Consider the following 72089-nt stretch of genomic DNA (forward strand, 5'->3'; position numbering starts at 1 on the left):
TCCAAATACCACGAGTTACAATCATTCTTGTCTTTTTTCTTGAGTGCCAACAACATCGTTGACTCATCTTCTTCTTTCTTGTCGTCAACAAGGTTAGCTTTTTCTTTAACATTGCTACGACATTCCCAAGAGTAATGACCAAATTTATGACAATTATAACACTCAATTTTTGATTTGTCATACCTTTGTCCATTATTTTCTTGGTAGTAGCTACGTCCTCTTCCTCCTCTTTGTCTACGACCACGACCTCTGAATGTTTGGTGGATTTTAACTTCATTATTGAAGTTGTTACCATTACTTCTTCCTCTTCCATGACCGCCATGGCCTCGGCCTCGGCCTCGTCTGTTTTTTCGATAGCTCTTTTCACCTCCATACTCCTTAAAGGATGCCTGAGTTTTAAGAAGTTGTTCTAATGACACTTCTTGTCTCCTTTTGATCTTTTCTTCGTGGGCCTGTAAAGAATCCTCCAATTGCTCCACCATCATATAGTCTAAATCTTTAGACTCCTCAATATCACATACCACAAAATTAAATTTAGGTGTTAAAAGTGCTAATGATCTTTTCTACCACATAGACATCTTCTATGTCCTCCCCGTATCTTCTTAGTTAATTTACAACAGCCTTCACGTTTGAGCAATAATACGAAATGCATTCGGATTCTTTCATTTTTAAAACTTCAAAATCAACCCTTAGAGTTTGAAGTTTTACCTTCCTCTCCTTGTCAACTCCTTGAAGAAAATTTTGTAAAGTCTCCCAAGCTTCCTTTGAGGTGGTAGCATCTGCCGCCTTCTCAAACGTGGCATCATCCAAACATTGGTGGATGAGTGTGAGGGATTGTTGATCCTTCTTTCTTGCCTTTGCCAAGACCTCTTTCTCATTTTGAGATAGAGTTTCCTCATTATCGGTTTTTGCATAGCCTCTATCTACGATTTTTCACACATCCTGGGAGCCAAGAATGGCTTTCATGCGTTGACACCATTTCTCATAATTATCTTTTGTGAGGCGGGGGTATTGAAAAGGCAACATACTATTATTTGTCATGTCTCTGATGCCACGTTATTGGGAAAAGTAATATCTCGCCCACGAATAATATCCACGATAAATAATAATGACACAAGAGAGTAACAATGACACCAAATCTTTTAACGGGGTAAAATACAATACCCGAGAGGAGCAATATAATATCACTATAATATTACAACTTTGTAGTGTCAAAAGACTACTACGACTCAAAAGAAATAATACTCTTTATTTAAAATACATCACTACAATATTACTCGCACTCACTATTTAATTATCTCATAGACTACAATCTGTGGATTACTCTCTCTAACTTCTATTGCTTCTTTATGTTTTGATGTGTTTGAGATGGAACTAAATGACTCTATTTATAAGGGAGGAGCTGTCTAATTCAGCCATCAAATTTGGCTTTTGCAATTTGCTAACTTTCTTCAGCCGCCCACATACAATGTAACCAACCAAATTTGACTTTTTTTTTAAATTTTGATTGGTCTCACAAATTGCATTCCTTTTGCTTTTGCTTTTGCTTTTGCTTTTCTAAATCATTTTCTCTTTTTTTTTTTCTTTTTTTATTTAAATAGGTCCCACAATAATGTCAATAATTTCATATATTTGAGTATTTCAAATATATTTTAAAGTGAAACAAAGGCTTGGTCCACTTAGGACATTTAATATTTTAGGCCTAAAATAATTTTTTTATTGGCCTTAGGCTTGAACCAGCCTCGTCTAGAACTTTCAATGTTTGAATATTATATTTATTAATTTTAAAATAAAAATAAATTATTTAAATTAGATGCTGAAAAAACAATCTTAATTATGATTAATGTTTATATCCACTACTAAAAACAGCTCCTTTCCGACCAAAATCGATCGAAGACGGTCGATTTTGAATGATTACCGACGAAAAATCGACCGAATTGGATGGGTGGAAAAAATGCTGGTCACTAGCAAAAATCGACCAAAATCGGCCGATAAAAACTTACCAATTTCATTCGGTCAATTAAATTTCACACTCGATCAAAAAAATTACTAAAATTTCTAATCGATTTTCTTAATTATACAATTAAAAAGTTCACCTTCTGGTTTAGTCGATTTTTTAAATTATACAATTCAAAAATACACCATCTGAAAATTAGTCCGAGTTTCGTACCATTTCAGGATATATTCTACAACTAGACCATTTGGTGCTTGTAGTTTAAAGACTTTTATTATTTTTATTGATACTCTTTAACGACATTTTAGCGCAAAAATAACCGATTGATTTCAGTCAGTTTTCCAAGAATCAATTTTTATTTATTTTAAATAAAAAACCGACTAAAGTTGGTCGGTTTCTTGAAAAATATATTTTTTGATGCGCATTACCAACTGAATCGGTTGAAATAATAATTTCTCGTATTTTGGCGCTAATTTAGATATGTTTCGTAAAAAAAAAAGTTAGAAAAAATTTGATCGATTTTTTCGAAGTCGGGTTTTTTGGTCTAAAAACGCTTTTGTTTAGTAGTGATATCCAAATGCAAAATCTTAATATTCGGATGTGTATTCAGATTCGAACGTTTTAATCTCAATAAAAATAAAGGACCTTAGCCTAACTAGATTATGAATTAGGTCATAATACCTTTATTGGCCCGCTACTGATACTCACAAATAATTTTACATCGTTCATCTACATTATTTAATGGAAAATATTCAAATCTTTGGTCTTTGAGAAGAAATAATTCAATATAATCCCGTATAGAGTGAATAATGACTCTATCAAATTTTGTTGTATTTTATTTTTCGATCTCTAACGTGTGAAAATAGAAATCTCTCGAAAACTTTGACAATGAAAGTTTATAATGGATCACAAACCGATTGACCAGACATTTGAGCCTCACTAACTATGAGTTTCATACTCATAGTACGTAGATTCTGATTAACACAGAATTTGCAATAATAATTGTAGGACATCTACAACATCAAGTGAAGCGGTTATCATCTAGAGTATGGGTAAAAGGACGAGAACGAATCTCGATTCGGTGTGGAAACGGGAGATCGGCGAACTCTCTACCAGCAGGGGCGGATCTAGAGTGATAGGTATGGGTTCCCGAAAACCCAATAGCTTTTTCCTAGGCCTTGTATTTGTATTAAAAAATCCATTGCATGTATAAGAATAATTATATGGGAACCCAGTCCTAAAATGTATTGCTAGTTCAGTGGTAAATAGGGGAACCCAGGTGTGGCTCATGTCCCATAACCTATTAATGCGAGTTTGAATCCCTGTACGGGACCACAAAATAGTATTAGTACTACTTTCCCTTTAGTCTACTTTTTAAAATAAAATACCTTTGTTTTTTGAGTAATATTTTATATGAACTAGAATAAATGAAAGAAAAGTACCAGGGGACCACAAAACAGTACTAGTACTATTTTCACTTTAGTCTACTTTTTAAAATAAAATAATAGTAATAAATGATTAAAGTCAACCTAAAAGAAACAACCAAATCAAAATCTCTCCGAAGTTATGAGTTTGTGTATATGTTGCATTTAATGTTGAAAGTGTTGGCAATTACATATGATTTGAATATGGCTTTACAAAAAAAAAGATCAAGATATTGTTAGTGCTATGAAGCTTGCTGGTTTCGCAAAGAGGCAATTTCAAGATATGAGAGATTTTAGATGGGGTTCTTTGGTAGAAGATGTCTCTTTATTTTGTGTCAGGCATGGTATTATGATTCCCGAAATGGATATGAATTATGTTCGTGAAAAGTCGAAGCGTAAGAAATCAAGTGTTACATATTCTTATCATTTGCGTGTAGAGGTTTTCTATGTTGTTATTGATTTGTAACTTTCGGAGCTTAACAGTCGTTTCAGTGAAGTGAATACTGATCTACTTCTTGGTATGGCTAGTTTGAGTCCAGAAAATTCTTTTGCAAATTAAAATAAAGATAGGATCATGAAATTTGCTACACACTATCCGAATGAGTTCACTGATTCTATACTTGGGATCTTGGTTTTGAGCTTGACATCTATATTGACTATGTGCGAGAGGTGGGCAATGAATTTTCTAACTTGAAAAGACTTGGTGATCTTTCAGAGACGTTGGTTAAAACAAATTTGCACATGACTTGGAGACTTGTTTATTTGCTTGTGAAATTAAGTTTGATATTGCATATCGCTACATCAACGGTAGAAAGAGTTTTTTCTTCGATGAACTACGTTAAAAATAACTTGCGAAGCAGAATTGGTGATAAATTTTTGAATAATTGTTTAGTTTGTTATATAGAGGATGAAGTATTTGAAAGTGTACCTGCGATCATTGATCGTTTTCAAAACATGACAAGTCGTCGAGTACAATTGTAATGATAATGTTTATATTCATATGTTATCTTTAAGTCTTTTGTTATTTTGAAATTTATGTTGAATATCGATACTCGTTCCTTAGTTCAGTTATTATGATATATTGACTTGAAATTGCGGTAGGAACTCATACACTTCAATTCCTAGATCCGCCTCTGTCTACCAGGAACTTTTTTCACTGTCTCCGCGCGTCGGAGGTTCTTCTCTTGATCACTTCACATTTTTGGTTTATTACATCGTTATGCATTATTATTCCCGGACAACACAGATGTGTGATGTTAATTTAAGTTATATATTACTTTTTTTCCATCCCAATTTAATGATACTCTTTCCGAAATTATAAATGACCTCCTTAGACTCAGTTATGAGATTACATGGGTTTATTGTTATTGTTGTTGTCTATGACCTCTTTACGCTAGTACCATCATGCATGGCGCGCCTTTGGCTGTAGTCCATTTTGTATGTGGCTTGTGTCTTCTCTCGTAAATGTTGGTTAGATTTGGAGGGTGGATTTTATGTCCTTTTATTTATCACTAGGAATTGTCCAGTTCTGGCTCGTTGGTAGTTTGATGCATTTAATGTGCAATTATTTCTACTTAAAATAGTAGTCTTAATGGTTGACATGAGGAAAATTTTGCTCTTGTAGAGACATAATTAAATAAATAAATGAGTGCTCCCTTGGCAAGTACAGATCCTGCGTTCGAGTCTTACCGTCACTCGTTACAAACAAACAAAAATAAAAATTAGGCACACATATGAGGGTGTCTATAATATATAATTAAGTAAATAAAAAAGTATGCTTTCTTTAAAAGCTAAAACTTTCATATGAGATGGTCACACATTTCATCAACTTTGTTTCCTCTTGGGATTTTTTTGTACAGTAGAAATGTGTTATGCTTTCTGTTAGTTTATTTTCCCAATCTCAAGATTGCTCTTATGCTATGTGTGTTTCTTTTGCATTTTGACTTACCATTATGTCGTTTTCTGGTTAATGGATGTTTGCGTTATGCATGGAACATGAATGGCGAGGAGTAGGATTGACAAGCATAATGGCAGTGCAGTAAAAATATGAAGCTAATGGTCTGTATACTAGTTCAGTGTATCTCTCAAGATACTGGACAAAAACAGCAAATTGTGCTTTCCAAGTGGGATCAGTTAATTTATTGATCAAGCTTATACTTTGAGAAAATTCGGAGCCTCCTCATAATTGCGCTGTTTTTCCAGGATCTCGTGCTCCGTCTCGATGTCTTCAGGAAACACAATTGCTCGGTGAATACAGTTAGTTTAGTGCTGACGGTGACATTGTGGTATCAAATTATACTTACTCGAAGTTCATACTCTGGGACTGGGAGACTGGAAAAATTGTACTCTCATTCCAGTCAGGTCATCATTACACTGTATATCAAGCAAAGTTTATGCCATACACTAACGATCGGAGCATTGTTACTTGTGTTGCCGATGGGCAGATAAATTCTTTATAGTTTTGCTTTTCCTTCTTCACGATCTTCCATATTGGTGATTTTATTCCTACAAACTCTCTGATTCATCATCCTGCATATTACTGCTTCTCTTTGATCTTTCCTAAAAGAAGGTGACATATATTTCACTAAGATTTTAGTTTCGTTTAAAAATTAGGAATTATATAGCTAATGGTTACTGTCTGTTACAACCTCCACTAAGGAAGAATATACTTCCTGTCCTTGCAAACTACAGATTAATAATCATCAAATTCTAGAAGGAGGAAACGTGGTAACGAAGGTGGTGGCGAAGCATCAACGACGAGCTCACAAATTGGCAATTGAACCTGGAAGCCCTCATATTTTTTACTCCTATGGAGAAGATGGATTAGTTCAACAAGTGAGTTGTGTTATTTGGTCCTTATAGTTAATATACCCTTTTCTTTCTCTAATTTTAGTTCCAGCTTTTATGTCAAAAATTCTATGGGTGGTACGACACTGAATTCTAATGTTGAAAAATCCCGAACAAACGGGAAGAACATTTTCTTTTTGAAATTATCATGTTTTGTAAGCTTTTGACTTATTAATTACTTATTGTTTATGAATTAATATAGGTCCAGTTTTTCAGAGATGTTAGTTTCTATTGTTGGTGGGAGTGTTACTGCCGGGGGCGGATTTAGGGGGTGGAAGGGGCCCGAACCCCTCTTTGCCGAAAAATTACACTGGATATATAAGGTAAAATTTATTTTTTACTTTTATATATTATGTTTTGAATCTCCTTGACATAGTCAAAAGCGTAGCTTAGTGGTCAAGGAGTTTAAAACCATTGGTTCAATTCTCACTGGCTACAATCTTTTTAAACTTTTTTTTTTGAAGCCCCTTGGCAGAAATGCCATAAGTTTTTCCCTTTTCGCTCCTTCGCCCTCATGTCTCCTTAAATATCACCTGTTTTCTTGTGTAAGGAAATTATTGACCAATCTAACTATAACTCAATTACTGAATCAAACTTTCGAGGAATTAAATCTAGTCTCCAAGTTAAAGAGACATAATCGTCCTCTATATGTTTTAAGTGATCTATTAAAGTATAAGGGCGATATGTGAATTGGAAAAATCAAACCTTTTGAGCAATAATTTCTGGTTTCATATTTGAACCAACATAAAGAGACATCATAGTCATCTATATGGGAACTGGACTGAGAGACTAACTAATCTAGAGATTTTGTTGAGGTTTCACATGGCGTCTCCCTTTTGTCCATTCTTATATATAGGTAATGCTCTCTTGCAGATAGATCTAAGAACAGATACAGCTACAAAGCTGTTTACTTGCGGACCTCCGCAGGGAAGGAGTTATATGCCTGTCCTTCATATAGTTGCAATGACAATAGATCCAAGAAATTCCAATTTCTTTGCTGTTGCTGGATCAGTTGAATTTGCAAGGATTTTTGATATTCGTAAATATAAGCGGGATGGATCTGTTGATTTTGGTCAGCCTCTTGATTACTTCTGTCCCTCACATTTAATTGGCGATGAGGATGTGGGAATAACAGGCCTAGCTTTTTCTGACCAGAGCGAACTTCTTGTTTCGTACCTTGATGAGTTTCTCTATCTTTTTACAAAAGATATGGAACTGGTACCTGATCAATCCACCACTCCACCAGTTTCCCATGACACTGATGCGGGTGAAATAGATCCAGATCATCAGTCTCGTGCATCTCCATCTCAGGATTCTGGTACAGATGTTGGTCTACAAGTCTACAAAGGGCACATAAACTGTCAAAGATTTACTAGAGGTGTTAATTGTTTTGGGCCCAAGTGTGAATATGTCGTGAGCGGGTCTGATTGTGGTCGAATTTTCATATGGAAGAAAAAGAGTGGGAAGCTTGTTCGTGTTTTGGGCTCAGGTTACCATGTCACAAGCTGTATTGAGCCGCATCCTTATGCACCAATGCTTGCTACCTATGGATTTGACAGTGGCATAGAAATATGGACCCCAACGGCAATTGATGGAGCTGTGTTACCTACGGATATTCAAAAGGTATGTGTTGTATCAAAATAATTTTCATATATGAAGATTATATTGTTATGGTCTTTTAGCTTGTTCTTACAAATGGATTAGTTTGAGCGGGTCTTACATCATCTTTGTGCATCTTTCTCCAGATATAATTCAAAACAGTGACGGTTAACAAGTCATACATCAGAACTCTCTCTTTGATTTTAGCTGCCTATGCATCCTAATAACATACTTACAAAGTCTTATGCAAAGAAGTAAAAAAAAACTAACAAAGTACAGGGCAAGCTTTTAGTAGGACTTCAACTGACCTGCTTGATTAACTATGCAACTAAATCGTTGACCAAATAGGTTCAATTATGTGTCTTGGTTGCTCTTGATTTCTTGTACAAATCTAACTGTGTTACACATATCCAAAATATTTGCACTGTATCTTCCGGGTTGTGTTTGTGCAAGTTGCACCCCATTTTAACTATCTATTATTAATGTGGAAAGATTCATAATACTCTGGGGGAATTAAGTAATACGAGTTTTGAATATGATGTTAGTTCTTGTTGAAGATCTTAATTCCTCTTAAGTGCTGACAATTTTGCACTTTCTGTTTCCTGCAGAGTGTTTACCCGTAAAACAGTACAGTTGAATTTATACGTGGTTTCTAGACAAACGAACTAATTTGATCCTGAAATAATACAATAATTGAATAAATGTACAATACTTAGCCTTAAAATGTAGATGAAACAGCAGAGATGACAGTTCCGGGAACAAGGTTTTCGGGCACAGCAATGATGAGATCAAAAAGCGGAAAAGTAAGATTTGATTAAGCTTTGTATAGAATGTAGTGTAAGTTTAGCCAGAAAATTCGTGTCCTTTACAATGATAACTGGGCCCACTATTTATAAATATGTCTAGGGAAGAAGGTCCTAGGATCGTGCCCTATTTTAATGTTAATTATGAGGGTCATTGATGAAGATGTAACGGTGAATATAAATGCCAAATTCTCTGTAATGGGCAGTCGTTCTTAAAGCTGCAGAATATTCATTATTAAATGCTACCGGGCGCAGAGCATTTAATACACATTTATGAACGTTATCCCGTCCGGTGACAAGCGGAATGGCTGCGTTCGGTCTCCGGCCATCCCCGTCTTGGGTTCCACGTGTCACATGTCATATCATATTTCACCCTATATAGATAGTCCCCCTGCTTTCCGGTGACATAACTTTGTGTTACCGGGAAGTTGGTAGAAACACTTTTTTGGCGGGAATTACTATAACTCCCTCTGAAGGCTTCTGACGGTTGATTAGACGCACGTCTCTCCGCATTTATGTCCCGAACACATGTCATCCCACGATTCAGCACAAATTTTATTGATTATCGAGGTAATCATGGCCATGAATTTAGCCGCCAAAATTTTACTTATACGCATCATTCTTTTCCTTTGCACTTTATAATTTTTCGAGCTTCTGATTTGCATCTTTGTTCTCCATCCTTTCTCTAATTCTCTTTAAACAAAAATCTTTTCCTTCTTCTTATTCAATGGTTTTTTCCTCTAAGCGTACCGGTTCTTCAAAGAACAAGAACAAAGCCAAGGACTCTGCTCCTCCAACGGTGGGTTCCGTCATCCTAAGAAGATTCAGTACCACAAAGGACTTTGAAGAGAAATTCCCTACTGCTAACCCTCATACATGGGCTGTTAGTAGGTACTCTTTTTCCAGTCGTCCTTCCACTATTCCTCCCGTGAAGGAGGACTGTCGCTGACATGAGTTGGATATCATTGCTTCTGATCTATCGGAGCAAGTGACCCTTCCCAAGGAAGGTTTTACATACTTTTACACGTATCCCTTTTCTTTGGGTGCGTTTTCTTTGAGTGGAGAGCTTGATTCCGTGATTGCGGAGTTTTGCCTTCGCTACTAGGTGTGTTTGGCACAGATAAGTCCTTCAGTGTGAAGGACGGTCGCCTGCCTTCGATGCTTGTGCTAGGAGACTGGAGAAGAGCTAACATTAGCTCGTATGATGAATCTCTAATCCCCCAAAGGTCGTATCGACTCTTCACCCTTCGCATGTTTCAACAACTCAATGGATCCCACCGGTGGTGGAAGGCTTGGACCAGTGGGTTCAGAAGATCTTGGACGTCATGACGCCCAAAACTCATTTGTGGAAAGAACTGACCCTTAAATACGGGTGGAAGGCCAAAAATCATGGTAATTTTAACTTACCATGCTTCCATTTTTTTTTTTGTATATGGAAAACTTGGTCGAACCCTTCTGACTTGTTCACGAAATTAGGTCTACCTGCGGGATCTGTTACTGTTCCTGAGGAGGACGTCTTGGTTGATCATGTTGATGTAGCGAGACTACTTCAGGAGGCACTTAACCGAACAGGTATCTCCGGGCCTGTTTCGGGCGCAAACACTTCTTTATGGAGTCCCCGGCCGGAGGATAAACAACCGAAGAGAAGACGTTTCTCCGCGATCGAGGAAAAGAATAAGAGAGCGAGGACTGATACCCCCGAGTCATCTCCGGTAGCGATGGTGATTGGCCCTCCTTTTGGGCCGGTCATAGACACCGTGACGATTGACAATGATGAAGAAGCTAGTGATGAGGGAGCTTCTCTACATAGAAGACAGCGATCCTCATCATTCCAACAAGATGCTCGACCTGTTGATAAAGTTACACCAATCGAGGACGATGCCTCGGCACTTTGGGGAGAGTTTGATTTAGTAGATAATGTCAACTCCTATTTTCGGGCCCCAATTGCTGAACCCGATACTGCTAGGTTGAGTACCGGGTCCTTGCCGTTTTTGGTTGGCGAGCATCCAACAACCAGCGCTATATTTGATGTAGCTACTTCTCACTCTTCAACTCCATTAGCTTCATCTCCATCTTCACCAATATCAGCAACTGCTACATCACTTCCATCTTTATCCACTCTTCCATCAGCAATTGCTACATCACCTCCATCGGCCGCACCTGACCATGAAGAAGGTGTTCCTCTTCCACAGTCCCCAGTTTATGGAAATTTGGGGCAAAATTATGCTGCCCCTTTTGAAGATTCACAAAGGAGGAGGAACGTTACTCTTTTCGGTCTCTACCGGATGCAACTTGCTATCCCGGCCAGTAGAGCTTGCTAATTATCTGAAGCCAAAGGGCTTCAGAGAAAGACTGGAAAAGATTCAAGCACTCTCGGGAAAGTGTTTGTTGAACAACGCCATGCACAACACCACAGCGGTATGTTCCTTTCTTCCTTTGTTACTTCTTCTATTTTTGGGTGTAAGCATATCCGATCGGTGTTGCCCCGTAGTCCGATTCAGACACAGGCTCGATAATGATATCGAGTTTTGCCGTTTATAGCTCGAAGCTCGACGTCCCTACTTCGGAATTCGTCCGAGCTTGTCATGTGGATACCCTTCGATTGAAACGTCATTGTCTCGACCGGTCTTTATGACTGAGAATCGGTTTTGACCGTACACAGATAGTCCCCTCGTTTCTCGGAAAGGATGTGGCGAGGAATGATATGATTTCCCTACGGCTCGATCAAATTTATGCTGACGTTTCTATCGAACCCGATCTTGACGTATGTGATAGCTGTCCCATCGACTCGGTTTTACCGAAGCATTTAATGTGTGTCAGACGGTGGTCGGCCACCGTTGATACCGAACCGTCATGCCTTAGTCTATAAATAGTCTTTCCATATAACCTTTACCACTTTTGTGCCTTCTCTTCTTCCAAACTTTCTTATTTATCCTCTCTATTTCCCTGCTACGGGGCCGCCCATACCAGAATTTTGGTGCTGTCTATTTCTTCACCTTCCTTTGCACTCTTTCCTTTCATATCAATGGCGAAAACTTCCAAAACCGTACCTCAGAAGGAGAAAGCTTATTCCTCACGGCTGTCTGATGATAAGGCGCCGGTGGAGCCGTCAGTTCATGACTATGTTCCTGGCCCGTGCACTTTGAAGACCGATTTTAAGGTGGAGAATCCTACCTCCGTTTCGGGTCGATGTGAACATGTATCGATGTATACATGCTTTATAACGGAGGATCACCTCGAGGCCGTCCGAAAAGACTGCAACTGGGGTTCCGAGGTCGTGTTGCAAATTCCATCTTCCGATGAGAGTGTTACCACTTACGTGGAGGAGTTTTTAAGTGTTTATACTTATCCCTTCACACTGGGACCCGTCGACCCGATGATTATTGATTTCTGCAAAATGTATCAAGTCACCCTTGTCCAAATTCATCCCTCTCTATGGCGTATTGTGATCCTGTTGCGTTTCTTCTCTATCAAAGCCGGGGGGTTGGATTTTTCTCTAAACCACCTCATATGACTGTATCGGCCTCAGATCTTTCGAGGACTAATCAGACTTCATCATCGGGCATCGAAGGCTTTGATGTCGAGCATCGATGAAGACAAGGATCGGGGTTGGATGGGTCGTTATATTCGAGTGAGGACCCGTAATCTCATTCCGGGGGAGAAGATGTCGTTCCCTGAAGAATGGAATTTTGACCATAAGTGATTTTGGTTCACTTTTCATGTCCTTTTTCGATTTTTTCTGATGTCCTTCCCTGATGTTCAGCTGCCTCTTGGATGCCACAAGCGGTGCCTGACCTCAAGGACTGGGTTCGAAAGTTAGCCTCGACCTCCTCATACGCCGAGCGCGCTTGGCTTGATTTGGCAAAAGGCAGATGGGAGGCCAAGAACCATGGTGAGGTTTGCTTCTTGTTTCCTTCGAAGTAATCTTTGAGTTCTATTCGTTACCGATTTCCTTTTGTGCAGGCGTAACCAGGGATGCCGCTTTGAGGCCTTCGAGCGGTGAAGAAGGAAACAAGTCCCAAGTCCCTAAATAGGGGGAAGATAAGAAGCGAAGAGCTTCGCCAAGCCCAAAACTCGAAGGGTGAGGAGAAAAGTAATTGCCCTTTCGATTGACTCGGTCTAACGACTGAGAGAAGAAGAAGAAGAAGAAGAAGAAGAAGAAGAAAATAGCTCTTCGGCTTTGGTAGTCCGATCTACGGAGGCCATCGAGGTTGCCAGAGCTCCCGAGCCGATGGCGGCTGTGACTGCCGGTGTTGTTTCTGAAGACTTGAGTCTCGACCGGAGTACTCCGAGTGATTTGCTCGGGGCTATGACAATGGGTCATTCGCCTTCTCTTCCATCTTTTTCTGAGAAGGTGTTGAAGGAAGCTCGAGAGTTGAAGTCTCCCGATATCGGCGAAGGCTCTGGTGCAGGGGATCCTTTTAGGGATTGTTTTACGGGAGTCGATGATGGTTCCAATATTGGTGACGCTTCTCTTTTATTAGAGGAGGCTCAGCGTTTCATTACTCGGGTAATGATTTTTCCATACTTGATTTCTTTGTTCTTTTCCATACTTGACTCGTGTTTCTTACTGTGCAGGCCATTAGTAGGTTTCGAGTCGATCTTAGCCAGTGTGAGGCCGAGCTCCGGAAGGTCTCAGGTGAGAGAGATGCCCTGCGGCTTCTTTGCAGCCAAAAGGACGAGGCTATAAAGGACCTCCAAGAGGATTTGGCTAAGGTCCGTGAAGAAGGGGTCGAGCTCGATAAGCGGGTGAGCCTTGTTCTGTTAAAGTATGGGTCTGACTCAACCGTGGAAGTTAACTCTTCGTTATCTCAGTTGCAGCAAAAGATCAAAAAGATCGGGTTACTTCAAGAAGAAGTCGATCAAATCCAAGCTGAATGCAATCGGTGGAAGGAGACCCTCGACCACCTGGCAGCGAAAAAAGAAACCATCTTAACAAAATTATTATTGGCCGACGTTCAACTTTGAAGTGCCAAGCAAAAGGGGTCGGTTCAAGCTAAGAAGATCGAGGAGCTTGAAACACGACTTGCTGAGGCTAAGGCGGAGGTTGAGTTGTCGAAAGTCTTGGCGGATAAGTCCATTGTTGTATATCGGGCCGATGCTGAGGCTGCTCAGATGGAGGCCCAGGAAGCAGTGAAGACCGCCGATACTCGAGCTCTTTGGGTTGCCGAACTTGCCAAGTGTAGGTCTCAGAGGGAGACCCTCGAGGAGATACACGCTCGGGGTTTCGACCTTACCGAAGATGTAAAAAAGGCAAAAGAGCTCAAAGCGAAAGCTGAAGCCTTGGCTTCTGATAATGATGATGATGATGGTAGCAAAAGAGGATCCGAGGACGGGGAAGAGCTCGACCAAGAAGCTTAATTTCTAATTCTTCATGTTTGCAACTTAATCACGTGGGCAATTTTTGTATATATATGTATAATGAGGTCGACTTGTTTTTATTTTGTGAAGACTTTTAATCGAATGTTGACCTTGTAGTCTCTCTGATCGATCAAATTTATAGCCCCTGGGTTTGCTTGTTGAGTCGATGATTCAAACTTTGAAGGAACATAATCCGTAGGTGTAATGTACTGGTTGAGTTAATGTAAACTCAGAGTAAAAGTAGCTTATTAGCCGTTGAGTGAATGTTTTGAACTTGAAATATTGTAGCCCGTAGGCGTAATGGTCGAGTGAATGCTTGCTCTAACTCGGAATAACAGTAGCCTGTAGGCTTAATAGTCGAGTGAATGTTTCGAACTCGAGATAATGTGGCCCGTAGGCACAATGGTCGAGTGAGTGTTTGCTCGAACTCGAAATAAAGGAAGCCCATAGGCTTAATAGTCGAATGAAGAACTCGAGATAATGTGGCCCGTAGGCTTAATGGTCGAGTGAGTGTTTGCTCGAACTCGAAATAAAGGTAGCATGTAGGCTTAGTCGAGTGAATGATTCGAACTTGAAGTAATGTAAGTAGCCCGTAGGCTTAATATTCGAGTGATTATTTTGAACTCGGAATGAAAGTAGCCCGTAGGCTTAATGGTCGAGTGACTGCTTGCTCGAACTCGGAATAACAGTAGCCCGTAGGCTTAATAGTCGAGTGAATGTTTCGAACTCGGAATAACAGTAGCACGTAGGCTTAATAGTCGAGTGAATGTTTCAAACTCGGAATGTCATAGCTCGTAGGCGTAATGGTCGAGTGAATGTTTTGAACTCGAGATAATGTGGCCCGTAGGCGCAATGGTCGAGTGAGTGTTTGCTCGAACTTGAAATAAAGGTAGCTCGTAGGCTTAGTCGAGTGAAAGATTCAAACTTGAAGTAATGTAAGTAGCCCGTAGGCTTAATATTCGAGTGATTATTTCAAACTCAGAATGAAAGTAGCCCGTAGGCTTAATGGTCGAGTGACTGCTTGTTCGAACTCGGAATAACAGTAGCCCGTAGGCTTAATAGTCGAGTGAATATTTCGAACTCAGAATGTCGTAGCCCGTAGGCGTAATGGTCGAGTGAATGTTTCGAACTCGAGATAATGTGGCCCGTAGGCACAATGGTCGAGTGAGTGTTTGCTCGAACTTGAAATAAAGGTAGCCCGTAGGCTTAGTCGAGTGAAAGATTCGAACTTGAAGTAATGTAAGTAGCCCGTAGGCTTAATATTCGAGTGATTATTTCAAACTCAGAATGAAAGTAGCCCGTAGGCTTAATTCTGGTTGCAAAATAAATCTCAAGTCATTGCACATGTGTTTATGTTTGGGCCAATCTATATGAGCATGGTTCATTTTGACCATTTGGCTCTTACAATTTTTCCTGTTGGAACCCTATTGTTGTGAGATGACTTTCTTGCATCTGAACTTGATGTATTTGAGGGCCCTGATGCCCCCCGGTATTCGAGGTCGGTTGGAAAGAGGCCTCGGATATTGTCAAAAGTGCAGCACGATCGATGGTTGCCTCATTAAAAAACCTTGCCGAAAAACCCATTTGGGAGAAAACCGGTCTAAGGGAAAAAGAGTGCAACGCGTGCTTTTAAGCGAAAGATCTTCTTCATCTCTTGTTCGGACTTCTGCATGGGTCAGTTAGATGAATATGGAAAGGTCATACCTTAGCAGTAGTACCGTTTTAGATGTGATACATTCCAACTGCTTGATAGCTGTTTGTCATTTATGATGCCGAGCCTGTATGATCCTTTTCCAACGTTCTCGAGCACCTGGTATGGTCCTTCCCAATTTGGTCCTAATTTTCCTTCGTTTGGATTTCGAGTATTGATGGTGACTTTTCTTAACACTAAGTCCCCGGGCTTGAAATGGCAAAGTTTAGTTCTTCGATTATAATACCTTTCGATTTCGTTGCTTTTGGGCGGCCAATCGGATGAGGGCAGCTTCTCGTCCTTCGTCCGATAATTCAAGGCTGGTGTTCATAGCCTCGTTATTTGATTCTTCCGTCATGAATCGAAATCTGGGACTAGGTTCACCGACTTCGACTGGTATTAATGCTTCGGAACCATATACTAAGGAGAATGGGGTCGCCCCCGTACTGGATTTTGACGTTGTTCGGTATGCCCAAAGGACTTCGGGCAGGATTTCTCTCCATTTTCCCTTCGCGTCGTTCAATCTCTTCTTCAGGTTTTGAAGAATAGTCTTGTTCGTTGATTCGGCCTGACCGTTCCCACTGGGGTGGTATGGTGTTGATAATATCCTCCTTATTTTGTGATCTTCGAAGAATTTTGTGATTTTGCTGCCAACGAATTACTTCCCATTGTCGCACACTATTTCGGCGGGTATCCCGAATCGGCATATGATATGATCCCAAATAAAGTCTATAACTTCTTTCTCTCTTATTTTCTCGAACGCATGCACTTCAACCCATTTGGAAAAATAGTCAGTCATAAATAAAATAAATTTGGCTTTACCTGGGGTCGATGGCAGAGGGCCGACGATGTCCATTCCCCATTTCATGAATGGCCATGGGGATAGGACCGAGTGAAGTTGCTCTCCGGGTTGATGGATCATTGGCGCAAACCTTTGACATTTGTCATATTTACGAACAAATTCTTTCGCATCCTTGCCCATATCGATCCAATAATACCCCGCTCTGATCACTTTTCGAACTAATGTGTCGGCACCAGAGTGATTGCCACAAGTGCCCTCATGTACTTCCCGGAGGATGTAATGGGTATCTCCCGGACCCACGCATACCGCCATCGGTCTCTCGAATGTTCTTCGATATAGTGTTCCGTCCGCAGCCAACGTGAATCGAGCAGCTTTAGTCCGTAGGGCCCTGGAATCTTTAGGGTCTGAAGGGAGCTTTCCGTTTCTTAAGTATTCAATATACTTGTTTCTCCAATCCTAGGTTAAGCTAGTAGAATTTATTTCGGCGTGCCCATCTTCGATTACCGATCTTGAAAGTTGAACGATAGTCCCCGTGCTCAAATCATCTACCTCGACCGACGATCCCAAATTTGCAAGAGCATCGGCCTCATTATTCCGTTCTCGTGGAACATGCCGTAGGGTCCATTATTTGAAATGGTGTAAAGTGATAAGCAGTTTGTCCAAATATCTTTGCATCCTACCTTCTCGGACTTCTAAGGTTTTGTTTACTTGACTCACCACCAGCAAAGAGTCACAATGCGCCTCAATGACTTCTGCTCCCAAGTTTCTAGCTAGTTCGAGACCTGCAATCATGGCTTCATACTCGGCCTCGTTGTTAGTTAATCTGATAGTTTTAATAGCTTGCCTAATAATGTTACCCGTGGGGGTTTCAAAACTATGCCTAACCCGGACCCCTTTATATTCGAAGCACCATCCGTAAAAAAGATCCATACCCCGGACGATATACCTGATTTCAAAAGGAGTTCCTTTTCGACTTCGGGTATGAGGGTTGGCGTGAAGTCGGCCATGAAGTCTGCCAAAATTTGAGACTTGATGGCCGTACGGGGTTGATATTCGATATCGTACCCACTGAGTTCGATGGCCCATTTGGCCAATCGGCCTGATAGTTCGGGCCTATGTAAAATATTACGGAGTGGGCAGGTGGTTAATACGCTTATGGGGTGACATTGAAAGTACGGCCTTAACTTTCTAGATGCGCTTACCAGCGCAAGTGCCAATTTTTTTAACTGCGGATACCTAGTTTCCGCTTCTCCTAAGGTCCGACTTACGTAATAAACGGTAAATTGCGTGCCTTGCTCTTCTCGAACTAGGACACTGCTTACGGCGACTTCCGATATCGCCAAGTACAAGTATAGTTTTTCGTCAGTTTTTGGAGTGCAAAGCAGTGGTGGGCTCGATAGATATCGTTTCAAATCCTGTAATGCTTGTTGGCATTCCGGTGTCCAAGCGAAGTCGTTCTTCTTTTTGAGTAGGGAGAAAAATTTGTGACTTCGATCTGATGATCTTGAAATGAACCGGCCTAAGGCTGCAATTCTTCCCGTTAACCTTTGTACAGCTTTCACGCTGTCCACGATGGTGATGTCTTCGATGGCCTTGATTTTCTCGGTGTTGATCTTAATTCCCCGATTTGACACCATGAAGGCCGAGGAACTTGCCCGAACCGACCCCGAAAGCACATTTTTTGGGGTTGAGCTTCATGGTGTATTTCTTCAAAATCTCGAACGTTTCCTGCAAATTGGCCAAATGGTCCTCTGCGCGCAGGGACTTAACTAGCATGTCATCAATATAGACTTCCATTGTTTTACCTATTTGTTCTTCGAACATTCTATTCACTAGGCATTGATAAGTAGCTCCTACATTTTTTAGCCCGAAGGGCATTACGTTATAACAATATGTTTCATGTCGGGTCACAAATAAGTCTTTTCCCGGTCGTCCGGGTTCATCTAAATTTGATTATACCCGGAATAGGCATCGAGAAAGGTGAGGATCTCGTGGCCGGGTGTGGCATCGATCATGCGATCGATGTTGGGCAGTGGAAAGGAATCTTTGGGGAATGCTTTGTTCAAATCCTTATAGTCCACACACATTCTAAGTTTGTTTCCTTTTTTAGGTACTACAACCACATTGGCTAACCATTCGGGGTATTTTACCTCCCGAATAGACCCTATCTTGAGAAGTTTGGTTACCTCGTCCTTTATGAATGCGTGCTTTTCCTCGGACTGGGGCCTTCTTTTTTGCTTCACCGGTCTGAACCTAGGGTTCAAGCTTAGCTGGTGCGCCGTTATGTCCGGCGGGATCCCTGTTATATCTAAATGGGACCAGGCAAAACAGTCGATGTTATTGATAAGAAATTGAATGAGTTTCTTCCTGAGTTCGGGGCTCAAACCCGTTCCCAGGTATACCTTTCGTTCGGGCCAGTGTTCGATCAGTATGATTTGCTCCAGTTCCTCAATTGTTGATTTGGTGGCATCGAAATCATCGGGGGTTACAAAGGATCGAGGGATCCATCGGTCATCATCATCTTCTTCAATGTTCTACTTACCTGGCTGGGTCGAAGCCGATGTCTGTGATTGCTATTTGGCGCTCTGCTCTCCGATTGTGTCTCCTTCTGAACCTGATCCTTTTATTGGCGAAGACGAGGATATTAATTTTGCTTCTTCGACGGAGAACATTTCCGTTGCGGCCGGTTGTTCTCTGTACACTATTTTGACACCTCCCGATGTTGGGAATTTGAGGACCTGGTGTAGGGTCGAGGGTACGACTCTCATGCTGTGGATCCACGGCCTTCCAAAAAGCGTGTTATATCTCATATCACCTTCGATCACGTGAAACTTTATTTCCTGGATGGTTCCGGCCACGTTTATTGGTAGGGTAATCTCGCCTTTGATGGTTTCACATGCCATATTGAATCCATTTAGAACCAGAGTTGCGGGTACGACCTGATCTTGCAGGCCGAGCTGTTCTACGACCCTCGATCTGATGATATTGGCCGAGCTACCTGGATCAATTAACACACGCTTAATCTTAGTTTTATTCATGAATACGGATATTACCAGTGCATCATTATGGGGTTGGATGATTCCCTCTGTATCTTCATCACTGAAGGACAAAGTCCCTATGGGTGTATAATCTTGAGTTCGAGATCGCTTTTCCCTCACAATCGATGTTTTAGCACGTTTAAGCATCGGTCCCTGAGGGGCATCAACACCGTCGATGATCATGTGAATGACGTGTTGCGGTTCTTCTGGCTCGTTTTGCTCGCCAAATTCCTTGTTCCTAAAATGGTTCTTCGCCCTATCACTCAGAAATTCCCGAAGGTGTCCTTTGTTAAATAAGCGGGCCACTTCCTCTCTTAGTTGCCTGCAATCTTCCGTTCTGTGGCCATGGGTGCCATGATATTCACACATTTGATTAGGATTCCTTTGGGCAGGATTGGTCTGCATGGGTCGAGGCCATCTGGTGTCTTTGATGCGTCCGATGGCCGATACGATGGCGGATGTACCAATGTTGAAGTTATACTCCGATAATCGAGGGACTTCTATAGGATCGACATATTTATCAAAGCCGCTCTTGCTCATAAGTCCCCGAGAATTTTGTCCCCGATCAGTCCTTCGGTTGTTCTGAACTGCATCACGTGTTGAACCGTTGTTCATCCGATCTGTGTCGTACGGTTGGTATCGGTCTCTGTTCGACCTTTGTTCTCTGTTGATTTCCCTCTGATTTTTAGTGGTTGTGTGGTTCTGACGTACGGGCCCATACGGAGCTCCCAATTGATCATCTTCAACCCTGATTTTTGATTGGTACCGGTTGTGTACATCTGCCCAAGTTATTGCTGGGTACTCGATCAAATTTTGTTTCAGCCGACGTGATGCTGTCGAACTTAGCCCGTTCAGTCCTTCGGTGAAAGCTTGTACGGCCCAATCGTCTGTGATCGGTGGTAAGTCCATACGTTCCATTTGAAATCGGGATACGAATTCCCTCAGCATTTCGTTACCCCTTTGTTTTACTTTGAAGAGGTTTGATTTCCTTGTTGCAACCTTTATGGCACCAGCATGTGCTTTTACGAACGAATCTGCTAACATGGCAAAAGAATCAATGGAATTTGGTGGTAAGTTGTGATACCAGATCATTGCTCCCTTTGCGAGGGTCTCTCCGAACTTTTTCAACAACACGGATTCGATCTCATCATCCTCCAAATCGTTGCCTTTGATGGCACATGTGTAGGAGGTGACGTGTTCGTTAGGATCGGTCGTACCGTTATATTTGGGAATTTTGGGCATACGGAATTTTTTGGGGATTGGTTTTGGGGCCATGCTCGAGGGAAAAGGCTTTTGTATGAATTTTTTCGAATCGAGCCCTTTTATCATTGGCAGAGCCCCCGAGATTTGATCGACCCTAGTGTTATACGTTTCCATTTTTTTGTCGTTGGCTTCGACTCGTTTTGTGAGTTCCTCGAGCAATTTAGCAATTTTAGGAGCGGTCCCCGATTCCTGCTCGTTTGATTTCATTACGGCGGGCTCCGTTCTGGGGGTGACTTCTCGAAGAAGCGGATTGGAGTTCGGCCCACTTTGCATATGAGTTTGGCTCTGCAACTGAGCTATCGCTGCTTGTTGGGCTTGTAACATTTAGAAAATCATACGCAAGCTGGCCCCGATTTCTCCCGTGCTGTAGGTGTCTCGGGCTATGGGTCGAGCACCGCCCTGAACGCTTCTTTCCGGTTCAGAACGCTGATTCACTTCTAGAGCTATTTGTGAATTGATATCCAATGGTACTTCGGCTCGATTTTCGGGTTCTTCGATTCGAGCCTCGTTGCCGTCGTCAGGTAGCCTTCCGGTCCCGGGCGCCAAGTTGTTGGTTTCATCTTGAAGGCCGGCTTCGAGGTCGATAGGTAGAGCCATTTTGAAGTTGTAAGCTGGAGTGTACTGTAGATTTATATCAAACAATCACTGTTACCCTTAGCCCCACGGTGGGCGCCAAACTGTTTATCCAAAAAATCGGATAACATTAAATTTAGATATGGTTCTAAGGGTATGCGAATTCCTTTGATACAAAATGACAATACAGGTATTTTTGCTATAAAATGGGAATGATGGACGGGAAGACTGAAATGAGTTAGAAAAACAAGCACAATGAAATCTTAATGTATCTTGGAGGACTTGCCTCTATTGCAGTCTATCCCCCTTTTTATAGTAGAGGATCACTACTTTATCTATAACAACATAATAAAATAATGTATATAGTGGAGGACCCATGATGGTTTGTCTCTTCCTTGATTCTCGCCAAGATTCTCTCCCTCGGTGCGGTTATAACGGCTCTTGTCTGCGAGCTTGGCACTGGCTCGAGCTCGGTGTTAGATCGAACCCCCAGTCTTGGTTCGAGCTCGGTTCTGCCTTGGGGCATCGATATTCGGGGCCTGTATCGATATGTGTTGCCCCGTAGTCCGATTCGGATACGGGCTCGATAATGATATCAAGTTTTGCCGTTTATAGCTCGAAACTCGACGTCCCTACTTCGGAATTCGTCCGAGCTTGTCATGTGGATACCCTTCGATTGAAACGTCATTGTCTCGACCGGTCTTTATGAATGAGAATCGGTTTTGACCGTACACAAGCTTTTAAGCCAAAAAAGCAATAAGTTTGGGTTGCCCAACTTCTTATTTTTGGCTTATTTTAAGCAGTATTTAACTTATTTTAAGTACTTTTTGACTTTGTCAAATACCGAAAAAAAGCTAAAAAGAGCTTAAAAGCTTAGTCACTTCTCGGCCACTTCGTGATGTTTTCTCGGTCAGAATCCTCCCAGTATGGATGCACCATAGCACCTAGCTGTTTGTAGAGCTGACCAAACTTACTTCTTCATACACATTAAAAATATATGTTGGTCCTCAAGTATCCGGTTGGTTTTCTTCACGCTATATGTATTTCAAGTCAGTCCTACAACGTTCTAATCACTTGTAAGAGGAAAGGTCACTGAAGGCAGTTTTGAGAATGGAGAAGGAGAAGAGACTATGAGCTGCTGTCAACCTTTTTTGTCCTCAATATATATAGAGCATAAAATGACTTTTCATATGACTTATCATCAATAATCACAATAAATAAATAATAGTTAATATCTAAGTTGTTTAGATACGAGTGCGGGTGTCCGACACGGGTGCGGATCTAGAGGTCGGATCCTTCCAGATGTAAATTCTATGATTTGGGGATATGGATCCTAGTACGGATACGGATACGGGGATTCGGCTAATAATAATTCAAAAAAATACAAATATAAAATATCTCTAAATTATAAAAAAAATTGTGAAATACTTACGTATAGTTTGTAAAGTGTGGGATTTTTTTTTTTTATTTTCAAGTTGTATATAATTAAATGATTGATTTCCTAGATAAAGTATGTTATTTTCTTTAAATTTACCTTAGTTTTGGTTCTTATTTCGGGAATCAAATTGTATCTTGTCTCGAATTTTTTCGCCTGTCGTGGTCAAAGTACCCAAAATTATTTGATCAGATCCGGTACGGGTCCCATACCCACACTCATACTAGTGTCGTGTTGACACGGGTGCGGCACCTAAACTGTCATGTCGGAGCAACTTAGGTTAATATATCATTCAAGATTGCAAGAATCAATGTCCCCACGTAATTAAAAAAAATGTTCCCACATAATTCTATATTTATTGCATTTTCATATTCTCATACATTGTATGTGAAAAGATGTCCAGTAGCTTAATAAATTTATTTAAATCTACATTTATATTTTTGTACAAAAGTGGTGTAAAAATAGTGTTTGTTTGAAGGGTCAAATAGTCATTCAATTTTTAATGGATATTTTGGTAATTCAAATTTCTAATTTGGAGCTTCTTACTTATAATATAGTAGGACGATAGGAAGATTATTATCAAGATGGTTGTACTGTTTAAACAAGCATTCAGATTTTCCCATCTCTTTTACTATTCTCTCTCTGTCCCTTCTCATCATCAACCATCTTCACTTATGTTTTGTTCTAAAAGAGTAATGTTAGTGTAAAATATGTAGAAGCTTTCTGGCAGTGTGTGTATATCTTTCACATTTAAATTGCATGTCAAATAAGAGCTGTCTCTATAAAGCTTTAATGAAGTTGTTTTGGAACTTAGTTCACTTTACTTTAGTGTCTTACTGCTTTCTCTTTGTCCATTGAGGTCATGCATGTGATAGTCATGTGACATACGACTACCAAAAAGCAGAGACACACTGCTAAAAATCTGCTAAAAATCGATCAAATATTTTCGACCAACGTTGGTCGGTCAAAAAAAGCGACCAAAAATCGTCCAGCTTGGACGGAAACTGAAAAAAAAAATTATATTTTTTTAAAACTAAATAACGACCAACGTTAGTCGGTAAATTGGTCAACGAATTGACCCAACTGGTCAGACAAGAAAATTTGGATTACCGACCAACGTTGGTCAGTAATTTGGACCCAATTTTTTAAATTTTAATAATTATTTTATTATTTAAAATATTTTATAATATTTAAGAATTTATATTTAAAATTACCGACCAACGTTGGTCGGTTAATGCAGGGGAAGCATTTACCGACCAACTTTGGTCGGTAATAGTTATTTTCTGCAAAATAACCGACCAAAGTTGGGGTCGGTTATTACGTCAACATTGGTCGAACTTTCAAATTACTTTTATATTTACTATCTAAATAATATAAATGTAATTCGTTAACACTTTTGTAACACAAATAATGAATACACTAACATATACTATATATAACATGCTATATATGTAGTTAAAGTAGTATAATGAAGCGTGTTTTATATATATATATATATATATACACACACACACACACACACACACAAACATATACTATAACAAGCTATATATATAGTTAAAGTATTACAATGAAGTGTGTGTGTGTGTGTGTGTATATATATAGAGGTATAGCCGTATATATATAAAAACACGAAGCGCTAGGACCACGGGGTCGGGTTCTTTTAGGGATAGACTTATGAATATCCTAATTAGTATATATAATTTATCATCAAATATATCTATTTGTAAATTGATGCATCGACTTATAACTTACTTAGATGCATCGATGAATATTAAAAACAAAACGTTTGACCTATATCGATTAATAGTAAAAACAAAACGTCTCGACCTATATCGATTAATCTATGTCATGCATTATTAGTGATGAATGAATGAAAAATAGAAGAATTAATACTAAACATTTTTGACATATATATGGATCACAAATTAAATAAACGAAGAAAGAAGTTATTAGTAATAAGTAAACGAGTTAAATTAATAGGTTAAACATGGTCAAACTTTAACAAGCTATATATATACACACTAACATATACTATAACAAGCTATATATATAATTAAAGTATTACAGTGAAGTGTGTTTGTGTGTGTATATAGTGTCTTACGGCCTTCTCTTTGTCCATTGAGTTCATGCATGTGAAAGTCATGTGACATACGACTACCAAAAAGCAGAGACAAAACCAAAATTTGTAGTTTATGGGTTCAAGATTCTAATCCTTTTAAGTTACTAGATTCTAAATAAATAATTTGGATATACTCAATAAAAAATTTAAAGCAAATACAGGGTTTGAACTAAAACTACGAAGCTCGACCGAACCGTAGTCAAACACTCTAGCTAAGCCCCTGCCAAAAGAAGATGTTGTTACATCCAAAATCCTTGGATACCACTATTTCTGCAAGTAGAGGGTGCTCTAAAATTTTGTGCTAATGTTTCTTTAAATAAATGGTCCAGTAACCTTATCAGTTTCATTATTTCGATTTAGGAAATCGTGGTTCTCTTTGATGGTGATAATAATAATGAAGAATTATATGACAACAAAAATCAAAATGGGGATGAAGCGTTCTTTTGACACTATCGGCGTTCTGATTTTGATGATTCCTTTTATAATGACCAAGTTGCTTATAGTGATCTAGACTATGCCACTGATAACTTAGATGATAATGACTGCCGTTTGATGATATTGGCTACATGTGAAAGGATGATGTTGGTTCTCGTTGAAGATGATAATGCCATTTAACTATTCTGACCATTTTGCACTTTCTGTTTCCAGCGGAGACCTAAATTAAGCGACCCAAGGATCCGATGCGCTACTCCTTGGGACGAGATATGTTATTTTTTCTCTGAACCCCCGGAAGTTAGAGAATTTCGCTTAAGAGACTGGGAGGCGGCTGCTATTGCAGCTGGCGGTCAATACACGGATTGGAACATATCCGTTATAAATGCGGATAATCTTACGTTAATATTTACTATTAACAAATAAATTTGGTCCAAAAAATAAATCAATCAATCGATCATTTGACCGAATCCGAATCCGAATCCAAAACCGAAGCCGAAGTCGAGCGAGCGACGACGACGACGGCGTGAGGCTTGCTTTCTTCTTAACCCTTTAAGAGCTACAAGAAGAGCAATTATATATATACCCAAAAAAAAAATCTTTTCCTCTTCCAATATGGGACAATGTCTCATTGTCAAGAGGGGAAAACTTAAAATTTTACTCAAAAATTTTATTTTTCCTCTATTTCTCATTCACCCTCATTTTAAGACTATTTCATCTTAAATAAAAAAACCTCAACAATCCCCCACATGAATGGGAAATGGCTATATCACGGAAGTATGCATGGAAAAACTGTGTGATTTGCAAGCAATGATTAATCGCATCTGGATAAGTAGGTTTCCCTTTGAACTTTCCGTAGTGAACTTATGTCGGATATACTCGGTCAATAGGTAGATTTGATATCTTTGAACCGTCGATCTTTGGTGTATACCTAGACAACCATAAGTCACACAATCAACCATTAACCGTCTTTGGTTCTCATTGTTGTGTTCGTTTCAGCCATGAACACCGCCTGGTTTCATAAGTGCGTAGAGAACTGGCCTTACAAAGTTCTCCTTGAAGCGGCTAACACTTCACACTTACATAGGTAATTCCTAAACGTGTCATCATGTAGATACACTATTTGATATACCCCGTATCAAATTTAGAAATCATTAAAAAGCCTTAATACTTTATCCTTGGTACTGAACATTGTCTCATCACGAGAACAGACTAAAATTTTATTTGACAATGTTGAACCGTCATTAATAACTTTGTTTGATCTCCTTGAACCTAGATCTTGGGATGTCCAGTCTTCTAGGTAGAGTTACCGCCACAATGACTTGTTCTCGGCCATAGCCCCATTCCCCTTGATGATTTCTCAACTACCTCTCTAGTTAGACCTTTTGTAAGTGGATCCGACACATTATCACTTGACTTTACATAGTCAATCGTGATAATTCCTCTAGAGAGTAATTGCCTAACGGTTTTATGTCTTCGTCGTATATGACGAGATTTACCGTTATACATAACGTTCCCAGCCCTTCCAATTGCCGCTTGACTATCACAATGTATGCATATTGGTGCCAACGGTTTGGGCCAAAATGGAATATCTTCCAAGAAATTCCGGAGCCATTCAGCTTCTTCACCGGCTTTATCTAAGGCTATGAATTCAGCCTCCATTGTAGAGCGGGCAATACATGTTTGTTTGGACGACTTCCAAGATACCGCTCCTCCACCAATAGTGAATACATATCCACTCGTGGACTTAGAATCAGTTGAACCGGTGATCCAATTTGCATCACAGTATCCCTCAATCACCGCAGGAAATTTACTGTAATGCAAGTCAAAGTTCTGGGTATGTTCTAAATATCCCAAAACTCGTTTCATTGCCATCCAATGAGATTGGCCTGGATTGCTCGTATATCGACTCAGTTTACTTATAGCACAAGCTATATCTGGTCGTGTACAATTCATGATATACATTAAGCATCCCAACACACGAGCATAATCCAATTGTGATATGCTTTGGCCTTTATTCTTTGCTAATACAAGATTCACGTCAATTGGAGTCTTTGCAACTTTAAAGCCCAAGTGCTTGAATTTTTCAAGTACTGTCTTAATATAATGAGATTGTGACAATGCTAGACCTTGAGGAGTCTTATGGATCTTAATTCCCAGAATTAAATCAGCAACTCCCAAGTCTTTCATATCAAACTTGCTATTGAGCATACGCTTAGTAGCATTTATGTTGGCAATGTCATTACTCATTATCAGCATATCATCCACATATAGGCAAACAATGACTATGTGATTTGGAACATTTTTAATGTACACACATTTATCACATTCATTTATCTTAAAACCATTTGACAACATTGTTTGGTCAAATTTCGCATGCCATTGTTTGGGTGCTTGTTTTAGTCCGTAAAGAGACTTAACAAGTCTACATACCTTCTTTTCTTTACCTGGAACCACAAACCCTTCAGGTTGTTCCATGTAAATTTCTTCCTCCAACTCTCCATTTAAGAAGGCCGTCTTAACATCCATTTGATGAATTTCAAGACCATACACTGCAGCTAATGCTACTAACATCCGTATGGACGTAATTCTTGTAACTGGAGAGTATGTATCAAAGTAGTCTAGACCTTCTTGTTGTCTATACCCTTTGACTACGAGTCTTGCCTTGAATTTATCAATAGTGCCATCATCTTTGATTTTTCTCTTAAAAATCCATTTAGAACCCAAAGGTTTATTTCCAGGAGGAAGATCAACCAATTCCCATGTATGGTTGTTCAATATGGATTCTATTTCACTATTGACTGCCTCTTTCCAAAATAATGATTCCGAAGAAGTCATAGCTTCTTTAAATGTTTGAGGCTCATTCTCCAATAAGAAAGTCACAAAATCTGGTCCAAATGAAGTAGACGTTCTTTGACGTTTACTACGTCTTGGATCCTCCTGATTACATATACTTTCTTTTGTTTCTTCCCGAGGTCGTTTAGATCCTTCACCAAACGACTCACATTCCTTTTTATACGGATATATATTTTGAAAGAACTCAGCATTATCTGATTCTATAACCGTATTATTATGAATGTCGGGATTTTCTGATTTATGAACCAGAAATCGATATGCTTTACTATTTGTCGCATATCCTATGAAAACACAATCAACGATTTTCGGTCCTATCTTTACCCTTTTGGGTTTAGGAACTTGCACTTTTGCCAAACACCCCCACACTTTAAAATAATTCAAGTTGGGCTTCCTTCCTTTCCATTTTTCATATGGAATGGATTGTGTTTTGCTATGGGGCACTCGATTTAATATTCGATTAGCCGTAAGAATGGCTTCCCCCCACAAGTTCTGTGGCAAACCAGAACTTATCAACAACGCGTTCATCATCTCCTTTAATGTGCGATTCTTTCTTTCCGCAATCCCATTAGATTGGGGCGTGTAAGGGGCTGTTGTTTGATGAATAATTCCATATTCTAAACATATTTCTTCAAAAGGAGATTCATATTCACCACCCCTATCACTTCTTATCATTTTTACTTTCTTGTTAAGTTGCGTTTCAACTTCATTTTTGTATTGCCTGAATGCGTCTATTGCTTCATCTTTACTATTCAGTAAGTAAACATAGCAATATCGAGTACCATCGTCAATAAAAGTTATGAAATACTTCTTTCCACCGCGAGATAGTATTGACTTCATGTCACAAATATCTGTGTGAATTAAGTCTAAAGGATTTGAATTCCTTTCAACTGACTTATAAGGATGTTTAACATACTTAGATTCTACACATGTTTGACATTTTGATTTTTCGCATTCAAACTTAGGCAGTACTTCCAAGTTAATCATTTTTCGCAAGGTTTTATAATTGACATGACCCAAACGTACATGCCATAAATCATTTGACTCAAGTAAGTAAGAAGAAGCTGAAATATTATTATTGTTTTCCACAACCATTACATTCAGATTGAAAAGGCCCTCGGTGAGGTAACCTTTTCCTACAAATATTTTATTCTTACTTATGACAACCTTGTTGGACACAAAAACGCACTTAAAACCGTGCTTAACAAGAAGTCCAGTAGAGACTAAATTCTTTCTCATTTCGGGAACATGAAGGACATTGTTCAAAGTCATGACCTTGCCAGAAGTCATTTTCAGAAATATCTTCCCATATCCTTCAACTTTTGCTGTTGAAGCATTTCCCATATAAACTGTCTCTCTGGGTCCAGCAGGAGCATAAGTAGCAAAAGCTTCTCTAACTGCACAAACATGGCGAGTGGCTCCTGAATCAAACCATCACAGTTTAGGATTTCCCACCAAGTTACATTCAGAAAGCATGGCACACAAGTTATCAACATCATCATGCTTTACTACCATGTTTGCTTGACCCCTTTTCTTGTCTTTCTTCGGAGCACGACACTCCGTAGATTTGTGTCCGATTTTTCCACAGTTGTAGCAGTTTCCACTGAACCGCTTCTTGCTTGGGTTGTATTTCGGAACAGAAGCCTTCTTCCTCTTTTTGTTATCTTCAACAATATTTGCTCCCATTATTGTTGAATTTCCACGGCCTCTCCTTTCAGCAGCTTTATTGTCCTCTTCGATTCTCAACCGAACAATGAGATCTTCAAGGGACATTTCCTTTCGTTTGTGTTTCAAATAATTTTTGAAGTCCTTCCACAACGGAGGCAACTTCTCAATCATTGCTGCTACTTGGAATGCTTCATTGATGAAAAGACCTTCAGTAAGTAGATCATGAATAATCACTTGCAATTCCTGAACATGGGTAATAACAGACTTGCTATCTACCATTTTATAGTCCAAAAATTTTGCGGCAACAAATTTCTTCATCCCGGCATCTTCAGTTTTATATTTCTTTTCAAGCGCATTCCACAATTCTTTTAACGTCTCCACGCCACTGTATACATTATACAGATTATCATCCAGTCCGCTAAGAATATAATTCTTGCATAAAAAATCAGAATGCTTCCACGCTTCAATCACGATAAAGCGTTCATTCTCTGGAGTTTTATCTGGCAGATCAGGAACATCTTCCTTGATGAACTTCTGTAGACATAACGTAGTTAAGTAGAAGAACATCTTCTACTGCCAGCGCTTGAAATCAATCCCGAAAAATTTTCCGGGTTTTTCTGCCGGTGCCAACGCCGGTGTTCGGCTTGTCGATGTGTTTGCATTCACCATCGGAACAGCTTGGTTTTCGCTTTCAGTCGTCATTTTTTTTCTGTAAAAGAATGACACAAACAAATGTTTAATAAACATTTTCAAACTGGAGTAAAAATCACGTAGATTTTAATCTCCAACAAAACGCCACGAAGGCTTTACTCTCCAAAACGGGAGTACACAAAACCACAAAGGTTTTAGTTTGCAGAATAATAAGAATAACACAAATACAGAAATAAATATTAAATTCCTTAAGATTGTTAGTCCCGCCAATATTGCTGTATTTGTAAATAATAGTTCTAGAAAATATAAGTTATCGTAATAAAACAGTAATTAATTCGAGCCCACTGAATTCACAGTGTTTCTTTAAGAAATTTAATCCACTCCTAGTACTCAAGGTTATGGATTATTTCCTCCCAGGATAGAACGAATCACACACTGGTGTAGCGGTACTTCAAACCCTAGTGTTTCAGCGAACACAAAGTTTGGTAGCAAATCACACTTACAGTTGCTTTGTTTGGTGTGTGTTGTGTCTTTATTCAACAGCTGCTGCACATATTTATAGCAGTCAGCTTTGAAGATGAACGACCCTCCACCCTCCATGGTGGAGCATGCACTAGCTTGTTTGTGGAGCAAGCACTTGGAAATGGTGGGAAGAGCATTAGGCGGCTGCTATTGCAGCTGGTGGTCAATACACGAATTGGAACATATCCGTTATAAATGCGGATAATCTTACGTTAATATTTACAATTAACAAATAAATTTGGTCCAAAAAATAAATCAATCAATCATTTGACCAAATCCGAATCCGAATCCGAAGCCGAAGCCGAAGCCGAGCCGAGCGAGCGACGACGACGACGGCGCGAGGCTTGCTTTCTTCTTAACTCTTTAAGAGCTACAAGAAGAGCAATTATATATATACCCACCAAAAATCTTTTCCTCTTCCAATATGGGACAATGTCTCATTGTCAAGATGGGAAAACTTAAAATTTTACTCAAAAATTTTATTTTCCCTCCATTTCCCATTCACCCTCATTTTAAGACTATTTCATCTTAAATAAAAAAACCTCAACAATCCCCCACATGAATGGGTAATGGCTATATCACGGAAGTATGCATGGAAAAACTGTGTGATTTGCAAGCAATGATTAATCGCATCTGGATAAGTAGGTTTCCCTTTGAACTTTCCGTAGTGAACTTATGTCGGATATACTCGGTCAATCGGTAGATTTGATATCTTTGAACCGTCGATCTTTGGTGTATACCTAGACAACCATAAGTCACACAATCAACCATTAACCGTCTTTGGTTCTCATTGTTGTATTCGTTTCAGCCATGAACACCGCTTGGTTTCATAAGTGCGTAGAGAACTGGCCTTACAAAGTTCTCCTTGAAGCGGCTAACACTTCACACTTACATAGGTGATTCCTAAACGTGTCATCAAGTAGATACACTATATGATATACCCCGTATCAAATTTAGAAATTATTAAAAAGCCTTAATACTTTATTCTTGGTACTGAACATTGTCTCATTACGAGAACAGACTAAAATTTTATTTGACAATGTTGAACCGTCATTAATGACTTTGTTTGATCTCCTTGAACCTAGATCTTGGGATCTCCAGTCTTCTAGGTAGAGTTACCGCCACAATGACTTGTTCTCGGCCATAGCCCCATTCCCCTTGATGATTTCTCAACTACCTCTCTAGTTAGGCCTTTTGTAAGTGGATCCGACACATTATCACTTGACTTTACATAGTCAATCGTGATAATTCCTCTAGAGAGTAATTGCCTAACGGTTTTATGTCTTCGTCGTATATGACGAGATTTACCGTTATACATAATGCTCCCAGCCCTTCCAATTGCCGCTTGACTATCACAATGTATGCATATTGGTGCCAACGGTTTGGGCCAAAATGGAATGTCTTCCAAGAAATTCCGGAGCCATTCAGCTTCTTCACCGGCTTTATCTAAGGCTATGAATTCAGCCTCCATTGTAGAGCGGGCAATACATGTTTGTTTGGACGACTTCCAAGATACCGCTCCTCCACCAATAGTGAATACATATCCACTCGTGGACTTAGAATCAGTTGAACCGGTGATCCAATTTGCATCACAGTATCCCTCAATCACCGCGGGAAATTTACTGTAATGCAAGTCAAAGTTCTGGGTATGTTCTAAATATCCCAAAACTCGTTTCATTGCCATCCAATGAGATTGGCCTGGATTGCTCGTATATCGACTCAGTTTACTTATAGCACAAGCTATATCTGGTCGTGTACAATTCATGATATACATTAAGCATCCCAACACACGAGCATAATCCAATTGTGATATGCTTTGGCCTTTATTCTTTGCTAATGCAAGATTCACGTCAATTGGAGTCTTTGCAACTTTAAAGCCCAAGTGCTTGAATTTTTCAAGTACTGTCTTAATATAATGAGATTGTGACAATGCCAGACCTTGAGGAGTCTTATGGATCTTAATTCCCAGAATTAAATCAGCAACTCCCAAGTCTTTCATATCAAACTTGCTATTGAGCATACGCTTAGTAGCATTTATGTTGGCAATGTCATTACTCATTATCAGCATATCATCCACATATAGGCAAACAATGACTATGTGATTTGGAACATTTTTAATGTACACACATTTATCACATTCATTTATCTTAAAACCATTTGACAACATTGTTTGGTCAAATTTCGCATGCCATTGTTTGGGTGCTTGTTTTAGTCCGTAAAGAGACTTAACAAGTCTACATACCTTCTTTTCTTTACCTGGAACCACAAACCCTTCAGGTTGTTCCATGTAAATTTCTTCCTCCAACTCTCCATTTAAGAAGGCCGTCTTAACATCCATTTGATGAATTTCAAGACCATACACTGCAGCTAATGCTACTAACATCCGTATGGACGTAATTCTTGTAACTGGAGAGTATGTATCAAAGTAGTCTAGACCTTCTTGTTGTTTATACCCTTTGACTACGAGTCTTGCCTTGAATTTATCAATAGTGCCATCATCTTTGATTTTTCTCTTAAAAATCCATTTAGAACCCAAAGGTTTATTTCCAGAAGGAAGATCAACTAATTCCCATGTATGGTTGTTCAATATGGATTCTATTTCACTATTGACTGCCTCTTTTCAAAACAATGATTCCGAAGAAGTCATAGCTTCTTTAAATGTTTGAGGCTCATTCTCCAATAAGAAAGTCACAAAATCTGGTCCAAATGAAGTAGACGTTCTTTGACGTTTACTACGTCTTGGATCCTCCTGATTACATATACTTTCTTTTGTTTCTTCCCGAGGTCATTTAGATCCTTCACCAAACGACTCACATTCCTTTTTATACGGATATATATTTTGAAAGAACTCAACATTATCTGATTCTATAACCGTATTATTATGAATGTCGGGATTTTTTGATTTATGAACCAGAAATCGATATGCTTTACTATTTATCGCATATCCTATGAAAACACAATCAACGATTTTCGGTCCTTTCTTTACCTTTTGGGTTTAGGAACTTGTACTTTTGCCAAACACCCCCACACTTTAAAATAATTCAAGTTGGGCTTTCTTCCTTTCCATTTTTCATATGGAATGGATTGTGTTTTGCTATGGGGCACTCGATTTAATATTCGATTAGCCGTAAGAATGGCTTCCCCCCACAAGTTCTGTGGCAAATCAGAACTTATCAACAACGCGTTCATCATCTCCTTTAATGTGCGATTCTTTCTTTCCGCAATCCCATTAGATTGGGGCGTGTAAGGGGCTGTTGTTTGGTGAATAATTTCATATTCTAAACATATTTCTTCAAAAGGAGATTCATATTCACCACCCCTATCACTTCTTATCATATTTACTTTCTTGTTAAGTTGCGTTCAACTTTATTTTTGTATTGCCTGAATGCGTCTATTGCTTCATCTTTACTATTCAGTAAGTAAACATAGCAATATCGAGTACCATCGTCAATAAAAGTTATGAAATACTTCTTTCCACCGCGAGATGGTATTGACTTCATGTCACAAATATCTGTGTGAATTAAGTCTAAAGGATTTGAATTCCTTTCAACTGACTTATAAGGATATTTAACATACTTAGATTCCGCATATGTTTGACATTTTGATTTTTTGCATTCAAACTTAGGCAGTACTTCCAAGTTAATCATTTTCCGCAAGGTTTTATAATTGACATGACCCAAACGTACATGTCATAAATCATTTGTCTCAAGTAAGTAAGAAGAAGCTGAAATATTATTATTGTTTTCCACAACCATTACATTCAGATTGAAAAGGCCCTCGGTGAGGTAACCTTTTCCTACAAATATTTTATTCTTACTTATGACAACCTTGTTGGACACAAAAACGCACTTAAAACCGTGCTTAACAAGAAGTCCAGTAGAGACTAAATTCTTTCTCATTTCGGGAACATGAAGGACATTGTTCAAAGTCATGACCTTGCGAGAAGTCATTTTCAGAAATATCTTCCCATATCCTTCAACTTTTGCTGTTGAAGCATTTCCCATATAAACTGTCTCTCCGGGTCCAGCAGGAGCATAAGTAGCAAAAGCTTCTCTAACTGTATAAACATGGTGAGTGGCTCCAGAATCAAACCACCACAGTTTAGGATTTCCCACCAAGTTACATTCAGAAAGTATTGCACACAAGTTATCAACATCATCATGCTTTACTACCATGTTTGCTTGACCCCTTTTCTTGTCTTACTTCGGAGCACGACATTCCGTAGATTTGTATCCGATTTTTCCACAGTTGTAGCAGTTTCCACTGAACCGCTTCTTGCTTGGGTTGTATTTCGGAACAGAAGCCTTCTTCCTCTTTTTGTTATCTTCAACAATATTTGCTCCCATTATTGTTGAATTTCCACGGCCTCTCCTTTCAGCAGCTTTATTGTCCTCTTCGATTCTCAACCGAACAATGAGATCTTCAAGGGACATTTTCTTTCGTTTGTGTTTCAAATAATTTTTGAAGTGCTTCCACAACGGAGGTAACTTCTCAATCATTGCTGCTACTTGGAATGCTTCATTGATGACAAGACCTTCAACAAGTAGATCATGAATAATCACTTGCAATTCCTGAACTTGGGTAATAACAGACTTGCTATCTACCATTTTGTAGTCCAAAAATTTTGCGGCAACAAATTTCTTTATCCCGGCATCTTCAGTTTTATATTTTTTTTCAAGCGCATTCCACAATTCTTTTAACGTCTCCACGCCACTGTATACATTATACAGATTATCATCCAGTACGCTAAGAATATAATTCTTGTATAAAAAATCAGAATGCTTCCACGCTTCAATCACGATAAAGCGTTCATTCTTTGGAGTTTTATCTGGCAGATCAGGAACATCTTCCTTGATGAACTTCTGTAGACATAACGTAGTTAAGTAGAAGAACATCTTTTACTGCCAGCGCTTGAAATCAATCCCGAAAAATTTTTCGGGTTTTTCTGCCGGTGCCAACGCCGGTGTTCGGCTTGTCGATGTGTTGGCATTCACCATCGGAACAGCTTGGTTTCGCTTTCAGTCATCATTTTTTTTTTGTAAAAGAATGACACAAATAAACATTTAATAAACGTTTTCAAACTGGAGTAAAAATCACGTAGATTTTAATCTTCAACAAAACGCCACGAAGGCTTTACTCTCCAATACGGGAGTACACAAAACTACAAAGGTTTTAGTTTGCAGAATAATAAGAATAACACAAATACAGAAATAAATATTAAATTCCTTAAGATTGTTAGTCCCGCCAATATTGCTGTATTTGTAAATAATAATTCTGGAAAATATAAGTTATCATAATAAAACAGTAATTAATTCGAGCCCACTGAATTCACAGTGTTTCCTTAAAGAATTTAATCCCCTCCTAGTACCCAAGGTTATGGATTATTTTCTCCCAGGATAGAACGAATCACACACTGGTGTAGCGGTACTTCAAACCCTAGTGTTTCAGCGAATACAAAGTTCGATAGCAAATCACACTTACAGTTGCTTTGTTTGGTGTGTATTGTGTCTTTCTTCAACAGCTGCTGCACATATTTATAGCAGTCAGCTTTGAAGATGAACAACTCTCCACCCTCCATGGTGGAGCATGCACTAGCTTGTTTGTGGAGCAAGCACTTGGCCATGGTGGGAAGAGCATTAGGCGGCTGCTATTGCAGCTGGTGATCAATACACGGATTGGAATATATCCGTTATAAATGCGGATAATATTACGTTAATATTTACTATTAACAAATAAATTTGGTCCAAAAAATTAATCCGAATCCGAAGACGAAGACGAAGACGAGCTGAGCGAGCGACGACGACGACGGCGCGAGGCTTGCTTTCTTCTTAACTCTTTAAGAGTTACAAGAAGAGCAATTATATATATACCCACAAAAAATCTTTTCCTCTTTCAATATGGGACAATGTCTCATTGTCAAGAGGGGAAAACTTAAAATTTTACTCAAAAATTTTATTTTCCCTCCATTTCCCATTCACCCTCATTTTAAGACTATTTCATCTTAAATAAAAAAACCTCAACAAGCCCTACTCTTGCTGTAATAGTTTTTTGAGAATATCAACAATATGACAATTGGCTTTTATCAAGTGTCCTACATTAGTTGGTGGTGGGTAGGGGTGTTCATAAAAATCCGAAAAATCGAACCAAACCGAAAACCAAACCAAACCGATCAAAAAAAACCGATATTTTTAGGTTTGGTTTGGTTTTGGTTTTAAATTTTAAAAATCAATCAAATTTGGTTTGGTTTTGGTTTTAATAAAAAAAAAAACCGAACCAAACCGACTATAAAAGTAGCTATTTAAATTTATTATTACACCTATATATATGTATATTTTTATATAAAGTTTCTAAAATTTTATGGTACATATTAGTCATTTGTATTTTTAGTCTAGTTCTTTGCTATTATAATAATCTAATTCTTTTCCTTCTAGTTTGATTGGTAGTTTTCTTTTATTAAGTACAAGAATTTATTTTTTGTTAAAAATAGTCGAGTTTTAATTGAGTACTTAAGTTATTCATCACTATTTGAGTCAATTATCATCAATATATCTTGGTTAATGATAGATTTCTCAAAGAGCAATTGGTTTGATAGCGTTACGTTGAAAATGTACTCGCCGGAATATGCGTTTGGTAGAGTATGTCTCATATTTAAGAAAAAACCGACAAATAACCGAAAAACCGAATCGATAAAAAACCAACTTAATTGGTTTGGTTTGGTTTCAATATTTGAAAAACAGACTTAATTGGTTTGGTTTCTTTTTAGGGAAAAACCGACCCAAACCGAACCATGAACACCCCTAGTGGTGGGTTGCTTGTCTTCTTATATGGTGTTGCACCACTCCGCCTGATGAGCTAGCTTTTGGAGTTGAGTTGGGTTGTTGGCTTTTGGAGCAAGCAGCCATCTCGTTCGGTGATCTCTACAACAAGGTCTCTGTCTCTCTGAAATGCAGCAAAGTTATGGCTGAGTGATTCAAAAATCCCAGTTAGCTTTCACTATTTTATTAGAAAATGGAACTGCGCTCGTGATTGTAAAGAAACGGCAAAAGATTTACATTTAGAACAGTCTGATCTTTCTCCTGAAACACTAGTATATGATCTGCATTTCGTAGTCATTGTCTATATAACTGTACGACTAGCAATGGTATTTTGTGGATGAATCTTGTCCTTCAGGGCGGCATACACCTTAATTTCTTGCCTATATAATAAGTGTATACACATTAATTTCTTTCTTTTTCCTGGACACTAATACATACAATTAGATTAATAAGCCAGGCAAATAACCTTTGAGACTCGACCTTTCTCTACTGAAACTTTTTCGTTCTGTATTAATCGCATGATCCAAAATAATAACCATAATAATTATAATGGTGACACTAGTAAGTTAGTAGCAGTAATAATAACAATGATAATTTAATCATAATATAATGATAATAATCATCACCTTTTGTTAATGTGTTTAGTGTGTGAGGACCTTTCTTATGTATTTATTTACTCATGGAAAAGTAATTATAGTTCAGATTTTGGGAAGCAATTCGTAAGTTAAGGTCATGTGACTGCTTCGTGTGCAAGAGCCGTACAGACGTAGGACTATAAAGGTAGTTTTTTTTTCTTCGTCGTACAGACATAGTTAAATGTTACAGAAATGGAGTAATGGTTTCCTTCATTATGGAAAATGACAGATATTCTCGAAGTGTAGATTCCAGCAATTAATACTCCATACTCCTAAGTGGTTTTCAGCTTTCAAGATTTAAAACTACTCCCTCCCTCCGTATCATATTATCTGTCATGATTCTCTTGTACATGCCCTTTAAAAAAAATTAATTAAGATAAGATTTTGACTACTTTACCCTCATTCGTGTCTTAATATTTAATCTTTCTTGATTGGTATTTGAACAAAGTTAGGTGTATGTAGTCTTCAAGGATAATTATTACTAAGGGTAAAAAAGGAAAAAAATAATCAATTTTGTCTTGAACTTCAAAAGTGACAAATAATTTGAGACAACTATTTTTAGTAACCACGACTGATAATATAAGACAGATGGAGTATAAAGCATAGATGCTTACTCGTAAAACGACACAGTTAAATTTGTAACATGATTTATAGACAAGCAAATCGATTTGATCCCAAAATAATAAATAAATTAAATAAAATGCAAGACTTAGCATTGAAATCGAGATAAAACAACAGGTAGCTTGGTTCCTGGAGCAGAGCTTCCGAAGGCAGTAATGCAAGTATGAGTAGACAAGAAATAAAGTATTATTGAGCTTTTGAATAGTATATAGCATAAGTTTTTCAGAAAATTCGTGTCCCTTACAATGGCTGTTGAAGTCATTATTTATAGTTGTCACCTAGGGAACAAGGTCCTAGGATCAAACTCCTCTTAAATGACAATTATGGGGGCTATTGAAGAATGTATAACGGCATGCTATAAATGCCAAAATTCTCTATAAGGGACTGTGTATTTAATACTGTAGAATATTTCTCATTGAATGTCACCGGGTGTCAGGCATTCTTTTGTCTTTATTAGCAATATTCCCTTCGGGGGCTTCCCGGTGCCAACCCGAGTTATTGCCCCTGGTCTTGGTTTCCGTCTGTCTCGCTTTTCATCTGTTTTCAATTCTACGTGTCGCTCTGTTATATGAGTATTTAATATGAACTGATTTTACCTTATACAGATAGTCCCCCAACTTTCTGGTGGCACATCTTTGTATCATCGAGAAGTTGGTGAAGATACCTTTCTTGGCGAAAACTTTTCTGATCTCCTCTGAAAAGTTTCTGACGCTTGATTAGACACACGTCTCTCCGCATTTAATATCCCGAACACGCGTCACTCCACGATTTAGCAATACTTTCGTCGGTTCTCGAGATAATCATGGCCACGATTTTAGCCGCTTATTCCTTTACTTATACGCCTCATCCTTCTCCTTTTACACTTCACAGTTTTTCAAAACTCTCTCAACTTCTTTGCATCCAACTCTTCCTTGCTTTCACTCCTCTTTAATCTTCTTCTTCAAAGAATTCTTACTTCCTTACTGGTAATCATGGCCTCCTCCTCCAAAAACTCCAGCTCTTTGAAAAACAAAGAAAGCGCCGATGATGCTGCTCTTCCTACGGTAAGCACCATTATCCCCAGAAGGCTCAGTACAACCAAGAATTTTGAGGAAACGTTTCTTTCTGCTAACTCTCACACATGGGTTGTTGGTGTGTACCCTTCTTCCATCCATCCTTCTCTATGAAAGAAGACTGTGGCTACCATGATTTGAACATCATCACTCCCGATCTGGCAGAGCGAGTAACCTTCCCTAAGAAGGGTTTTACATACGTTTACACGTATCCCTTCACTTTGGGCCCATTCTCATTGAATGAGGGACTTGACCCCATAATTTTGGAGTTTTGCTACCGGTATAAAGTCTGTTTGGCATAGGTAAGCCCATCTGTGTGGTGGACGGTAGCCTGTCTATGGTGGCTATGCCAGGAGACGGGGAAAGACCTCTCCTTGGCCCGCATGATGAATCTTTACTCCCCAAAATCTTTCGTGGGGGAGTAATAAACTTCAGCAAACGTGGTCACCATGCTTTGCTCACCAGCATGGATGATGACAACGACCGCAGATAGATGGAGCGGTTCGTTGTAGTTTCCACCGGGGATATCATCGGGGCCACAACTCCAGCTTTCCCTGAGTCATGGACTCGTATACGTAAGTTCAATATCTGTCTTTTCCTTGACTAAAGGTGTTAGGATCGGTAAATTGGGTATTGCAAAATTTAGCCAAACAATGTTATAATGACAATAACAAAGACAATGCAAGTTGATAATAACGGCAATTAAAGAAGATAAAGAAGACACAAATTTAACGTGGTTTGGTCAAGGTGACCTAAGTCCACAAGCGGAGAGGAGCAATTTCACTATACCAACAAGAGTACAAAAGAGAGAACAAAATTAAAATAAATACTCTAATTAGTCCCAAATACCCCGATAGAATAACCTCACAAGACCACTCCAAAGAAAAAAGGTTCACACAAGTGTTTCCCAATACTCACTCTCTTACAAAATACTCTATAATGAAATAAATGAGGAGAAAGAAAGACAAGAGTGAAAAGCTCTTGAATTGGTGTGTTTACAAATGAGGAGAAGCTCCTCTATTTATAGCAAGAAATCTTTGGCCTAATAGTGGATATTATGTCATGGCAAATGTCATGATCCATAAATTTGTTATAGTGGATATTATGTCATGGCAAATGTCATGAAAATTTGGCCCCCACTTGAGAAGAAGCCAAATTAATGGTCATATTACAAATCTCCACCTTGGCCTAATTTCGGCTTATATATAGTAAATTTTCTCCACCTTATCCACAAAAACTCCAATGGGCAAAAATTATTCTTCATAAATGCCAATCAAGTTCAGGCAAAGCTTGAACTTGGATACTAGAAGAGGTTTTGTGAACATGTCAGCAGGATTGTCTCTAGTATTGATCTTCTGAATAGAGACATTTCCTTTAGCAATGGTTTCTCGGATGAAATGATACTTTATATCAATGTGCTTCATCCTCTCATGATACATCTGATCTTTAGTCAAGTGAATGGCACTTTGACTATCACAGAAAATGGTAAGACCACCTTGATGTGAACTGAGTTCCGCAAATAGACCCTTCCACCATAAGGCTTCTTTGATTGCCTCGGTCGCTGCCATATATTTTGCTTCGGTAGTAGATAAAGCTACTATATGTTGTAATGTAGCTTTCCAACTAATATCGCAACCACCAATGCAAAATACATAGCTTGTTAGTGATCTTCTTTTGTCAAGATCACCTGCATAATTTGAGTCTACAAAACCAACCAAAGTGTTAGTATTTCTCCCAAAATCCAAACGTGTGTTTGAAGTACCTCGCAAGTATCTGAGAATCCATTTCATATCCTGCCAATGTGCTTTACTAGGGCAAGTCATATACCGGCTTACCACGCTCACTGCTTGTGAAATGTCTGGACGTGTACAAACTATTGCATACATAATACTGCCGACTGCACTGGAATAAGGAACTTGTGCCATGTACCTTTCTTCTTCCTCTGACTGCGGGGATTGAGTAACTGATAACTTAAAATGAGCAGCAAGAGGGGGTACTAACTGGTTTAGCATCTTTCATGCTAAACCTCTCCAAGACTTTCTCCAAGTACTTCTTCTGGGTCAGAAATAGCCTGTTGGCTTTTCGATCTCTTTTGATCTCCATGCCAAGGATTTTTTTAGATGCTCCCAAATCTTTTATCTCAAATTCACTTTTCAGCTGACCTTTCATATTGTAAATTTCTGTTAAATCCTTAGCAACAATGAGAATGTCATCAACATATAATAATAGGTACACAGATGAACCATCATTTAACTTCCGAAAGTAAACACAACTATCATACATACTCCTCGAATAACCATAACCCAACATAAAGGAATCAAACCTTTTATACCATTGTCTTGGAGACTGCCTTAATCCGTACAAGGATTTCTTCAACAAGCAAACATGATTTTCTTTTCCTTCAATTTCAAATCCTTCGGGTTAATGCATGTATATTTGTTCCTTAAGTTCGCCATGTAAGAAAGTTATCTTAACATCAAGTTGTTCTAATTCCAAATCATACATGGCAACGAAGGCAAGCAAGACACGAATAGAGCTATGTTTAATAACAGGTGAGAAAATTTTATTAAAATCAACTCCTTGTGCCTTGTACCTGACTATAGCTCTTTGCAACTAATCGTGCCTTATACCTCGTATCTTCAACCCCTGGAATGCTATTTTTTTCTTGAAGACCCATTTGCAATCAATAATTCTTTTTCATGATGGCGGCTTCACAAGAGACTAAGTACCATTCTTGTGGAGAGACTCAATTTTTTCATTCATTGCAATCAGCCACTTGGCCGAGTCAGCCCCAGAAATTGCTTCTGAATATTTTGATGGTTCTCCAATTTTTCAGTTTCCTATACAACTGAAAAAGCAAATGCAACATAATCTTCAAACCTTAATGGTTGTTTACCTTCTCTTTTTGGTATATGTTTACCCGTAAAACGGTATAGTTGATCCCAAAATGATAAATAAATTAAATAAAATGCAAGATTTAGCGTTGAAATCGAGATAAAGCAGCATATAGCTTGATTCCGGGAGCAGAGCTTCCGGAGGCAGTAATGTAAGTATTAGTAGACAAGAAATAAAGTATTATTGAGCTTTTGAATAGTATATAGCATAAGTTTTTTAGAAAATTCATGTCCGTTATAATGGCTATTGAAGTCACTATTTATAGTTGCACCTAAGGAACAAGGTCTTAGGATCAAACCCTCTTAAGTGATAATTTTGGGGACTATTGAAGAATGTATAACGACATGCTATAAAGTGCCAAAATTCTCTATAATGGGCTGTGTATTTAATACTGCAGAATATTCCTCATTAAATGCCACCGGGTGGCAGGCATTCGTTTGTCATTATTAGCAATATTCCCTTCGGGGACTTTCCGGTGCCAATCGGAGTTGTTTCCCACGGTCTTGGTTTTCATCTGTCTCGCTTTTCATCTGTTTTCGATTCCACGTGTCGCTCTGTTATACGAGCATTTAATGTAAACCGATTTTACCCTATACAATAGACTCACAAGCTCTAAAATTTACCCTTAATGATGTAATTTGCACTGACTCACTTGATATAAAAGTTCATTCTCTTAATAGTAGAAAGAAAATTTAAAGACACATGAAATTTTACCACCACAAATTTTATTATTGGTTGTAAGGGTGGTTTGATATTGTAATTTAACTTAGGTGTAAAAAGTCTTGTTTCTTAAATTCTTTTTCAGTTAAATACCTCAACATCAAAATAAAAAAAAAGAATATTTATTAAATGTGCAACCAAAGTCCCACATTGGTAGTTAAATTTGGAAGACTATATATAAGGTATAAGAATCTCATAATAGTTCGAGAGGAGATGTTGTATTAATTTTCTATCACAAGTCTAATATCTTTTTGGGATTTTTACACAAATAGCCGGCCATATTAATTGTTTATTTTTTCTAGTCATATATATAGATTATGCATAATTATATATATTTAATATATAAATTATGCATATAATATATATTTGCTGGCTATTTTTAATTTATATTCTAGGGTGGACGGTTATTTGGGTTAATTCTTCTATCTTTTTTTTTAGTTGAAATTACGTTTAGTTCTTACCATCTCTTTACGAATTCAAATTTAAGATATTTTCAACTTTAACTCAAACTCAAACATAGTCCAAACACTTACTTATAAAGTCTTCTCTGGCCACCTGTACCTATGACACCTCATGCGTGATGTAGTCGCGTCGTTACGTGACTGTCATTAACCACATCGTGCCAATATCAAACACACAATTCAAACAAAGGCACTCCACCCTTTGATAATAAAAAGGCGCACTCTTTTCTCACAATTGTCTTTCTTCTCACTTTCCTCTTTCTCCGCCATGGATTCTCTCACTCTCTTTGCCACCGCTTCCCTTCTCGCCGGCGGCCTTTACTGGTTCGTTTGCATCCTTGGCTCCGCCGAGATTAAAGGTAAACGCGCCGTCAACCTTTCCGGCGGCTCTATTGCTAAAGAGAAAGTCCAAGACAAATACAAACAGTACTGGTCTTTCTTCCGCCGCCCCAAAGAAATTGAAACTACCGAAAATGTCCCTGCTTTTGTTGACACTTTCTATAACCTCGTTACTGATATTTACGAATGGGGTTGGGGTCAATCTTTTCATTTTTCCCCTGCAATCACCGGCAAATCTCATCGTGAAGCCACTCGACTTCACGAGGAGATGGCCGTGGATCTATTGGGCATCAAGCCCGGAGCCCGTGTTCTGGACGCAGGCTGCGGGGTTGGCGGGCCAATGCGAGCTATCGCAGCTCATTCAGGTGCCAATATTGTTGGCATCACCATTAATGAGTACCAAGTAAACCGGGCCCGGGCTCACAATAAGAAAGCGGGCCTGGACTCACAGTGTGAAGTTGTTTGTGGTAATTTCCTACAAATGCCATTTGATGACAACAGTTTCGACGGAGCTTATTCCATTGAAGCAACATGCCATGCACCAAAGCTAGAAGAAGTATACAGCGAAATTTACCGGGTCTTGAAACCCGGATCCATGTACGTGTCCTACGAATGGGTCACAACCGAATTGTACAATTCGGATGACCCGGAACACGTAGAGATAATCCACGGTATTGAAAGGGGTGATGCATTACCTGGTTTAAGAAATTACAGTGACATTGCTGACGTGGCTAGGGCAGTTGGATTTGAAGTAGTAAAAGAGAAAGATTTAGCTAAGCCGCCAGCGAACCCGTGGTGGACGAGGCTGAAAATGGGGAGAATTGCTTATTGGAGAAACCATATTGTTGTTACAGTTCTTTCTTGGCTTGGTATTGCACCTAAGGGTACAGTTGATGTGCACAAAATGCTGTTTGTGACTGCGGATTATTTGGCTAAAGGTGGTGATAAAGGGATTTTTAGTCCTATGCATATGATTCTATGTAGAAAGCCTGAAGAACACTAGCCATCTTCAGATTAGGAGATTGACTATGAAGGTTATTTTCAGAGTACTGTTGTTTTATTTGGTGATCTATGTTCTTTTTTTCGGGTTTATTGGATTTAATTTTATGGCATTTTTGACCTTTCCGTTTCTTTGTATAATTTCTAGCTTGATATATTGCGTCTCTTGTAGTAGAAGATATCTTTGGTTATTTGTTCCAAGGCCTAAACTAGTAAAGAATCCATCTTTAGTTAAATTACATTGAAATTTGTGGTGGAAATGCTGTTGATTCTGTGTACCCCCCTTCTCTCTGTAATCCCAAGTTTTTGGTGATGATAGTCAATTTTTTTTTTGGGGGGGGGGGGGGGGGGGGGAGAGAGCTTTGAAAACTCTTTATCCGAGCACCCAAGGGTGTGTTGAGAACCACGAAGTCTCGGCTTCAAATTCTGGCTAATCTGAACACAATGGTTATCCAAAAAAAAATAGAAGTTCTTTATCCGAAAAGAAAAGAGTCCTGAAACTGTGATGGCACAATTATGGAAAAGAATTGAAACTTTGATGCTAATGCGGCATTGGATGTCAAGTGGAAGGGGTAATCTGTTTCCAGCTGTGTTTTACGTACTAGTATTATTTGGTGGGTAATTTTTAGATACTTTTGTGTGCTATAGATCTCTTGTTTGAATAGTATTGCTAGCAATTTTGGAGCTTGTGTTGGCCAGCTAAGTTGGCGGATCAGTTTTGAGGCTGAGATTTTGGCTCTTTCTAGGTTGCTGTTCAACTGCTGCATGTCTAGTGCCTGCATTATTAGTACTATATTACATTTACACGTGATTTTGTTTAGCTGAGTGATTTGCTTGCTCATGTGATGTCCTCTTGTGGTCCTCCAGTACTTTTTATGCCCCAAATAACCCTTGTGAAGGTGAAGTCGTAGAAGTAAATAGAAGTTACTAGTTTGTAGTCAAATAAATCTGTGAACAATAGTTTTCCTTCAGTTTGAAAGCTATGACATAAGTCACAACTGGAATTGCCACAATGTCGCAAAGTGGCTGCCCCGCCAACTCTCCCCTTCGATTCAATGAAACTTGAAAAGGACTACTAGACATATCGAAAGAAAGGTAATAGCGCATTTGGTCTTTGTAAAATGTTTTGATGATTGAAAATTGGAAGGGAACAAAAGTTACTACTTTTTTTTTATGGAAAAGGGCCAAAATTGCCCCGGAAGAAGGGCCATAATCAACGGAGGACTATGTGTATTTTAAGAAGAGAGGCCGGTTCTTTTTGTCATACGGGTCGGTCCAACGGGTGGGGCTATATGGGTGGGTTTAACAGATCCAAGGGTGGAGTTTAATGACAAATCCAAGGGTGGGTTTGACAGATGCAAGGGTCCAGTAAGAATGAGACATGTCATTAAAATTTATTGTTTACTTTTTTCTAGCCATATACATGGATTATACATTGAATATATATAATTATACACATGTAATACATAAGTTATACATATATTATACATTTACCGGCTATTTTTAGTTTAAACAATTGGATGGACGGCTATTTGAGTTAATTCTTCTTAAAATTTATAGGCTGTTAGTTTTAAGGATAGTTTAGAGCCACAAATTTGGATCGATAGGCGGAAGGCAATTTTATATCAATTCTGATAGTTAAGGGGCAGGTTTGGCCCTTTTCCGTTTTCTTTATCTAATGTTAAAAGCAGATAGGGAGATCGAGACTAGGTTAATATGGAGAATTTGAGTTTTATAATATGAGCTTGCCCCGGAAAATGGAAATAGGTAAAAATGTAGGAATCTGAAGAGACCATTCTTTAGTTATAAAAAATATTCGTTAACAGAAAAAATGTTACAATGCGTATTGGTTTTTGTTAGGTTGGTCGAGGGGTTTTGTTTAATCTGTTTTGCAGAGGCCTGTTTTAAGATTATTCAATTTGTATATATGGTTAAGCACTAAGTAAGAAGAATATTTGTTATCAAAGTGCATACTAATGTTCGGTTTAACAATACTTTTTCTGTGGCAAAATGCTGCTAAATGCAGTTTGAGCGAGTAATTTAATTATCTACTGAAACAATAGTGGCATGGCATGTGCCTGTGCTTTTGGATTTGTGGCATAACTTGGTCTTTGCAGATCTGAATGTACTTTGTTTATTGCAAATATACGTAATTAGGTCCAGCCAGTTATGCGTGCATTTCATTAATCAAGTAAATCAGTTATTCCAGCATCATTACTGCTAATGATGAATATGTTTGGGAGAGAAAACTTTCAGAGGGGCATGTGCATATTTAGGCAATAAATAAGAGATTTGGAGCAACGGTACAGTTGTTTCTGTGTGATCACGATTTTAAGCCGTAGAAGCAGCTACTAATGAAACATTAGGGTAAGTTATCTGCATCACACCCATTAGGGTGCGGTCGTTCTCTGAACCCTACGCGAACATAGAATACTTTGTGCACTGGATTTTTTTTTAATGTGCACATTTAGGCGATACATCTTCAGTTAGAAATGCATTGACATCTAGCAGCATGTGCTTCCTTTCCCTACCAGGGTAGCACGCACGAGATCCTTTTGGTCTGGACTAGACAACTTACTCATAAAATCAGATCTTTTATGTTTCATCTCGTTCACAGCAGTATAAATATTATTTTTGTGAAATTAGCAGCTTTTAAAGCAACAGTTACAACAGGCGGACTCGTCTAATAAAACATTTGGTCCGAGCACCAAAGGTTTGTGGCGAGATTGATAGTATCCCTGAGCTCTGAGAATGTTAAAAATTAAGGTAGGAGGCGTTTTTTCTTTTAATAAACCTTACATGACTCCGATACGGATTTTCAATGACGTCTTAAGACTCTTGCAATGAAATTAACTGAATGAAAATCATCTTTGGAACCAACTATGCGAAGCTATCGATTTTATAGTAGGTGTTTGGACATAAGAATTGTAAAATTCCGAAAAAAAATGATTTATTTTTTAAAAGTGAAAATGATATTTGAAAATTAGAGTAGTGTTTGGACATGAATACAATTTGAAGTTGTTTTTAAATTTTTTTGAGTGATTTGAAGTAAAAATTTTGATAAACAGCTTTTTGGAGTTTTTCAAAATTCAACTTGAAGTAAATTTTGAAATTTTCATGAACAAACACTGATTCCGGAAAAAAGTGACAAAATTTTTTATGGCCAAACATGCCCTAGCCTTGTCAACTCCTTTAATTGATGAAACTTACTTTTCAGGATTCGTCATGAAAAAGTAACTTCATAATCTAGAGCATGTCTAATCCAAGGCTGTGTTATTCAAAAAGAATCAGCTTATAACAATAAATTGTGCTTCATACATAAAACCGCAAATGGCCAAATATACCTTTATACTTTCGAAAATGGTCTAAGAATATCCCTTGTTATACTATTGGGTTATATATACCCTTCTCGTCATACTTTGAAACAAATATACCCTTATTTTGGATGGAGTACCACGTGATAGCACCAGATGAAAACGACCCATTTTTTTTTTACCCAATCCGTTTTAAAATACCCAACACCCGACATGTTTTAAAATTCAGTTTTTTTAATTTTTTTAAAGCATATATTTTGTAAATACTGGAATTTTTTTTTTGTAAAAACTGAAAAAAAAGAAAAGGAATTTGCAAAATATATACTTTTAAGTCTTTTCAGTTTTTTTAAAGTATTTTTTTTGTAAAACTGAAATTTTTTTTGTAAAAACTGGAAAAAAAAAGTCTCTCCTAAAGCAGTGGACTGCATATGTATTAGTTTAAAAAAATGAAAATATTTTGCAAAGTCTTTTTTCAGTTTTTACAAAAAAAATACTTTAAAAAACTGAAAAATATATATTTTGAAAATTCCTTTTTTTTCAGTTTTACAAAAAAATATTTTTTTAAAAAATATTTTAAAAACTGAAAAATATATATTTTGTAAAAACTGGAAAAAAAAAAGAATTTGCAAAATATATATTTTGTAAAAACTGAAAAAAAAAGTATTTGCAAAATATATTTTTTTTCAGTTTTTTAAAGTATTTTTTTGTAAAAACTAGAAAAAAAAAGATTTTGCAAAATATTTTTATTTTTTTTAAAACTAATGCATATGTAGTCCACTATTTTAGGAGACTTTTTTTTCCAGTTTTTACAAAAAAAATACTTTAAAAAAACTGAAAAGACTTAAAAATATATATTTTGCAAATTCCTTTTTTTTCTTCCAGTTTTTACAAAAAAAAATTCCAGTTTTTACAAAATATATGCTTTAACAAAACTGAAAAAACGGGTCGGGTGATGGGTTTTTAAAAACGGATAGAGGTAAAAAAAAAGAAGAAATGAATCGTTTTCATCTGGTGCTGCCATGTGACACTCCATCCAAAATAAGGGTATATTTGTTCCAAAGTATGACGGGAAGGGTATATATAACCCAATAGTATAACGAGGGATATTTTTAGACCATTTTCGAAAGTATATTTGGCCCTTTGACGTACATAAAAAGGGCTTTATAATTCCTAGTAGCCCTAATATTGCTGAACTTTAAACAAAACCAATACACGGCACTCGGCAGCATGTCCTCTTAATAAAACAGATAATAAATTACACGATATAACTGGTTCTGAGAGGAATATCATTGTCTTCCAAATGCTGTAAAGCCTTTTGTTTTGGGAACTCATTAAATATACTCCATTTTTATTATTTAGCTGAAAGGAGAAGCACAAAGAGGAAAAGCTTGTGATCCAACGTATCGTCAAGCTCGCACCAAGGTAATTGTACAAGAGACTAAAGTATAAAGCCAGTTCCTTCCCGTCAATTAGATGCATCACGGCTGTAATACTGATCCAAGGTCTTCGCTGGGATACGATGAAGAAGCTCACGAGGGAAGATGCGAAGAAGTGTCCAAGCTAAGTCAAGCGACTGGAATATATTGCGGGTGTCATAAGCTCCTTGAGCAACAAACTTCCTCTCGAATTTGTCAAGGAACTCTAAGTAAAGCTGTTTTAACAAGGAAGGAGTCTCAAGTCATCTCATCATTGAATTATTGATAACAAAGGCAAAACACAGCTTAATTATTTAAACCAAAAACATTTTGCCAGCTACATACCAGGTCCTCAGAAGAAAGTGCTTCTTCTCCAACCACAGCTTTCATTGCTTGGACATCCTTTCCAATTGCATAATTTGCATACAACTAAAGTATTTTAAGATCAATGCAAAAGGTAAAAATTAGCAACATTAAGAGGTAAAAGAGATCAACTTTGCTTAAGGAATGAAGATGAATCTAGCAATGAAATACGTTTCTACCAAAACTCCAACTTACCTGGTTGGATACATCAGAATGATCCCTCCTGGTCATACCCTCACCAATGGCACTCTGCAAAAATATTTAAAGGCTGAATTAGAATAATCACATGTTAGGCATCCTTTATAATTGCTAGAAGCGTAAGATTAGAAAATGAACAGGTCCACATGCTCACCTTCATCAACCGAGATAAGGACGGAAGCACATTAATTGGAGGGTATATCTGTTACAGTTCAAAAGGGAAACAATCTTTTTGAGTCATTTCTGTTCAAAACCCAAATGCTATCCAAGAAATAAAAGACATACGATAATGGCTAGTAACAGTAGTGGCAATCTTCTTTAGTGGTGTGAATTGACAATTTGCCAAATTAAAGAAAAACTTGACTTAGCAAGCAACAGGGCCGTTTACAGTAACTGGGTACTTCACAAAGACACAAACATTCTCTTTTTATCAGGTAAGGTATTTCACATACATTCTTGCTTCAGTGTTCGACGTACTAGTCTGTTATTGAATGAAGCATTACAAACAATGGATGGTCTACTGCAAAGAAAAAAAAATCTGTTTCACCGGAAAAAAATCTTTTTGTTTCACATGAATGACCGTAATTTCCAAAGTATAACTGTACATGATTTTTCTTTTTCTGGCAAGTCTTTTTCACTTTCTGAAAGTAAGCAAATTTACTCAAAAATTAAGTTAGATTCCCATTTTACATGTCCTTTGACTGAACACACTCCTACGAGCATTTTGAAAAATGAACATCAAATGATTATCTTAAGATGCAAGGATGAAATTGGCCAATTAAGCCTATGTCTGGTGAATCTGATGACATCAAGGCTTTCATGGGAAAAATAGAACTAAGACATGGAAAGCGTAATGCCTGGCCTTATGGGTTATCACCATACAAGTACAATAGCTCGCTTTAAGTCCTATGCGTCATTTCCCGATATTCATTTCGGTTACCAAAATCCAATTAGAAAGTAAATTAGAAGTTCTAAATACTAGTGGCGTGCAGTTCAGGAGAGGTGTAGGGCAATGTGCAAGTGCAAGTGCAAGATATAAAAGTATCAAGTCTTACATTAGAGCATAATTTACACTGACATAATAAGAGGAAGAGGAGACACATTGGTTCAAATTCCTTCCTAAGGAAGAAATGAAAAGGGGTTTAATAACATTCTCTGCTTAAGTACTATTTACTTATCCATTTTTCTGAGGTTTGGAATTGAGGGAAGAGAAGAGAAGGGAAAGTAGAAGTTAAAAATTCACAAATTTTCCCACGTTTTAGCTTAACAATAGAACAAAGAGTTCATTAATCATTGTTACCCTTTCTGTCTATTTTCCCTCTAGAACATTTCTGGTCCTTTCCCTTCTTATCTTAGTTTCCGAAAATAGGGTAAACTAAATTCAGGTTAACAATCTAGAGAAACATCATAAATCAATGCTTTCCTATCATCAACAACAGTAAAAGATTGAGAAAGTAGAGCTAAAAATAACCTAATTTAGCTAGATTAACGCTCACTTACTCGTAAGATCTATAACAATCAACAATTTTACCCTTTTTGGTAGTGTGTATGAGTACTCAGCCTTAGAGATATATAATACCTGCCGGTTATGAAGCTGTCGGTCTATATATATTTGTCCTTCTGTGATATAACCTGTAAGATCTGGAGTTGGGTGTGTAATATCTGTTCAAAACAACAGAAAGTAGGGATTTGTAAACAAATATAACTGTGAAATCAGAAGTAAAAGCAATAACCAAAAAAGAATTGCTTGACAGTGAGTTACCATCATTTGGCATGGTCAGAATTGGAATTTGCGTGATGGAGCCCGTCCTTCCCTCGATACGCCCAGCTCGTTCATAGATTGTTGCCAGATCAGTATACATATAACCAGGATATCCACGCCTTCCAGGCACTTCTTCTCGGGCAGCAGATACCTGTGAGAGGATGAGAATTGTATGATCCCAGTAGTCTAAAACGAAAACACAGAACTTCTAATAAGACCAGCGTTATTAAAATCCATCAATTTATCACTTAAAGCAACGAAGTGATGCAAAACGAGAAGTGAAGCCATGCACTTCAGAGAAGTGTGTGCTTCGAACGACGACGCACAAAGTGATCCAAACGAGAAGCTGCAGATTCTTCAAATCTCAATTTAGACGAGATGGATTAAAATGGTATGGTTGTAAACTTGTATATGAGATGCTGAAGCTACTTATTTTGATTGCAATTTGATTAGTGAAGTACTAATTTTTTTTTAATCAGGTGATTAGTGAAGTACTAAATCCACAAATGTTTGTGTTCTTTTTAATTTCCATAAATCGTGCACTTCACTTATTGCATTTCGCTTCAATTCCCATGAACCTCTTCACCTTTTTTGTGGTTTTTGCTTTCAAAACACTAGATAAAACTGCATAACCGAGCTGTACTGATATTAAGTTATAACAAAAGATCCATATAAAACACAATCATGAGTAGATAAATCTGAAAGGCTATGACATACTCTTGAAAAACAATACCTCACGGAGAGCATCAGCATATGAACTCATATCAGTTAAAATGACAAGCACATGCTTCCCGCATTCGTATGCTAAATATTCTGCAGTTGTCAGAGCAATTCTGGGAGTAATAATACGTTCTATTGTAGGATCATTTGCCTATGAGAAAAAAACATAGGAGATAAGAATGAGCTTCACCTTAAAAAAGTATTATTATCTTGGAGAACAAAATATTTAATTGTCAGCCAGAGTCGAAATCCAAGCATTACCAGGTTTAAGAAAAGTGTCACTCTCTCCATGGATCCATTTTCCTCAAAATCTCGTTTGAAAAATTGTGCGGTTTCCATGTTCACTCCCATAGCAGCAAAGACTATGGCAAAATTGTCATCTTCACTTTTCTGGGACACCAAGGAAGAAAATTGAGAATTACATCAATGTGAATCCAACTCAATCACAAAAATGTGGAAACTGAAGCACAAGTCCAGCTATTCACTGGTAGATTGGAGAAGGAATAAGAGAGGAACTAACAGTTTTTCACATCTTTCTGAAAATGTTTAACACTAAGTCAGTTTTCTCTTTTAGAGATATATGTTAATCAACTTTACAAGAAGAGAAAGAAAAAAAATGCAGACTCGTATATTTTGTTCTTTGTCATCTTGGATGTAATGCTGTGACGAGGTCCTTCAATGCAGTAACCTAAGGCTATCGTGTTAAATGATAACAATAAAATTCTTAAATCCACCAATATCGCATTTAGGCTTTAGAAAGACAGTTCATGTTTCAATGACCATTTCAAGCAATGCGGCAGACCTCCTATTATCAGCATATTTGGATGTTGGAAATACAATAGCTACTTGTTCCATTTCATAAGACAAAACAGTATTTTACTGGGTATGGAGTTTAAGACAAGGTTGAAAAGTAGTTTGACCCAAAGAAAGCTAGTTGGGTCGGCTTAATGAATCCTCAAAATCATAAATACTCTGTTTGGATCCATAATATTTTAATACTCGTACTTTAGGATTATCTAGCAATAGGGGTTCTCTAATATACTCTAATGGTTATAGTTTGACAATCTGTGAAAGTTGTATAGAAATGGAAGGTTGGAGTACAATACAAGAAGTTACTAACCTCAAGAAGATTTTCAGACTTCTCCAACCTCTTCACTAGACCAGCCTGCCGACAGATTTGGGCAGCAATTTCATTATGAGGGAGACCGGCAGCAGAGAAAAGAGGAATTTTCTGCCCCCTAGCAATTGAATTCATGACGTCAATTGTTGAAATTCCGGTCTGTATCATCTCTTCAGGATATGTTCTCTCACTTGGGTTGATAGAACTCCCTAAGATGGACAAGTTACATGTAGCACAATATTAAAGGAGAAATCTTATATGAGAACCAAAGCTGGACTTGCTTGAACTAAGAACTTGCCAGAAATATCCCTGTAGGCCTCAGGTAAAATAGGAGGACCATTGTCAATAGGCTTTCCAGAACCATTAAAGATGCGTCCAAGCATATCGAGTGAGACTGGTGTCTTTAAAACCTGCAAACATGATGTTAACTGTTACAAAGTAGTGAAAATGCTAAATCAGTAGAAGCAAAGAAGCAATATGTTCTCTACAAAAAAAAAATTGATAATAGCCCATATGATTTTATTTTTGATCGGCGATAATAGCCCATATGATTAGTACCTACTTTGCTGATCCATCTCATTCTTATTGTTTTCCATTATTGAGCAAATGCAAAACAAGTTGCATGTTAACACTATGTCAAGGTTATTATGCTCGACAAGTATTTGCATGCCATATACAACGCTTTGAATGCAAGAGAGAAGATCAAAAGACTAAAAAGGGAGACTGCATATAACTCCAGTCCAATGTTAATGGACCTGAATGAAAGTCATGAAAACAAAGGACCTTCTTTTCGTGATTTATGTTGATTAGATTTTAAGGAGCAAAAGTAAAAGGGCAGCCCGGTACATAAAGCATCCTGCATTCACGCAGGGCTTGGGGAAGGGCTCGACCTCTCTTGGGAGCAAATGTCAGGAGCAAAAAATGAGTTATAAAGTACCTCCCCCGTAAACTGCACAGTCGTGTATTTGTTGTCAATTCCAGATGTTCCTTCAAAAACCTGGTAAAAGTAGAAGAGGAAATGACCACGCGTTAGCAGATTCAATTTTTATAGAATTGTTGGAAGGTTCTAATTATTAGTAGATAAAATAGTCTAAAGTCAAATCTAGCCATAAGCGATGCTAAAGAATAATAAACCTGAACAACTGCTTTTTCCCCATCAACTTCTAGAACTTGCCCACGTCGAGTTGTTCCATCTCCCAAACGAATATTAACAATCTCCTGGTACTTGGGTCCCTGACAAGAGAAACACATGCACACATTATTCCAGTTGCATTTAACACAAAAGCTACAGCAAACTACATTAAACCAAAAAAAAAAAGAAAAATATATCAAAAGCAAAGTGCACACTGATTACCTTAACTTTGTCAAGGATAACAAGTGGTCCAGCAACACCCGAGACAGTTCTATATTCTGCAATTTACACAGCATTAGGAGTCACCTTCCATATAAAAAAAAAGGGCAGCCCGGTGCACTAAGCTCCCGCTATGCGCGGGGTCCGGGGAAGGGCCGGACCACAAGGGTCTATCGTACTCTTGTTCTTATATTCTTTTTTTTTTTTTTTTTTGATGAAACGCTGACTTAAGTCACCATCAGTCTTACATAGAAATTTTTAACAAATGTCTGAGTTTAGACTGAAAGTTACACAATAAGAGAGAACCAGAAAAAATTTATTATTGATAATCTAATTACATATTCTCATTCCAGCATATGACCAGAAGGTACATCACACTCTATTCATGGTTTTTACTTTTTAATACTAGTATTTACCAATTAAATCCTGCTAACTACAAAAATTATTGAATACTAATGAAATGATTGCTCTGATTAATAAATGAGGTCTGCTAAAATCAGGAAATGGAAACACCACTCTTATCCGCATGCAAACTACTCAAAAGAAAATCAGAAGGGGCTTTAAGTGCACGTCTCTCTCAACTTGAGAAAACTTTATCAGTAAAGCAAGGACCCCGGAGGCATTCAGCTCATACAGCACGTTTAACTTAGCTCTTATCTATATCATGACAATCATAAATAGACTTCAATCCAGCAAACAGAAGGGGCTAAAAAGAAGAGGATAGTATAAACGTACCCATTCCAACCTCCAGGGTTCCTTCGTCCATGTCGATATTGTTTTGTGCCTCGCCCATGCTTAACCTGAATAACAAAACAAAAAGAAAAATGAACAATAATACACCAAAATCAATCATCAACTATACTCAATAAGAAACTAGGATAAGAGTTGTCGTCACAATTCGTTTAGCAATTTTTCCTTACCTAAGTCAAGATGAACAATAATACACCAAGAATCAACCATTAACTATACCTCAGTATGTAACTAGGATAAGAATTGTGGTCACAGTTTGTGTAGCAATTTTTACCTTATGTAGGTCAATTCGACTACTTCCTGAGTTAAATCTGATTAGATTACTTTATATTTTTAAATTTTAAATATTCAAAAACTAGATAAAAGAATTCTATAAGTCGCAATTCTCCTCATATCAAAACGAGCAAAAAAGACATTTTAAAATCTGGTCAAATATCACTTAGTTTGAATCTCTAAAGTTAAAAAGTGCCAAACATTTTCGGACAGAGTAAATTATAAAATCAGCAATGTATATGCTGGCAATCAATCAATCAACTAGTCATTAATCTTAAACTAGGATAAATGTTATAATGGCACTGGCTGATATATATACGCCTACAAATAGTACAATTACTTCACACTTAATCAATACAAAACATGATTACATCTATTCAGTAACACAACAAGCATAAAATGTCAACGCTCTATAACAACAGTGATACAGAGCAATCAGGGGACATACAAGTAAACTGAAAAGCAGGCGACTGGATACAGATGTAAATAGGAAACAAATCGAAGGCGTTGAAAAGCAGTTAATAAATTGAACGAAGAAGAAGAATTGAAGATTCTAAAATGGATCTGTAAAAAGGAGCTTACCTTTTCTTCTGAAACCCAAAACTAGGTGGACCGCAGAGAGAGAATAAAAATAAGGAATCAAACGTGATGCCGCGCAGGAAGAGAGAGAAAGAGGGGATTGAGTTGTCACGCGAAAAAACTAAACGAAATGGGAAAACCTCAAATTATTACTATTAATCTATATATTATTTTTAATTTTCCTTCTAATTACAGAAACGCAGACAAAAAGACGTTACACCTGTAATTAGTTGTTACTTCTCCTTTTCCAACTCCAATTTGGATTTAAAAGCGTAAATCCTTTTTTAAGTCGGATTTGGCCGTGGTACCATCTATATAAACCCACCATACCAACATAAATTTCCATCACAAATTTGCTACCTGCAATTTCGAGTTCTAACTTCTTCTCTGATATTACTTTACCACTCTTGTCAATTAAGAAATGGAAAAATCTGCCGATAATATTAAAACAGTTGATTCGGCCGAAATTTCTTGGTATGATCTAGCATCGGGCATACTGATTGGATTACTAGTTATAGCATTGGGTGTCGTACTAGCTTTGTATTTATACTTTCCAATGACTACTAAAGAAGTTCAAGACTCTAGGGCTACTAAAGAAGTCCAAGACCCTAATTTTCGTATTATATATGTCTCTTCTTCACTTTATTCTATATTAAGCACCCCACCACCATCAACATTGGACAATCCTGAGAGTTGGAAGCTCACTTTCTTAATCAAGAACCCTACCGATGATCATACTTTCCTCTATGAAGACTTTGATGCCAAAATTACCTACAACGATACAATTTTTTGGCAAGCTAATGCTGCTCCTATGTTTTATCAAGATGAGAAAGCTCAAAACTTCGTCGATACAGCTTTTGGTGCTTTGCCTAAAAGTTATGATCATTGGATTGTCGACACCATTATAAATAATCTTGCTTCTGGTCATTCCACAAAATTCACAATAAATTTGAACGGAAAAGTTCAAATAAGCCACCATAAGACACAACACTCCTTACATTGTGGAAAACTACAAGTCACTTGTGAAAGTTTGGAAGTTGAGTTCGAGCCAAGTAGCAATGTTGGAATACTAGCCATGACTTCAGATGCATGTGAAGTACTTTTGCAGAAATCAAGTTGTTGACCAAAGAAAGTATTAGGCCTATGAAGACATAGGTCATAGAGTGATAGAACTAGTGTTTTAGATTATTTTTAGTTAAAGATAATTTTTATCTATTTGTGTAGTGAAATTCATGAAAATATGAATATATTTTTTTTGTTTTCCAATTCTTATCTGCATCTTTTGCTAAGATTTGCAAAATTCTGACTATATAAAGCTATTCACACTCACACACTTATGTAACTCGCATGCGTTGCCCCACATTTTAACAAATCTGAGTCACTTTTATTAATTTAATATTTGAGGTCACAAATTTTATTAAATGTATGATATAAAATTTTAATAGTGTACAAAATGAATGTAAAACCAAGAGCATGATGTCCCCACGGGCAATAATATTCTCCTCTTTTAACTTTCTTTTTTTTGCCTTTCTTCAAATATTAACATCCTTATAAAACAAGAAACAAAAATTAGTGTTATAACATAATATTTACACCTATACCCAAATGAACCTATATTTAAGCAAAATTTTTGTATAGAACAACAAGTTTCAAATTGATATGCTGCGATTTGTTTGTTTCCGAATGCTATAACAAAAATATTACAAGCTTTTATTATGTCCACTACAGTGTAAAGACTTCTTAAATGATCTGTGCGAACGGTTATAACAAGTTATTACTTTATTTTTCAGATTATCACATTAGACTTGATATGCAAAATTACTTGTTATTATAGGTCAACGTACCTAAAACAACAACAACGACCCAGTCCCAAATAAATTGAAATAAATTATCACTAACCATGTTACTCCATTTAAAGTTATCTCAAGCCAATATTTATAAAATAAAAATAATAACAAATATAAAAATTAAAATTTAGTAGATGTTCTTTATATTTTATACTAACGTATAAATATTTTTACTATTTCAACCATACGATTCTAATTTTGTGTGTAATATTTTCTTCTATCATACCATTCTCTTGGAACAATAAGTCTAAGAATATTTTTTGTATTTTTGTAGCGAAATTTATGAAAATACGTATATTTTCTTCTGTTCCAATTCTTATCTGCTTCTTTAGCTACAGTGTGCAAAATTCTGACTACACTCACATATTTATGAAACTCGCATGCGTTTACCCACTTAACAAATTTGAGGAGTCTCTTTTTCTTTTTGATCCAATGTTTTAGATCAAATATTTCTAATTTTACATGTTTGAGATCACATAAAATTTTGACATTCTCCTCTTTTGGCTTTCCTTTTTGGTCCTTATTCAAATTACTTAATCTGTAAATCAATAAACAAATGATTTCTTAAGGTATGTGAGATATGTTGCACATTTTCTTGTCTGCATGTAGGAAATTGCTGTTCTCGTCTTATGCTTGAACTTTTTCAAATAACTCGTCTTAGGATACGCGCGTTGCGCGTGTACCCATCCATAATTTTAAAAATTACATTAATATTATATTAACGAATGGTACTTGAACAATCAAATAGTTGGGAAAAAAAGAGCAAGTTCCTAAAAAATAATTATTTTTGTACTATATAGCTAATTTAACGAAGAAAGAAATGGTGACACAAAAGTCCTTAATCATCTAGGTCTAACATATTCAACTAAAAGTTTATTCCATCTTTATAATTTCATTAGTATTTCACAAGTTTTCATGCTTTTTTTTTAGTTTTAGTAAGAATACATAAAACCTCGAAGATATAAGAGTTTTTTCTGATTTTTCTTTTGAAAAGTATATATTTTTAAATTCATTCTATAAACACAATCAAGGTCAACTAACTGACATAAATCTTATTTTCATCGAAGGGAAAATATAAATTCTTCTATTTCTTTAATCAATAGAAATACTATGAGAACGGTAAAACAACTCAAAAAAATATAAATAAATTTTGAGAGCTCGGGCAAACAAGCCCAACGACTTCATTAAGGTGCAGATCAGCAGATGTATTTTAGATCCTTATCAATTATTACTGAATTTATGTTCTAAGATTGTAAATTTTTTGTGGCATTCATATTCTACGGCCTCTTGCAGAAATGCAAGGTAAGGCTGCGTACTATAGATCCTTGTGGTCCGACCCTTCCTCGGACCCCGCGTATAGCGGGATCTTAGTGCACCGAGCTGCCCTTTTTACCATTAATTAGGCCAATTACATCTCTTTCCTATTCTTCAGCCATGCACACTATCAACTGTACTAAATTTATTATATATTTATCTAAGAAGTTTAATTGTTCTATTTTTAAATATTTGAGGCTCAATTTTTCTAATTTCATGTAATTGCTTACTATTTTTCATAAAATAGCAAATTACATGTCTACGGAAAATAAACATGCTAATTTGTTATATTTTTCCGTATTAAGTTTGATTGCGCAATTCTAAAATCTTTAAGGTTCATTGGTTTCTAACTTCATATAGTTACTTTTTTTTATACATAATTTCTTCATAAAACAGCAAATTACATGTTCACGAAAAATAAATATTTTAACTTTTAAATTACATACTTGAATTGATAGCTATGTACAAAACTACAAGAACTTTTGTTACTACAAAACTGAAAAACGTATATTATTACAAAACTTTAAGAATAATCTAAAAGTCAGAAAATTTACCTCAAAACAAAAATTTTACCTTCGCAGACCTCAACACTATCAAGAATTTTTGACGAAGAATTGAAATATTGGCTTCTATTATAGAAGTGTTCAGCTCCTCCTTTTTTTAAATGACTTTAGTTTCAAAATTCTAATTTAAGAAGTATAAAACAATATAGGTTGATAAAAGCATTGTCCAACCATAACACTAAAAGAGAGTGTTTATTTATGTAGAATTGTCACGACCCAAAATCCCAACCTGTTGTGATGGCGCCTATTTCGATACTAGGTAAGCCGATAATCTCAATAAACCAAAACTTCTCTTTAAGGTTAAAAATATAATATTTAAATACAATACAAACACTCCCCAAAACCTGGTGTCACTGAGTACATGAGCATCTAATATGAATACAAGTCTGAAAAATATAGTCCATAATAGTCTGAGACCAAATACAGTAAACAAAGAGATAGAGAAGGAGAGACAAGGTATGCGAAACACGACAGCTACCTCAAAATCTCCTGAGAATCAACCGCGCGAAAGGATTAACACCCGCTATGTCCGGGAATATCTGGATCTGCACACGAAGTGCAGGGTGTAGTATGAGTACAACCAACTCAGCAAGTAATAATAATAAATAAGAAACTGAAGATAGTAACGAGTTATACAGTTATGGTTCATTTCCAGTAATTCCAGCAAAGAATAGACATGCTATCAAATGTGGCAGTTTAATGTCAAATCAATTTTTATACAGTTCATGTTCATGTAATCCGTATATCAACAATCTTTCAGAGATTTCACAACAATGACAGATAGCAACTAAGTGCAACAACAAATGAAAATCAAGTACAACCTCTGAGGACAACAATCACTCACTCTCAATGGGTACCCGCGCTCACTAGGGGTGTACAGACTCTGGAGGAGCTCCTACAGCCCAAGCGCTATAATCTGCACAGACAAATCACGTGCCATAATATAAATATCTGGATCCGCACGGCCAACTCACGTGTTGCACGGCCAACTCGCGTGCTATAGTATAATATAAGGATCCGCACGGCCAACTCACGTGCTATAGTATAATATAAGGATCTGTACGGCCAACTCACGTGCTGCACGGACAACTCACGTGCTATAGTATCAATATCTCACAATCAGGCCCTCGGCCTCACTCAGTCATAAATCTCTCCAGTCTCTCGGGCTCTCATAAATCATGAAATCAACCCAAACAACAATGATATAATGTATCAATAATAATAACAGAGACTGAGTACATATAGCATTTAGCAAGCAATTCAACAAGTATGCGACCTCTGTGGGTCCCAACAGTACTATCACATAGCCTAAGCATGATTTCTAATATGATTTACAATCAAATTTTTATAAACACATAGAGAGCATATAGCTAACAACAAATTATTCAACTTTACAGTTTCTCGGGACGGACCAAGTCGCAATCCCCTCGGTGCACGCCCATACGTCCATCACCTAGCATGTGCGTCACCTCCAAAATAATCGCATGATACCAAAATCCGGGGTTTCATACCCTTAGGACAAGATTTAAAATTGTTACTTACCTCAGAGCGTGAAATTCTTTACTCTGTTATGTCTTTGCCTCGCAAATCGGCCTTCGAATGCCTCGAATCTAGTCACAAATAATTCGTTTCAGACAATAAAATTTATTGAACTTAATTCCATAAGAAAATACTAATTTTTCATAAAAATTCGAAATTTAACTCAAAAATTGCCCGTGGGGCCCACGTATCGGAACCCGACAAAAGTTAAAAAATCCGAAAGCCTATTCAACCACGAGTCTAACCATACAAATTTTATCAAAATCCGACCCCAACTCTACCCTCAAAGCTTCAAATCTTATTTTCAAATCCCTAAGTTCCAACCCCCGATTTACACCTAAAAAGTATGTAATCTAGTCGGATTATTCGATGATAATTCAATATTATGGAGTAGAAATGATCACAAGGGACTTACCTCAAGTTTTTCCGTGAAAACCTTGCTCAAAATCACCCAACCCGAGCTTGAAATGCCCAAAAATGACAAAAGCTCGGAACCCCTATATTTTTGTACTGTCCAGGAATTTTCGCATCTGCGGCAACTTGGTCGCTTCTGCGCCAACCGCATGTGCGGAAAAAGTCCCGCATCTTTGTGCCTGTTTGCACTCCTGCGCAGGCCGCTTCTGCGCACGTCCCTCCGCATTTGCGTGCGTCCCTCCGCATCTGCGCTCACACAGGTGCAGAATTTCCCTCGCACCTGCGACCACTGCCCCATAGTCCATTTGCGCATTTGCGCTTGCCAGGCTCGCTTCTGCGAGCTCGCACCTGCGATAGAATTTTCTGCAGGTGCGATTGCAGCAGAGGGCAGAAACTTCAAGTATTTCTTCTAAGTCCGAATTTGATCCGTTAACCATCCGAAACTCACCCGAGGCCCTCGGGACCTCAACCAAATGTACCAATAAGTCCTAAAATATCATACGAACTTAGTCGAGCCTTCAAATCACATCCAACAACACTAAAACACGAATCATACATTGATTCAAGCTTAATGAACTTTAAAATTTCTAATTTCTACAAATGACTCCGGAACCTATCAAATCACGTCCGATTGACCACAAATTTTGCACACAAGTCATAAATGACATAATAGAGGTACTCAAATTTTCAGAATCGGATTTTGACCCCGATATCAAAAAGTCACCCCCCCTCCCGGTCAAACTTTCCAAAAATTCAACTTTCGGTATTTCAAGCCTAATTCTACTACGGACCTCCAAATAATATTTCGTACACTCTCCTAAGTCCAAAATCACCATACGGGGCTATTGGAATCATTAAAAATTCAAATTTGAGGTCATTTACACATAGGTCCATATCCGGTCTATTTTTCTAGCTTAAATTTTCAATTATGAGACTAAGTGTCTCATTTCATTCCGAATTTCTTCCGGACCCGAACCAACTAACCCGGTAAATCATAAAATAACTATATAGCATAAATTGAGCAGTAAATGGGGAAACATGGTTATAACACTCAAAACGATCGGCCGGATCGTTACATTCTCCCCCTCTTAAATAAATGTTCGTCCTTGAATGGGTTTAAAACAATACCTAGAGTCTCAAATAAGTGTGGATATTTGCTCCGCATCTCCTGTTCAATCTCCCAAGTAGCTTCTCCGACTGGCTGGCCTCTCCACTGCACCTTCACCGAAGCTATGTTCTTTGATCTCAACTTTCGAACCTGTTGTCTAAAATGGCGACCGGCTCCACATCATAAGTCAAATTACCGTCCAGCTGCACTGTACTGAAATCCAAAATATGAGATGGATCCCCGACATACTTTCGGAGCATGGATACATGGAACACTGGATGAACACATGATAGACTGGGTGGCAAGGCAAGTTCATAAGCCACTTCTCCATTTTTCTTAAGTATCTCAAAAGGCCCAATATACCGAGGGCTCAACTTGTCCTTCTTCCCGAACCTCAACACACCCCTTTCATGGGTGAAATCTTGAGCAGAACCTTCTCCCCAACCATGTGAACAACATCACGAACCTTCCTTTCGGCATAATCTTCTGTCTAGACTGTGCCGTGCGAAGCCGTTCCTGAATTACTTTGACCTTCTCTAAAGCATCCTGAACTAAGTCAGTACCCAATAGTCTAACCTCACCAGGCTCAAACCAACCCACCGGAGACCGACACCATCTCCCATATAAAGCTTCGTACGGAGCCATCTGAATGCTTGACTGGTAGCTATTATTGTAAGCAAACTCTGCGAGTGGCAGAAATTGATCCCAAGAACCCCCAAAATCAATGACACAAGCACGTAGCATATCCTCCAATATCTGAATAGTGCACTCGGACTGTCCATCTATCTGAGGGTGAAATATTGTACTCAACTGAACCTGTGTGCCCACTTCTCGCTGCACTGCCCTCCAAAACTGAGAGGTAAACTGCGTACCCTGATCTGAAATAATGGACACTGGCACACCGTATAGGCGAACAATCTCGCGAATATAAATCCTAACCAACCGCTCCGAAGAATAATTAGTACCGACTGGAATAAAATGCGCAGATTTGGTCAACCGATCTACTAATCACCCAAACAACATAAAACTTTCTCAAAGTCTATGGGAGTCCAACTACGAAGTTCATGGTAATACATTCCCACTTCCACTCAGGAATTTCAAGTCTCTGTAGCAATCCACCCGGTCTCTGGTGCTCGTACTTTACCTGTTGACAATTTAAACACCGAGATACAAACCCAACCATATCTTTCTTCATCCGCCTCCACCAATAGTGCTGTCTCAAATCCTTATACATCTTCGTGGTGCCTAGATAAATAGAGTACCGCGAACTGTGAGCTTTCTGGAGAATCAGTTCACGCAAACCATCTATATTAGGTATACATAGCCTGCCCTGCATCTGTAATACACCGTCATCTCTAATAGTGACTTCCTTGGCATCACCGTGCTGAACCGTATCCTTAAGGACAAGAAGATGTGGATCATTATATTGGCGCTCTCTAATGCGATCATATAAAGAAGACCGAGAAACCACACAAGCCAAAATTTGATTCGTCTCGGAAACATCTAATCTAACAAACTGATTAGCCAAGGCCTGAACCTCCAAGGCTAAAGGCCTCTCTTCTACTAGTAAGTATGCTAAGCTGCTCAAACTCTCTGCCTAACGACTCAAGGCATCAGCCACCACATTGGCCTTTCCGGGATGATAGAGAATGGTGATATCATAATCCTTAAGCAACTCCAACCACCTTCGCTGCCGCAATTTAAGATCCTTCTATTTAAACAAATATTGTAGACTCCGATGATCGGTATACACCTCACACTGGACACCGTACAAGTAATGCCGCCAAATTTTCAAGGCATGAACAATAGCTGCTAACTCAAGATCGTGGACTGGATAATTCTTCTCATGTACCTTTAGCTGTCTGGACGCATAGGCAATCACCCTACCATCTTGCATCAGCACTACGCCGAGACCAATACGCGACACATCACAATACACAGTATAAGACTCTAAACATGTAGGCAACACCAATACTGGAGCTGTAGTCAAAGTTGTCTTGAGCTTCTGAAAGCTTTCTTCACATTCATCCGACCACTTGAACGGAGTACCTTTCTAGGTCAATTTAGTCATAGGCGATGCAATAAATGAGAAACCCTCCACGAAACGACGATAATAACCGGCCAAGCCGAGAAAACTCCGAATCTCAGTAACTGAGGATGGTCTGGGCCAATTCTGAACTGCCTCTATTTTCTTCGGATCCACCTTAATACCTTCACTAGACACTATATGTCCCAAGAATGCCATCGAACTAAGCCAGAACTCACACTTAGAGAATTTGGCATAAAGTTTCTCATCTCTCAGTCTCTGTAATACAATACCCAAGTGTTGTGCATGCTCCTCCTAGCTACGTGAGTACACCAGAATATCATCAATGAATACCACGACAAATAAATCAAGATATGGCTGAAATACACTATTCATCAAATGCATAAATGTTGCTGGGGTATTGGTTAGCCCAAAAGGCATCACAAGAAATTCACAGTGGCCATAACGAGTCCTGAATGTCGTCTTTAGAATATCCGAATCCCGAATTTTTAATTGGTGATACCCATACCTCAAATCAATTTTGGAGAACACCCTCGCTCCCTGAAGCTGGTAAAATAAATCATCAATACGCGGAAATGGATATTTATTCTTGATTGTAACTTTGTTCAACTGCCTATAATCAATGAACATCTGCATAGTACTATCTTTCTTTTTCAGCAACAGAACCGGTGCATCCCAAGGTGACACATTAGGCCTAATAAACCCCTTTTCAAGGAGTTCCTGAAGTTGCTCTTTCAATTCTTTTAACTCAGCTGGTGCCATACGATACAAAGGAATAGATGTCACGACCCAATTTTACCTATAGGTCATGATGGCGCCCAACACTACAGCTAGGCAAGCCAACTAATAAATTAAGCATACATTGATAAAATTTAAAACCAAGAAAATATAAACACAAACTCTACCAATGTGTGTGCCAAGACTTGGTGTCACAAGTGAATGAGCATCTAGTAGATTATACAAAACTCCAAATACTGTCTGAAATAAAATAGACAGAATGTAAATATAAGAAGAGACACTGGTAGCTGCAGAACGGCTCAGAAAGACAGCTCACCACTATGCCTCGGGATGACGTGGGTATGTGATGATAAGTCCTCCACTAGTACCTGTCTCAGATCCTGCACAAAAAAGTGCAGTAAGTGTAGTATGAGTACGTAAACAACGTGTACCCAGTAAGTATCAAGCCTAATCTCGAAGTGGTATAGACGAGATGGCCGACTTTGACACTCACTATTGGTCATTAATAATAACTGAAATAAAACTAGGATATTTAAATTAGCATGATTTACAGAATTTACAATAATTTATTTTAATCGGCAGAAATAATCAAATTCCTTCAAATGTAACAATTCTCAATATTTTAATTAAATTCCTTCAATTCAAATAAATTCCAATTTATCAATTAAATCTCATTTACAGGAGTAACAATTAATTCCTAAACAAGCAAGAATAATAATTCATTAAATTCTAAGGATTTTCTAATTTATTAATTAGCTTCACAAGCTGAAATAAATAATTAAAGTATCGTGTATTTATTATTATTAACCACGATTTCTACGGAGGACATACGACCCGATCCAGAGTGTCGTGTACACTATCGAGGGACGTGCGGCGCGATCCATAGATGCATCTATCCTGCCGAGGCGTTCGGCCCGCGCCACAAGAAAGGAGGACATTTTCTTATGTGCCTCCGGAAGGAGAGTATATTTATTATAAGATAAATTCGGGAGGAGAACAATTTCTTTTAACAATTAATTAATTTAAACAGAAAATCAAGCCTATGAGATTTCCATCCTTTAATATCTTTATCTAATAATTCACAATATATTCATATAGATATCAATTAATATTAATTAATCAAATAATAAACTTTACACAAGTAAGACATGCTTTGAGTCCTAAACTACCCACACTTTAGCATTAATAGTAGCTACGAACGGACTCTCGTCACCTCGTGCGTACGTAGCCCCCCCACAATTAGCAACAATTATTTAATTTTAATCACCTATGAGGTAATTTTCCCCTCACAAGATTAGACAAGAGACTTACCTCGTCTTGCTCCAATTCAATCCACTATAAGGCCTTTTCCACGATTATCCAACTCTATCTGGCTCGAATCTATCCAAAATAATTTGATACAATCACTAAAAATTATAGGAATCAATTCTATAAAAACAAATACTACATTTTTAATAAAAATCCCGAAATAACTTAAAAATTCGTCCGTAGGGCCCACGTCTCGGAATCCAGAAAAAGTTACAAAATCCGATAACCCATTCAATTACGAGTTCAACCATACCAATTTCACTCAAATCCGACTCCGAATCGATACCGAAATCTCAAAAATTCGTTTCCATGAGATTTCTAAAACTTTTCCAAATTTAAATCTCAAAACACTAATTTATGGTGAAAACAATGATATACTTGTATATGTAGACCAAATCCGAGTTAGAATCACTTACGCCAATGTTTTTCCCTTGAAAAACTTTCAAAAGTCGCCTCTGCTCAAGCTCAAGTTCGTCAAAAATGGCAAATGGGACGAATGTCCTCTATTTTTATAACTTATAGCTCTGTCCAGTTTGATCAAGGAGCTCGATCTCGGGAGCTCGATCTCAGGGAGCTCGATCTAGGAGCTCGATCTTGGGAGCTCGATCTTGGGAGCTCGATCATTGGAGCTCGATCTTGGGAGCTCGATCTTGGGAGCTGGTCATGGCCTCGATCAGGCCTCGAGCCTAGAATATGGTCATGGCCTCGATCAAGTTCGATCTTGGGTCTAGATCCTGGCCCTCGAGCCTTGCATTCGATCGTGGCTTCGATACTGAGCCTCGTCCCTGGCTTCGACTTAGGCCTCGATCGTGGGATCGATACCTGGGTTTGATCTGGGGCTCGATCACAGCCCAGAATATACAGCAGAAGGGAAAATTGCAGCAGCTTTTTAAGTCCAACTTTTGATTCGTTAACCATCCGAACCTCACCCGAGGCCCTCAGGACCTCAACCAAATATACCAACAAGTCCTAAAACATCATACGAACTTAGCCAAACCTCTAAATCACATCAAACAATACTAAAACCATGAATCATACCCCAATTCAAGCTTAATGAAACTAAGAGCTTTCAACTTCTACATTCGATGTCAGAACCTATCAAATCAACTCTGATTGACTTCAAATTTTACACACAAGTCATAAATTACATAACGGAGCTATGAAAATTTTCGGAAATGAATTCCGACTCCGGTATCAAAATGTCAACTCATCGGTCAAACTTCCAAACTTAAATTCTTATTTTTAGCCATTTCAAGCTTAATTTAACTACAAACTTCCAAATAAAATTCCGAACACGCTCCTAAGTCCAAAATCACCATACGGAGCTGTTAGAATTATCAAAATTCTATTTCGGGGTCATTTTCTCAAAAAGTCAAACTTAACACTTTAAGGCCAACTTAAGGATCCAAGTGTTCCGGTTTCACCCCCAAACACTTTCAAATCCCTAACCAACCATCCCCGCAAGTCATAAATCATTACAAGCACCTACGGGATTTTATTTTAGGGAACGGGGTTCTAAAAGTTAAAATAACTGGTTGGGTCATTATATTTTCCACCTCTTAAACAAACGTGCGTCCTCGAACGGGTTTAGAATTGTACCTGGAGTGCTGAATAAGTGTGGATATATGCTCCGCATGTCTTCCTCGGCCTCCCAAGTCACTTCCTCGACTGGTTGGCCCCTCCACTGGACTTTTACTGCAGAAATCCTCTTGGACCTCAACTGGCGAACCTGTTTATCAACAATGGCAATTGGCTCATCTTCATAACCCAAGCTATTATCTAGTTGAATTGTGCTGAAGTCTAACACATGTGATAGGTCAGCATGATACTTCCGGAGCATAGATACGTGATAAACCGGATGAACTCCCGATAGGCTGGGAGGCAATGCAAGCTCATAAGCAACCTCCCCAACTCGTTTCAACACCTCAAATGGGCCTATAAACCTTGGGCTCAACTTGCCCTTCTTCCCAAATCTCATAGTTCCCTTCATCGGCTGAACCTTCAAAAGAACTTTTTCACCTACCATAAATGATATATCATGCGCTTTCTGATCCGCGTAACTCTTTTGTCTGGACTGTGCTGTACGAAGTCGCCCCTGAATCAACTTTACCTTTTCCAAGGCATCCCTTACCAAATCAGTACCATATAACTTAGCCTCACCTGGCTCAAACCATCCGATAGGTGAACGACATCGCTGACCATATAAAGCCTCAAATGGAGCCATCTCGATGCTGGATTGGTAACTATTATTATAAGCAATCTCAGCCAAAGGCAGGAAACGATCCCACTGACCTCCAAAGTCAATCACACATGCCCTGAGCATATCCTCCAAAATCTGAATTGTCCTCTCTGACTGTCCATCGGTCTGCGGATGAAAGGCTGTGCTGAGCTCTACACGGGTCCCCAACTCACTCTGTACTGCTCTCCAAAAATGTGAAGTAAACTGAGGGCCTCTATCTAATATGATGGAAATTGGCACACCGTGCAACCGAACTATCTACTGAATATAAATCTGGGCCAACCTCTCTGAAGTATACGTAGTCACAACAGGAATAAAATATGCCGACTTAGTCAACCTGTCAACAATCACCCAAACTGCATCAAACTTTCTCATGGTCCGCGGCAACCCAACTACAAAGTCCATAGTAATTCATTCCCATTTCCACTCTGGTATAGTCATCTGCTGAAGTAGGTCACGTGGCCTCTGGTGCTCATATTTAACTTGCTGACAATTTAGACACCTAGATACATACTCAACTATGTCCTTTTTCATTCGTCGCCACCAATAATGTTGCCTCAAGTCACAATACATCTTAGTAGCACCTGGATGAATATAATACCGAGAACTGTGTGCCTCTTCCGGGATCTTTTTCCTCAATCCATCCACAATAGAAACACATAGACGATCCTGGAGTCGCAGAACACCATCCGCTCTAAAAGTAACTTCCTTGGCACCACCTCGTAGTACCGTTTCACGAAGAACCATCAAGTATGGGTCATTATACTGGCGAGCCTTGATATGCTTAAATAGTGAAGATTGGGCCACCACACATGCAAGAACTTGGCTGGGCTCTGAAATATCCAGCCTCACAAGTTTGTTAGCCAAGGACTGAATATCTGAGGCTAATGGCCTTTCCTCTACTGAAATGAAAGCCAAACTACCCAAACTCTCCGCCTTCCTGCTCAAGGCATCTGCAACCACATTTGCTTTGCCCGGATGATACAAGATAGTAATATCATAATCTTTTAGTAACTCCAGCCATCTGCGCTGCCTCAAATTTAGATCCCTCTACTTGAACAAATGCTGCAAACTGCGATGATCAGTGTAAACTTCACAAGACATCCCATAAAGATAATGCCTCCAAATCTTTAGAGCGTGAACAATCGCAACTAACTCCAAATCATGTACTGGATAATTCTTCTCGTGGGGCTTCAGCTGACGTGAAGCATATGCAATAACTCGCCTTTCCTGCATCAGTACACAACCCAAGCCAACGCGTGACGCGTCACAATACAATGTATATATTCCCGAACCAGATGGTAACACTAATACGGGGGCTGTAGTCAGTGCTGTCTTGAGCTTCTGAAAGCTTGACTCACAATCGTCGGACCATCGGATTTGAACACCCTTCTGGGTTAATTTGGTCATAGGTGCTGCAATAGATGAAAAACATTCCACGAACCGACGATAATAACCTGCTAAACCCAAAAAACTCCTGATCTCAGTCGTCGAAGTGGGACGATGCCAATTCTGAACTGCCTTAATCTTTTTGGGATCAACTTTAATAGCTT

At 38.1% G+C, this 72089-nt stretch overlaps 3 protein-coding genes across 6 annotated transcripts; 2 read left to right on the forward strand and 1 right to left on the reverse strand.

Moving 5' to 3' along the window:
* Positions 1-5006: 5006 nt before the first annotated feature.
* On the forward strand, positions 5007-38224 carry LOC104099476 (uncharacterized). The gene is made up of 5 exons (XM_070187676.1): positions 5007-5947; positions 6070-6213; positions 6428-6548; positions 7099-7848; positions 37801-38224. Exons 3-5 carry the CDS (start codon positions 6444-6446, stop codon positions 37891-37893), a joined length of 948 nt encoding a protein of 315 aa, XP_070043777.1. The 5' UTR covers positions 5007-5947; positions 6070-6213; positions 6428-6443; the 3' UTR covers positions 37894-38224.
* A 6196-nt stretch (positions 38225-44420) lies between these two features.
* LOC104104970 (24-methylenesterol C-methyltransferase 2-like) lies at positions 44421-45834 on the forward strand. The gene has a single exon (XM_009613188.4). The coding sequence runs from the start codon at positions 44505-44507 to the stop codon at positions 45576-45578; it is 1074 nt and encodes a 357-aa protein (XP_009611483.1). The 5' UTR covers positions 44421-44504; the 3' UTR covers positions 45579-45834.
* A 4273-nt stretch (positions 45835-50107) lies between these two features.
* On the reverse strand, positions 50108-57900 carry LOC104104971 (V-type proton ATPase subunit B2). 4 transcript variants are annotated; one of them, XM_009613191.4, is made up of 15 exons: positions 57780-57900; positions 56553-56617; positions 55821-55876; positions 55601-55699; positions 55404-55463; positions 54765-54876; positions 54467-54675; positions 53608-53736; positions 53360-53497; positions 52627-52777; positions 52444-52526; positions 51019-51066; positions 50862-50915; positions 50649-50732; positions 50108-50539 (listed from the first exon to the last, which is right to left on the reverse strand). In XM_009613191.4, exons 2-15 carry the CDS (start codon positions 56608-56610, stop codon positions 50354-50356), a joined length of 1467 nt encoding a protein of 488 aa, XP_009611486.1. In that variant the 5' UTR covers positions 56611-56617; positions 57780-57900; the 3' UTR covers positions 50108-50353. The 4 variants fall into 4 exon arrangements, with proteins under 4 accessions (XP_009611486.1, XP_009611484.1, XP_070043311.1 ...); XM_009613189.4 differs by lacking the exon at positions 57780-57900 and adding an exon at positions 57423-57658; XM_070187210.1 differs by lacking the exon at positions 57780-57900 and adding an exon at positions 57423-57658 and having other exon boundaries at positions 54467-54671; positions 54761-54876.
* Positions 57901-72089: the final 14189 nt, after the last annotated feature.

This window comes from Nicotiana tomentosiformis, chromosome 10 (assembly GCF_000390325.3).
Source record: "Nicotiana tomentosiformis chromosome 10, ASM39032v3, whole genome shotgun sequence".
NCBI lineage: Eukaryota > Viridiplantae > Streptophyta > Magnoliopsida > Solanales > Solanaceae > Nicotiana > Nicotiana tomentosiformis.

What these genes read in the sequence shown, in the direction of transcription:
- LOC104104971 (XM_009613191.4), bottom strand. Translation starts at nt 56,610, where the DNA reads ATGGGCGAGGCACAAAACAATATCGACATGGACGAAGGAACCCTGGAG. An exon ending in AACCCTGGAGGTTGGAATGG is followed by an intron (nt 55,877 to 56,552) that starts GTACGTTTATAC and finishes TGTAAATTGCAG; the next exon opens with AATATAGAACTGTCTCGGGT. An exon ending in ATTCTGATGTATCCAACCAG is followed by an intron (nt 50,733 to 50,861) that starts GTAAGTTGGAGT and finishes AAAATACTTTAG; the next exon opens with TTGTATGCAAATTATGCAAT.
- LOC104099476 (XM_070187676.1), top strand. Translation starts at nt 6,444, where the DNA reads ATGTTAGTTTCTATTGTTGGTGGGAGTGTTACTGCCGGGGGCGGATTT. An exon ending in AATTACACTGGATATATAAG is followed by an intron (nt 6,549 to 7,098) that starts GTAAAATTTATT and finishes GCTCTCTTGCAG; the next exon opens with ATAGATCTAAGAACAGATAC. An exon ending in TACCTACGGATATTCAAAAG is followed by an intron (nt 7,849 to 37,800) that starts GTATGTGTTGTA and finishes GTTTCTTTTTAG; the next exon opens with GGAAAAACCGACCCAAACCG.
- LOC104104970 (XM_009613188.4), top strand. Translation starts at nt 44,505, where the DNA reads ATGGATTCTCTCACTCTCTTTGCCACCGCTTCCCTTCTCGCCGGCGGC.